General features: G+C 38.2%; 1 protein-coding gene across 2 annotated transcripts; it reads left to right on the top strand.

Annotated features, from left to right (window-relative positions):
* Positions 1-26579: 26579 nt before the first annotated feature.
* On the top strand, positions 26580-55015 carry NIPAL2 (NIPA like domain containing 2). Of its 2 annotated transcripts, none has more exons than XM_053466779.1 (11): positions 26580-26831; positions 33771-33839; positions 34799-34970; positions 37662-37721; positions 42349-42470; positions 43983-44079; positions 44384-44519; positions 46650-46738; positions 48332-48395; positions 51857-51951; positions 54403-55015. In XM_053466779.1, exons 1-11 carry the CDS (start codon positions 26727-26729, stop codon positions 54468-54470), a joined length of 1077 nt encoding a protein of 358 aa, XP_053322754.1. In that variant the 5' UTR covers positions 26580-26726; the 3' UTR covers positions 54471-55015. The 2 variants fall into 2 exon arrangements, with proteins under 2 accessions (XP_053322754.1, XP_053322753.1); XM_053466778.1 differs by having other exon boundaries at positions 54400-55015.
* Positions 55016-72089: the final 17074 nt, after the last annotated feature.

Below are 72089 nucleotides of genomic sequence, written 5' to 3'. Positions count from 1 at the left end.
TCTCATTTTAAACATGTCATGCCCTCGCCTAGCTACCTCTCTCTATGCAACATCACCTTTACATCTGGTCTTAAGAACGTAGCCCCAGACATTACTCACTCATCCCAACCTGGCACACGACACCTGACATCTTCAATGTTTCAACCATGTTTTTTTGTACTGTTTCAATGTTTTTGTGTCCTGTCACCAATATCTATTCCACTAGCCTTATTGCCTCTGACTTTAATATACCTACTTTAATGAAAAAGGTGAGACAATTACATGTGAAATATTTGCTTTCATCCTCCTTTTGACTCTACTCACTTACATTAAACTATACTTTCTCCTAGATTAAACCAGGTCTTTCCAGTCACTCAAAGTGAGATTTTTGCCACAATAACTCTGGAAAAAGCCCTCATTGGACCATATCAAACTGTGAAACTACTAACCCATCCATCTACTTCCTCTAACCTGCAAGCTTCTTGAACAACTGTTATACATCCCACTAACCAAGCTTCTCTACTCCAGTATTCTACTTCACCCCCTTCAATCTGGATTCCGCTCTCGACATTCTGCTGAGACTGCTCTTGCTAAAGTGACCAGTGATTTAATTGCTGCTACAGCCAAGGTCCACTGAACATTACTTATCCTTCTGGACCTTTTTTTTGCTGCTTTTGACTTCCTTTTCAAACCCCTCACAATCTTGGTCTTTGTGACACTGTTCTTTGCGAGGGAGACAGTAAAGGTGAATTCTATCTTCCAGAAAAAGCTAATAACCACAGAGAGAATTGTTTGTGACATCAGGTGATTCCATGTCCTATTCCACAAATAATTAACATATATAGAATTGACTTGTGACTTTGTCAGGAAACCTTTGTGGTTTAAGAAACAACATCTATGATATAAAATTTTAAAAAATGTAAATTCAAAATATGCCCAAGTGGCTCATGCATCTACGTTGTTAACAGAAATGGATTGCAGTCTCTGAGAATCTAAATATGCTAACATTTTATATAAATATAGCTAACTTAATTTCCTACTAATTTCAAAAAATGCGTTTAAAATGTTTATCCTGTTTTTTTGGGAGGGGGTTCTGTACTGTATTTGTGCTAGGTTAAACAAAAGCTATTTTCATCTTTTTTCTGTTTTATGTGTTTACATGTCCTTAAACCAAACTGCCTCTTTCAGCACATACTACGTTTTTATTACAAAATACCTTATTACGTTATGGTTACACAACTTCATGTTTTATCTACATGGATTTACTTTCACATGTTTTGTAGTAAGTGCATTACATTTAATAGTTAGAAAGTACAATAAAAAAAAAATATAAACAGAGTAAATGGTTATTGCTTAATCAAGAGTATGTACGCAGTACTGTGTAAGCAAACGCATCAGAGGAGTGACAGAAAATCCAAATACCCGGGAGCCATTCACGTGCACTGAGATGAATATTTGGTACGAGAATGCTCTCGTATTCACTTATTGTCAACACAACTTTCAAGACTCTAACACGGTTAGAAGCATTTAATACAAGAGCAAAAATTGCTCTTTGGTCCCATTCCATGTATTAAAATCCGAACACAGAATGTTCAGATATCATAATAATTTTGGGAGATTCTATTCGCACTCCTTGTGCCACATCCTTGTATAGGATGTTAGGGTACAATTGCTTTTAACAATTTTAACCATTTAACCATTTAAAAATTTTAAAAATGTAACCAAAATAAAGTCCTTACTTCTGGCCCCCACCTTGTTATTTATTGTTATGGAGAAGATCTATTTATTGTTATGGAGAAGATCTATTTCCTTATCCCATATGAATGTCAGTAACAAATATAGTCATAGAGTGGGGCCAAGTAAAGTGTCCTTCCCCACCAAAGACAGGCGACATGGTGGATGTGATTTCAGGAAATGCTCCTGAATGAAGCACATTTATCCCCCCATTATCACAATGGAAGCAATAAAGCTACAGATACAGGGAAGGTACAGATAGGTTATAATGGGAGGTTCTATATGGTACAGAAAGCAAAGTTTTTTAGTAGGACATGCTTTTTAATGATCCTTAGCCAACGTGGAGTCGTCACTAAAACTACTGTGAGCTCTTTCTCTGACCTGTCAGATAGCTAAGCACACTTCATTTCACATATGAAAGAAAACGGGTAGACATTATGTTGCAACCAGTCATGCCACCCTGATAGTTACCCCCCTATATCCACACATCCTTACAATGCCTCATCACAACTCCCAATCCTTTATGATTTTTGCATCTAATGTATAGTTTAGGAGCAATGTTTTACAGTTCTGTCACCTTTTAATTATTGACATCAGGTGTTTTAATCAGACCCATTGCTACTGCTGTATAAAATCAGGCACCTGGCCATACAATCTGCATTTACAAACATTGGTGGAAAAAACAGGTTGGAGAATTTCATCCCTGCCAGATATTCTACTGTCAACTGTAAGCGGTATTACTGGAAAGCGGAAGCGTTTAGGAACAGCAGAAACTCCGCCATGAAGTGGAAGACCACGTGAAATCACAGAGCGGATCACCGAGTGCTGAGGCGAAGGACGCTGAAACAGTGGAAGCGTGTTCTGGGGAGTGTTCTGGGGAGTGAGGGATCACGCTTCTCTGGCAGTCTGGGTTTGGCAGATGCCAGAAGAACGTTACCTGCCTGCCTGCATTGGGCCAGCTGCAAAGGAGGGATAATGATAGGGGGCTGTTTTTCAGGGGTTGGGACTCTTACTTCCAGTGAAGATTAATCTTAATGCTTCAGCACACCAAGACATTTTTGACAATACTATGCTTTTAACTTTGTGGGAACAGTTTCTATTCCAGCATGGCAGTGCACAAAGCAAGGTCCATAAAGACATGGTTGGATGAGTTTGGTGCTGAAGAACTTGACCGGCCGCACAGAGCCCTAAACTCAATCCCATCAAACAGAACTGGAACAGAGATTGTGAGCCAAGCCTTCTCTTCAAACATCAGTTCCTGACCTCACAAACGCTCTACTGGATGACTGGGGAAAAACTCCTACAGAAGCTCTCCAAAATTTTGTGGAAAGCCTTCCAAGAAGGGTGGAAGCTGTTATAGCTGCAAAGAGGGGACCAACTACATATTACTGTCTATGTATTTAGAATGTGATGCCATCAAAGTCCATGTTGGTATAATGGTCAGGTGCCATACTTTTGTATATATATATAACCATATTGTTATACTTGAGGAAGAGTATTAAACTTGATTTGTATTCTTTTTTTGGAATTTATACATGCATATGTATATATAATAAAACATATCTATAGGAATTATATAAAATGCCAGAATTACCTGGCAAAAAACGTGAGACACTAAAAACATATGTGAACAGGATAACATACTAGGGCATGTCGAAGCCAAACGTTGTAGATTACACTGGCATTTTCCTTGAAGGTTATATTAATAAACTAAGCCGGCTTGTGGAAGCTGTCACAGTTATATTTGCCATCTGCAGACGACAAAGCATTGCAATGGTAAAACACTATGTCATATGGCAATGTGGTTTATGATATTAACCCATTCCAACCCAGAGGAGAACACAATTACAAATGCTTCCATTTTTGCCAGTGTAAAGGACACAAGTGGAATCTAAAGAAAAGAAGACATTTATCATTTCAGTCATGTGCCAGAATAAAAAAGAAATCTCACATGTCATCTTTCTCTTTACGAGGATATTAAAGCACACATCCTTGAAGACTTTTCTTGAAGGGCGAAAAACTGAACACAAATATCGACATAACTGCCACGTGATATCCCTCCTAGACTAGGACATGAGCTAGGGTGTCCTCTGTAGTGTACCCAACACTGGAATGCAGAATTTCTGGAGGCATGCTACTTTGTAAAATCATATTACTGAAAATACATTAGAATGCAATCCAGCAAAACACATCACACTAATCATGCTATGTTGTCCACAATTAATGAATGTAATATATAATAATAAAAAAGCTAGAACTTTTATCCAGGGCAAGGGGGGGGGGCTGGCAAGGAGGGCTCTTTTGATTTGATTGGCAGAAGCTTTTTCTGTTTTTTTTTTTTAATTGCAGTTCCATGTATAGCCACTAAAGGTTACAAGGGCTTTTGGCAGCATTTAGACCAGGACTCGATACTTTGTGTGTTCCTAGTATACAGATTATTTTGATTAATCTGTATTAAGTAGGACCAGGTTGTGGATTTGTTTTGGTTTCTACAAAGGATTTGGCGAAATATCCCACATAGGTGTGTACCCCTGGCTACTATTCAGTTGAAGGCATAAACTAAAAATGTGCACCCTTTGTAAGTAGGATTTGGAGAGGAGAAAATGAAATCATGCATTCCTTAGAGTTATCCGACTGAGTGTGAATACAGCTTGAAAAACCAAATGATAGTCTGTAAATTACAGGTATGTCATGGGAACAGGTAAACGTGTTTGCTGAAGTCTTTTAATCTGTTGTTAATGGGTATGGCTTTTAGGTCCACCTATATATTCTTCCCGCTCCCTGCCTACTCCATTGTAAATCTGCTTACCTGGCATTTTCTCTAGACTCTAGAGATTCAACTGCGAAGGCTCATAAATACCTAGGTATGCCAACTTCTCAGCTGCTGTGGATTGTAGCTCCAATGAGCTTAGGCCAGTTACTCATCTCTTGCACAAGCTGGCCACCTACTCTTATATTTAGAACATTAAAGGTCTGACTTTGTTGTGTGTACATGTTGGTCATTTGAGCAACACCCCAGAATCTGAATGTGTATGTTTTTAAGGTTGTGCTCCCCTTCTTGTACATTTTGGTGCAGATCTACAGGTTCTGACCAAACCTTAGGGTTGAGCAGCCCCACCTGGCACACAGGTACCTCATTAATGGTGTCCTGAGAAGGCTGTTGCATGATGGTCTTAGTGGGTTAAATGGGCAGTCGCACTGATTCAGCTCCTTAGTAAGCAATATACCCATGTAAAATTATATAGGACTCGCCACGCTTGGGGTACTAGTGGTGGGTTAAGCAATATATGGCCGTATAGTGTGACGGAATCCCTAATATTTATGCCTCGGGTGCTTTAAAATAGTATTTGCTGGGTGTGTAAATGTTGGTTATTTCAGCAACACCCCTTTCTGTATATTTATAATTAATATTACATTCCCCTGATGTCATGTTTAAACAAAGGGCAGAAGATTTGCCAGGGCCTTAATAATATTACTTTACCCCTTCAATTTTTAACCTTCAGAAAGAAAGAAGGCCTGTTTGTAGACATGCTAAAATGATCAAATACTGACTTTCCATAACCAGTATTTTAAGTTTCTCCAATATCATCTTTTCAGTTTAATCTTCAAAGAGATTCAAAGGAAAGACCTCATTTCATCTGTTGTATGATCATCTGCTTAGATCTTGTAGAGATGAATACTGAGGCTATAAAGTACTCATCTTCTGCACACTGAATGATATGAATTACTTTTCTACAAGCTTTTACTGTTAAATTGCTTCAATCCCAGTAGTTATGTCATGTAACATGTTTAGCTGTAGGCACATGCCTTTACATTATAATCTGTCTGTGTCTGGGTATGTAAGGGTCTCTGTGTGTGGGTATTTTAATGTGTGTGTCTGGGTATGTTTAGCGTGTGTCTGGTATGTTAGTGTCTGTGTATGTTAGTGTGTGTTTCTGGGTATGATAGTCTGCATCTGGGTATGTTGTAGTCTGAGTGAGTTTGTGTTACTGTGTGTTTGTTAGTGTGTGTGGGTGTGTTATTGTGGTTACATTTGTGTCAGTGTCTGTGTATATTAGTGTGTGCATGTTTAGGTATTTTCGTCTGGTTATGTTAGTGTAGTGTCTGGTTATGTTAGTGTAGTGTCTGGTTATGTTAGTGTGTGTGTGTGTCCGGGTATGTTAATGAGTGTGCCTGGGTATTTTAGTGTGTGTGTGTAGATATAAGTAAAAGTATGTGTTTGTGTGTGTTGTGTGAGTGGTTTGGGTTAGTGTGAGTTTCTGTGTCCGTGTGTCTGGTTGTGTTAGTCTAGGTGTGTGTTAGTCTAGGTGTGCATTTGTGGGTGTGTTATTGTGAGTATCTGGATGTATTAGAGTGAGTGTCTAGGTGTGTGTTAACGGGACTGTCTGGGTGTATGTGGGTTAGTGTGTTTATGTGTGTTAGTGCGCGTGTGTTAGCTCCCTGAGCCGTGCAGGGGAGATCTTCCCAACTGGTCCATAATTCCTGTGATACAGGCTTGTGTGAAATAAACTCACCTTACCATTTGAGTGCTGAGCCTCTGGTTCTTTATTTTGGATTTATTGAGGGACTTGGTGGTACCCTGGCTCGTGCACCATCTGAGTGCTGCATTCCAACCTTTCTTTCTGTGTGTCATACAGATCCAGACTTAGTCCTACAGTAATTTCCAGTTAACATATAATGTAAATGTACTAATTATTACCTAATGCTATAGACAGAACCCTCTCTTTGACAATGCTGTGTATTGTCTCAATATTGTTATCATGGAGGGTTCATGTATATCTTAAATCTATTGTTTACATAGACATAATTTAGCAAACAATAAATAAGAGCACTAAAATGTATTTTAATTCCACTTAGTGGCCTTAATCAGCTAGGTCAGGTTTGTCCAACCTAGTGCCAATGCCCTGCTAATCAGCAGAGCTGTATGGTTTCTCTAATTAACATGGAATTAAGCAATTAGGCAGAATGTTAAGCATCACCCTGAAGGCCTGCAGTATAACAGCTCTTGAGGTGGGCTTCCCTGTAGGAGGTATAATTTAAACATTATGAAGTAGTTATAATTTGAAAATTAAAAAGAAATTGAACTGGAACATTATGTAGCAGATTGTTATGTAGTTGATTCAGGTAAACATGCTATTTTTGTTTAAATTAAATAAAACGCAAGGTGTTCCAGGTTCTGATCTTAAAAAGGACCTCAACTAGTGACCTCATAGTGAAAACTTTTAGTGAAAATTTTATGTATATATTTTATATATTTTAACTTGAAAATTATCACAATCAAAGTCTACTTGGGCTAAATCAGGGCATGGTGAATAATTTTCACCATTTTCCTTTGAAGTTAATCTATATGTTTTGAAGAGAAATTAATCAGGAATTTCATTCACCCGTTTGACACCCAAAAAGTTTCATCTACTAGTCCAGCGATGACCTGAGAAACCGAAAATGCTGCAGTGGAAGAATTTTCCAGGTTTTGTCTGGTAATTTATCTTGTTACATGGTTAGTCTTCTGACAGATGAACACACAATGTTATGTGCACTACTGATATATGCCAGTTGGCTTAAGAATAAATATATCAGAAGTAATGTTTGGGAAAATCACAATGGAAAACAGACAGATCTATGTGTGTGTTTTGAATTTTGTTTTCTTTTTTACTTTTAAATATTAGAAATTGATTCCATCTGTGGTTTAGGAGAAAACGCCCCGCCAACCAAGACAAAGTGGAAAAAAAAAAGTGTGTAATTTGTTGTGCATTTTTGTGGGGTTAAATCATCAATAATTCTTCAAAGGTGCTGAATTACCCATTGTTGCAGCCTGGGACTTGCCTTCTACATGAGCAATTACTTTGGGTTCCATAGTTCATGTTCCAAGTAATTAAGCCTGACTTAACCTTAAGACTTGTTATTGAGTCTAAAGGTCATTTAAGGCAAAAGTGGATTTTTCTAACTGCTCATTACAAGTGTCCTACACCCTTGTTTCCCAGTAGTAACTGTAATGATTGCTATCATATTAAATAAAAAAGTGATGTATCATTCTTGGATTGAAAGTATTTAACATCTCTTATTTTTTTTGCGATTCCTTGCTGGGACTAGTCTTGAATTTAATAGAAAAATAATAAAACTGTCCTCCAGAGCATCATGTATCCCACAATTTAATATGATCCTACACCAAACATTGTTTTGCCAACAAACACATGTTGTATAAAACTAGCAGTAAGCAGTCCATTTCCTTGAAAACCTGCTTTATTCTATTTATTGAAAACCTGCTTTATTCTATTTATTCTATTTATTGAAAACCTGCTTTATTCTATTTATTCTATTTATGGTTGACCCAACTCTTCCTCTATTAACATCTACCACTTCTGACCATCTAGATTATGAACTCTTGTTCTAACATTTATCCTTCTTTGAAATAAACATATCTCTTGTATATTGTTAAACCCCTTTATGTATTTAAATGTTTTATTACATCTCCCCTTCTCTATTCTCTTCTCCAACTTGTATTTAGAGATCCCTTAGTATTTCCTGGTATTTTTATCCTGCAAACCATTCACCATGTTAGTAGTCCTCTACTGAACTCTCTCCAGAATGTCAGGAGATGGTGCCTCCAGAACTGCACACATTACAGGTGAGGACTTTTAACTTTTTACAGGTGAGAACTGTAAAGTATTGCTTTGTCATGGAACACTCATTTTTTAAAGTTCCTTTACTCTTGTGGTGCACTCTGCAGACCAGATAAGTCCCTCTCTTTCTATGGCAGGGGCATCCAACATGTGGTCTGAGGGCCAAATGCGGCCTACTGAACATCAAGGCCTGGCCTGCCTGAGGACCATGTGGACGTATATATGCGTGCCGAGGGCGTGCCGAAGCGCAACTGCCTCAGACCAGCCCCAATCCTCCCCTGCTGCCTGATCACTCCTTGAGAGCGATTCTGCAGAGTTAACTCCTCCAATAATGTGATCACATTATATTAGGGGTAAATGTATCATCAGTCTCGGCAAGTTTGTTGTGATCAAATCACAGTCCATGCACAAGCATTGAAAGAGTGATGAAAAATGTCTTCAGCAGCAATGACCTGGAAGTCAAAGGTGCTTCCAGGTCTACTGCTGTCAGACTCTGCGGCAGTTAAAATGGCTGCAGAGCGATTCAGGAGTGGGCTGATAATGATCAGATCACCCCTGACCAAAGGAATAATCTGATTATTTTGACAGCGACTTAATGTAACCCATAAGTAAGGGGCCATCCAAGCTAAAGAAGTGTTCCACTGCAGAAAAAAATGTTCTATGGCATAACTGCTTGTCCATCTAACCATCATGCCAATTGCATTTATGTGTCACAAGATCAATTTTGCTCCTTATGCCTGTAACTAATCACACAGAAAGACTTAATCATGTGGAAAGTATAAACACTTTTGGAACATATCCAGCATGATTGGTGGAAATACAATGCGTTTTTATAATTATGATAATTAGATTTAACAGATATATATATATATATATATTCGACTACTGAAATTTTCAAACCTTGTATCCTCTAGTGGATTCTACTCAGCTACATTCAGTGGTATCCTTTACTTTGGCTGGTTTTTAACGTTGATGGATGGAATAAGAATTGGTTAATATTTTCTTGTAGTTTGCGATGTCATTTTTATCATCATTAAACCTATTTTTAGACCATTTATACAATATCCCACATGTTGCTAGGGGACTGATACTTGTGTTCCTGATATAATCTGCTCCGAGTAAAGACCGTTACAAAACAATGCATTGCAGACTGCAAACAGCCAGATAAGGAGAGTAACCTGAAATGATTTTTTGAAAGAATCATATTTAGTAACTATGGACAGTTACTATCTAAAGTCATGGAAACAACTCACATTCCATTTGATCACTTTCTTTTAAAATGATTGTCATAAACGGGATGCAAACAAGAATGTCAAATATATATTTAGAAACCTGAACAAAACTGTCAGAAAAACATTTGAAGGTTTCCTTTTACCTATTTTAATAAAATGTTTAAAATGCACCCATGGCGGACACCACAAATTGTGGTAGTGGACACCTTACCTATATTTATATTTACTTGTATTCATAATTGTTGTACCTCAGTCAAAATGTTTTTAGATAACTATACTTATTATATAACTGCAGTTATTGTGTCTCCCCTTTATTAAACAGTAAAACAGTGAATCTTTTGGTGCTGAAAAGTAAAAAATATACATACACACTTTTAGGACCGGACTGATGATAATGGGGCGTCTGGAGAGGCAGATCAGGTGAGTGTGTGGTGGTACCGACCAGCGGCCCACCGGGATTTGCCCCGTGTTCCAGAACATCAAGACTAAAATGGGGGAAACAGCATCAAGGAGCTTACGTGTAGCTAATAGGAACCAGAGGTGCAGGATAAAAACGAGAAAATGAGAAACACAAACTAAGGCACAGACATACGGGGAACTGGATGCAGACTACTGCGGCAGCAGGCAAGACACAGGAGAATGTAACTGTGGAGTCTCGGATGAGTAAACATGGCCAATAGCTCAGACGCATGCCTACATAACACAGATGTGTTGAAAATAGGTTGAGCAATAGTGAATGTACCCAGGGGCGTACCTAGAGTATTTGGCAACCGGGGCGGATCCTGTATGTGGCACCCCCCCACACACTTTAAAACTACCTGGCCAAAACTGAATATGACCCCCCCACACACCATAAAAAAATCTAACACTTTTATTTAAAGTAAGTAACACACCAAAATAGGACAAAACAATTAAATAACAATATATATTTATATAATTGTTAACAGCAATCACATTCCTATCATGCCCAGGCATCCCCAGATTCCAGGAGGCACTCGCAGACTTGGCATGATAGGAGTATGATTGCCCTATTTACCCCTTCTCGCTCCCTTCTGCCCTATCTACTCCTTCTCACTCCCTTCTCCCTATCTACCCCTCCTAACTATCTACCCTCTCCCTCTTTGAAGTTCACTTACCTTTCAGGAGTCCTGCGGTGGGGGTGCAAGGCCTCTGCCTCCCAGCTCTGCCACTGTATGGAACAGTATAGAGTGATGGGAGTTATGATGTACTTTAGAGCAGGGCTTGACAAATTTGTTGTGAATCTAGGCGCCAGTTAAAAAAGTAAGGAGCCAGGATTTTTTTTAAACTAACAGTTGGTCAGGAGTGATCTGATCATCATCAGCCCACTTACTAAACTCACAGCGTTTGACCTGGAAGCACCCTGGACTTTCAGGTCAGTGCCGGGTTTTCTTTTTTATTAATTTTTTAAATTAATTAATTTTTATTTTATTTTATTTTTTTAACTCTTTCAATGCTGATGTTCCATTGGAGCACAGCATTGACTGATATTTAGTCCCCACAGGCTTGGGACAAATGTTAACCCCTGCAATGCCACGAATGTGTCATACACAATTGCGGCATTGAAGGGGTTAACGCTGCACTGTCGCTCTCATGGAGCGATCAGGCAGCAGGGGGGTGTTGGGGCTGGTCTCCACACTCATGGGGAGACCAAAGAACGCTCTCCCCTGTCCCTGAAGCTGCCTCTGGCAGCTGGGAAGCAATTGCTGGTCTATAGACCAGCCATTGCAGGGGGAGTCTTTGATGACTGCTGTAGGCTTCCATGCCTACAGGAATCATCAAAGGGCTTGTGGGGGCTTGTTTTTGCTGTTGCTGGTCTGCCTGGGCTTCCAGGCAGACCACCAGCAGCAGAGCCCCGTACAAAACGGGAATTAACCCCTAAATGCCACGATCGCGGCATTGAAGGGGTTAACGCTGCACTTTCGCTCTCATGGAGCGATCAGGCAGCTGGGGGGTGTTGGGTCAGGTTCCCACACTTGTGTGGGGACCCAATCAACATACAACCCCCTTCCCTGAAGTTGCCTGTGGCAGCTGAAAACACAATTGCTGGTTTTCCACCAACTGCGTTTTCAGCCTACAGGCTCACTCCGTGGGAGTGATCTCAGGCTCGGGGGCGGGCAGACAGCAGCAGCGCCCCCGTGTGGTGACTCAGCCTCTTACATCCACATTTTTTTCTGGATGTAAGAGGCTGACAAAACCTAGGCGCCAGGACAAAATTCTCTGTCGCCATGGCGACCTGGCGCCTGGGATTTGTCGAGCCCTGCTTTAGAGCATAATTATATAATGAAAAATACATTGGAAATGGTACAACATAACACCCATCAGTCTCACACACTTACCAATCCACACATTCACCAATCCACACACATACCAATCCACACACATACCAATCCCCACACATACCAATCCACACACATACCAATCCACACACATATACCAATCCCCACACATACCAATCCACACACATACCAATCCACACACATATACCAATCCACACACACATACCAATCCACACACACATACCAATCCACACACACATACCAATCCACACACATATACCAATCCACACATATACCAATCCACACACACATACCAATCCACACACACATACCAATCCACACACATACCAATCCACACACACATACCAATCCACATACCAATCCACACATATACCAATCCACACATATACCAATCCACACACACATACCAATCCACACACATACACCAATCCACACATATACCAATCCACACACATACCAATCCACACACATACCAATCCACACACATACCAATCCACACACACATACCAATCCACACACATATACCAATCCACACACACCAATCCACACACATATACCAATCCACACACATATACCAATCCACACACACATACCAATCCACATACCAATCCACACACACATACCAATCCACACACACATACCAATCCACTCTCACTGAATGCTTTCCTACCTTTCCTCTTTTCTCCTTCCAGCTCCTTTTCCTGCTCTTCGCTCCTCTTCTTCAGTTCTTCTGTCTTCTTCCGGGTCAGAGGGCACGGACAGCGATGGGCGCGGCTTCAGTGTTGTGCGCCGGCATCTGACAACAAACCCCGGCACACAACAGCTGTTGCCGCGCGGATCGCAAGGGAGCGGTATCGGAGGTCTTTAACAGACCTCCGGCTCCCTTGAGTGATTTTAAGCCGGGTTCAAGGGAGATCCTTGAACCGGCTTAAAATCACTCAAGGGAGCCAGTGGTCTGTTAAAGACCTCCGATACCGCTCCCTTGCAAGCCTGCTCCTCCAGCGGCGGACATTACTGCCCGTCTCTGGAGGGGTGCTGGGTGATGCCTTAAACAAGTTGAACTTTAGGTACATGTCCAGTCACCTTGGAAGGAATATATACATTATTCCTCTGACATGGTGACCTGGAGTAAATATCAAGTGTTCTAATGCCCAAACCTGGGCTTTATAATATTCCAGGATTGTGGGCCCTCAGAGAAGGCTTCGGAATGTTATTTATGCTTTTAACATATAATATATAGCATTTATTTTCTTTCCCTTGCTAGATTGCTAGAATTGTCAGTTTATAGTTTCTCAAAATATGTTCTCATTGTAGATCCAAACATCCATGACAGGAATAATGATAAAAATAATTTATTTTGACATTTTTATTTCATTTTTTATGATTACCTGGATTCAGATTTTAGATTCAAATAGTTCACAAGAGTAGAGGATTAGAAATGCAAAGAGATCTGCACAGAATAAATACTTTTATCTTATTTTAAGAAACCCCTCAAAGGGATTGTTAGTGAAAAGCTCCTGCTTTCAGCTCCTTCTATTTATAACACACGCTTTGGAAATCTACCACCATCATAAAGTATTCATGGATTGGCCTCATGGTGATATGAATTGATTTCTACATTTTAAAACATTGACTTAACCCCAGTAGTAATCCATATTCCTTAACTGCAATAACTTCCTTCATTACAGTTTATGATTTATAGCCCTGGATTATAACACATTAATGCGTGACAAGAGCCTGGTAGTAAAAAAACTGAACAGCCATTTAATCATTTATTCAAGAGTCTCCATCTACTGCAAAGTAACACTTAATTCGTAGTGTATGGTATACTGACATCTGGTGGCACTCATTAGCCCGATGCACCTTCAAAACAAATGTATGGTTAACAAATACCTATATAGGGAAGGGGCCGTATAACCCTCAAAAAGTTCCTATATGGCCGTTTGAGGAGATCCACCAGATGCTTGGATTTGGACTTGTCTGTCCCAGAAGAACATGCAAAGGACAACAAAGTAGAAAGTATATTTCTGTACCAGACGTAAGAGTTACTAAGCATCTTTGACGGTCCGAGTAAATAAGATGCCAGCTGTGGAATTCCTGGCTGGTGAGTGCACGCTCTGATTGCAATCATTTTTCATAGAGGTGACATTTTAAGGTGCCTCATGAAAACCGAAAGTAATGCAAAATGAATAGTAATCTACCACAGTTTATTTAACTCTGTGTAGTGAAACACATGCAAATGTAATTATAACCTGCAGACTCAGTTTTACTTCCAAGAAATGGAAGGATGGACCCTTGGTCAGAGATGACTAGAACAGAAGGTTTTCTCCCCACAACAGTCATCGTACCTTGGAATTCTCTGGGTTTGACCCGGAGTCTCTGGGTCACTCTCTTCTTATTTTCGGAAGGGGTGTGGCGTGACCTTGCACACGCATGCTCAGAACATTTTCCTTTCCTTAGACACCTTCGTCTGACAACACCACGCCAGAGATCACATGATGAGGCTCCTCTGGTTTCACTATTTTAAGGCCCAGAGGCTTCTGTAAGGTACCCTTTTGTGGTGCTTTCTTCTTTTGCTACTCTAAGTATATTTTATTGTTCTGGTATTCTGACCTGGCTTAGCTTGACCACTCTACTGTACCGGTATCCTGGCATGGCTTTGACCATGTTACTGTTCAGGCATTGTAACCTGGCTTTGTATGATCATGCAGCTGCTCTGGTATCTGGGTTTACCTCAACTCTGGTCTAGGGTTCCTGGCCTAGACCAGTAAGCCTGACATAACATTACGCCTTGCCCTTGTGTGTGGCTAGCCCTGTCCCTCAGAAGAGAGCATCTGCCCTGGGAAGTTCTCAGGTATGACAGTTATGTTCTGTTTCGGGTTGAGCCTGTGGGCATTGTGGACCAGGGCTTACCCAAGAAGAAGAAAAAAAAACTAGGTTAATGAGATGGTGTGGTTAAAAGAAATAGCCAAAGTCATAAACTAGAAAATTAAAGAATACCAACAAGACGGAAGGCACTTAGTATTAATAAAATGCGAAAATGCTTCAAGGAAGCCATTGGAGGTAGGCCAATGCATGGGATTGTACCTGACACCATTTTATGGTGAAAGATGACCAGCAGCTCAAGATAAAGCATGGCTTTGTGATGAGTAATAATAAAAGATAACAGGAGCAACTGCCAAAGAGTAACAAGTCGATGTGAGAATGCGTCAAAGAAGCCGTTGGAGGAGCGCCAAGGCAAGGGACAGTACCTGACACAATTTCAGTTCTAGGTAAGGAATACAGAAAAATGTGTCAAAAAGTGTGTTGCTGCATTCTGTACATATTTCAATAAACAAGAATCCAGTAGGAGAGTTCACTGTTTATTCCAAGCTAAATAAGATTTAATACAGTATAAAATATTTAAAAATCTGTTCTTTATCAGATTGTTATGCTCAACTTTCAAATTAGATCAGGATTGGATTTTTACTTCCTTTAATATGATCCTGATTTGGATGTTCATTACGTGCAGCTGATGGGCTTTTGGTTACATTTCTTCCGTTATTGTTTACTGACTTTTGAATTTTATGCTAAATTGTTTGTTTGATCTCTTGACCTGTGTTTACTTCAATACAAATTTAATTGCAAGCCAGCAGCCTAAACAATAAACATTCTGCAAAACTTACATTTCAGGAATTCAAATGAAAAAATATGCACTGAAAGGTAATGTTGGAATTCAAAGGTTTTGCAAGTTAACACAAACTAGTGTGTTATTGAAAAAATACTTAAAAGCAGTCAGGACTAGGGTAGGGCTGGCACCTTCTGGCCCAGGGGTAGAAGTAAAGCAAAGTGGCCCCATTGCCACCTACATACACACTGGCACACATATAAACACACACTTACACACTTTCACTAACACACATACACATGCTTACATATACTTAAACTAACAAACACTTACTCATATTAACACATACTCACACATACACACTCATGCTAACATTTCCTCTGTCACACACTTACACATTTTTGCTAACAAACAAAAACACTTACACGTTCATGCTTACACATACACATTAATGCTCACATACCTTTACATACACATTCATGTTAACACACACACTTATACATAAAATTTACATTCCAACATACATACACTATATGGCCAAATGTATGGGGACACCTGACCATTACACCGACAGGGGATTTTATGATATTGCATTCCAAATACATAGACATTAAAATGTAGTTGCCCCCCCCCTTTGTAGCTATAACAGCTTCCACTCTCCTGGGAAAGCTTTCCACAAGATTTTGGAGTGTGTCTGTGGGAATTTGTGCCAATTCATCAAGTAGAGCATTTGTGAGGTTATGTTGGACAAGAAGACCTGGCTCACAATCTCTGTTCCAGTTCATCCCAAAGCCCATCTTGGGCTTGGCCATGGAAACTCATTCCTGCTCAGAATTTTTCAGCTATAGAATCAACAGAATGTTGGCAACTTTTATGCACCATGTACCTCAGCACTCAGTTACCTTGCTGTGTGACGTTACATGGTTTTCCACGTCATGGCTGTTGTTTCTAGACACTTTCAGTTTCCAATAATGCCACTTACAGATGACAGTGGAATATCTAGCAGGGATGAAATTTTATGAACTGACTTTGGCAGTGGCATCCTATCACAGTGCCACGCTTGAATTCACTGAGCTCTTCAGAACAACCCATTTATTTTCACAAATGTTTGTAAATGCAGACTGCATGGCTAAGTGCTTGATTTTATTATATATCTGTGGCAATGGGCCTCATTGAAACATCTGAATTCAATAAGTAAGAGCTGTGTCCCAATTCACTTGTCCATATAGTGTACTCCCTCCGTGCTGAGAGCTTGAAAGACCTTATTTGTGGGCATATAAACAAACTGGGAAAATCCCAGGATTGCAGTCCCAGTGATTCCCTCTTCCTTCTTAATCCACGAGTTGTTAGAGGCACACCATGGGTGATGTCACCAGGTGAGAAGAAGAGACTGAAGGAGGGCAGAACTGAGAGAATTGGCTAGAATGTTATGCTAACCTCTACCCACACTGAGATCTAAAAGACTTGCCCAGAGTTAATTCGTTCCTAAACCCAGAGTCTTCATGACACGTAAGGTAATCAAAGCTATCCTTAATAGCTCCCTAGTGGCAGATTCTAGGAAACGAGGACCCTGAAATAATTTCCCTTTACCACTTGTAGTTTAAACACAGAGTTGAACATAGGTACAATAATGTATGTTTGGTATATCCAGCTGTGTGCTAATTCTACGTTAATTTGATAAAGTAAGGTAAAAAAAAAACCATACATTTGTCAACATGTCTGGCTAAACAGGGTCCATGTTAATGGTTATCTGTCTATAATTAAACACTCACTGTATATATTTTATCAATTTCTATGATACCAGGTTAACATTTGTGCCTTCTTCCTGGGACTGGCTACAGATTAGCCCATTGTTTTATGTTAATATTTGATCTTATCTTTAATCTTAAAAATAATAATTAAGATAAAAAAGTAAAGGGTTAATTCTTTCTTCACAATAACCAGTTTGTAATCTAACCTATCTGTGTACAATTATCGTAATCACTACCAAATAGGAAAATATATGTCTCTGCTTAAGGAAGTGGTTAACCAAGGTATTCTCTGAGAAAGTCCAGTAGCATTAGAAGAAGTAGAAAAAAAAGCTAGTGATTGTAGGACCTAAAATTAAACTGTAGCCGTTATTTATTGCACTTTCCCCCAAAAATAATGAATACCATGATGGAATGTTTATCTATGTTCACAGGACAATCGGAAAAAGAGTTTAATATACCTATAAAGTGAAAACTCAATAGTAAACAACATAAGTTTGAAGTGCTGTGTCATACAAGGATTCGACCATTAAGAAACTAACACAGGTATTAACTTTGACATATACACACTATAGTGTATAGTGATATAGTATAACGAGCTGTTATAGCCAACCCATTTTCTCCATAAGTGGCAGTGTGATATGATGTCATAAAGGTTTGCAGCCAGTGAGATTAGTCCAGGGAGCAACTGAGTGCTTCCCTGGGTCACGGCTATGACATCATCAAAAGTAAATATGTCACTACACATGGCAGCAATGAACAGCTGTGTCTGTGTGTCTTTGGATGTGATGTCTGTGAGGTTTCATGTGTAATGTAATTTCAGACCATATCACAGTTATGACCCATTGATCTCATTTCTTTAGTAGGTCTGCTACTAGAGGGCTTAATGCTCTACACTTTCGCAAACCACCTCCATCTTGGCTTCTGACGTTATCTGATTGGGCTGGTAACTTATGAAACAGAACTTAGCTGTTTTCATATTGAGGTAGATTGCAAACTCATATGCCTTTGAATCAAAGAAAGGCACTTAAAGATCATATATATCATAATTAACATAGCACGGTTTGAAAAGACGTAAACTATTCAGGAACCAAAGCAGACATATTATATACCCTAATAACAATATGCAATATCATGCATTATATTATTTCATGCAACAGTATATCATGGACACCTTTACTATGATAAAAACTAATTACTTCTGGATTATTTCTGGATCAAATCCATATTTAATTTACTACTTCTCTAAAAAAATGCATTTAAAAGTGTTTTCATTAAATGGCCATATACTTAACTACTATAATTATCAACCTCAAATGACTTGAAATGTATTACAAGGCTGGAGGCTCATATTATGAGTACTCCCTTTATTACCCCTCAGCAGCAAGTTCAAATTACATGAAGGCCAATAACAAGGCATAACACCGTGAAAATATGTCATGGAACAAAGAGGTTAAACCAATTAGAGCTTAGGATAGAACCGTAGTCCTCTTTGTTTATTGCTCCCTCAGGAAATAAGTATCCCATCTGTATAAACTAATATTGTTTTATTGTTTTCTTAATTATTTGTGCCTTTAAATTTCAATTATGTTTTGTTTACTTTATTTCCTTTATTGTTTATTCCAGTATTGTTTCTTTCTAATTATTTGATTTAGCTGTACTTCTCATATGATATATTCCTATTTATTTGTATTTCAATGATATTGTTTATCCTGCTGGAATTCTCAATTGAATAGCCGTCATGGGTGCTTTGATAGACCAGACTGTGTAAAAAGCCATTATATCAGCAACATCTATTATGTCTGATACTTAGTCTTTATCATTTGCACACTCACTGGTTTTAAAAGGTTTTTTTCAGAGGAAACATAATGACAGTCACACAAGGTAAGATGTTTTCAGTAGATGAACAAGTTAATACGGACAAGTTGCCACCTAAATGCATAAGAGTGAGCTAACATTCAGGAGAGGCTTGTCCAATTCATAGAGAAAGGAGGTGCAAGAAATTGGATTCTTTATTTATTTTATTTTTTTTATTTTTTTATTTGCATTTTAAAATAAACATAAAAAAATTTGATTGTATCTCTTGCAAGCGAATTTTACAAACAACACAAAGAAAAAAAACACACAAATAGACAGATTTTAAATTCCGCTGGATCACGAACCTTATTTTCAATGTACCTTTTTTTATGGTCCCCGCATCACCAGGGTTAATTATTCCTAATAATTTGAAATTCACAAATAGAGAAAGGAGGTGCAAGAAATTGGATTCTTATTGTTGTATCTCAACAATAAGACATTATATACCAAGTAAGGTTTATAAGACTCAAATGTCAAATGTGTCCAATCCTTGGCATGCCCTTAAATGTGGGGAGGGCCAAGATCAAATAAATTACGACCTACCAAAAAGATTTTTGTTATTTTTGCTGGGATTGTGGAATATTGAGGAATGCTGTCCTTGGCTCCCGGTAACCAGTTGGCTGATAGAAATATCTTGTTGATTTGGTTTTTGTTGGTGCTTTAAATAGGGCATTTCACCTGTCCATGCAGATTCAGTAATAATTGTAGATGGGATCTCTTGTATTGATCAAGGGAAAGCTTATCAAATGATTAATACTTACAGTTTAGTAATCTCAGCAGGTCATTCTGCCAGTTGGGAAGCAGTTTATTTTTTAGTTGCATTTCACATGGAAAGGCTCTTGTGTTGTAAATATGATACCTGAGATGACAGTGTTATGTTAAGCTTTTTGCAATCTTGCTCTTCTAATGAGTACATATCTTTAGAAACAGCTTTTAGCCAAGTTGACAACATTTCTTTTTTAATTTCATTTCTTTCAAATGATTTTCTGATCTGTACAAGGCTGTGGATATTTCCAGTACACCTTTTACATCATCTAGAGTTTTGTTCAACATTACAAGGGCGACACATTTCTCAAAATAATTAATTGTACCTTAATTTGCTGGATAATCCCTAACTCCTTGTGGTTTTATGTTTACAACTTTGAATACCACTGCAGAAACCATATTCACCAATGAACTCCTGTACTTGTGGCGCATGTAAATAGTCATCAGTGATGTTAATAAATATGTGCAGGACATTAGGACATCATTTTCAAAGCTGATTGGTTTACAGAATCAATGTTTAAAATATTTTATTTTAAAGCAATTTAAGATGTGTCTAATCAGGTTATTGCTGCTCATTTTTCTTGGTTTTGTAATACTATGTTCAGAACAAAGCGTGAAGGAAAGTTATGATTTTATTAAAGACATGTAAGTGAACATTGTCCCTCCTTTTATTGTTCTATTTCTTTGTTAATTGTTATTGCAATTACATTCCTTCATATTTATCGGGCTACAACCATCATTTCTCTTTCCTTTATCCAGAAACTTACATTTCGTTAGAGAAGAATCTCTTGAGTAGCCTTTCTAATTTCTTCATATCCTCGTTTGATCCTCATTTGTTACATTGTTCTGCATTTCCTGTAGTGCACGGAGTCTTCTCAATAGGAGCAATCAAAGAAAGAGTAAATGTAAACGTTAAAATAATGTACTTGGATATAACAAATCCCAAAGCAGGATATAGCATTGGGGGCACTGTTCTGTCAGTGACAACAGAAGAGAGGGACTTGGGAGGACTTTAAGGCAAGCAGGCAATGGAAAAAAAACAAGCTGGATTGTAGCATTCGTAGCAGGAAGAGGGAGGTAGTTCTGCCTCTTTACAGATCTCTGGTCAGGCCTCACCTAGAGTATTGCGTTCTGTTCTGGAGACCCCATCTCCAGAAGGATATTGACAGGTTGGAGAGAGTTCAGAGGAGGGCTACTAAAATGGTTTGTAGGGTTAAAATTATCAGGAAAAAATAAGGGATTTCAAGATGTATAGCTTGGTGGAAAGAAGAGAAATGATAGAAACATTTCAATACTTAAAGGAATTTAACAAAGTACAGGAGGGCAGTTTATTTCACAGGAGAAACGTTAGAACAAAAGGGCATAGTCTGGTGGGTCATAGGCTTAGGTTTAATGTAAATAGGTTTTTTGTATTTTATCAGAGGGTGGTAAATAAATGGAACAGCCTCAAATCAGAAGTGGCAGAGGCTAATATTTAAACATGAATGGGATGGGCATAATGTTATCCTGAATCTAAGACAAGACCAAGGACTCTACATAAGGAAAACTGGGCCGACTAGATGGGCCGAATGGCTTTTATTACTTTTATTATTTTATCTTATTATTTTATTTACATACCACAATAATGCAGATTAATGTTGCCACCATAAGAGCGTCACATTCTGCAAACAGCTACATAGACTCAACAACATTTAAAAAATCTAAAGTTCTGACAAAGTACCTGCCACGTGTCCAAGACTTTAATAAAAAAATAAAATGAGATCTATAGGAATAACATTTTTGTGTACAGAGATTCTCTTGTTTTACTTAGACCTGAAGCAAATAAAAATAAAAAAAAAATGTTTTATTACTAACTTAGGGCAATAGTCCAGACCTTATTCATGAAGTTCCCTTGAAATAAGTTTATTTCATAACTGGCACAAGCTTCGGAATTGATTAAGAACAGAGACACATGAAGCTAACAACACTGACAACTACTTTAACATCCATTTGATTTTTAATTTATAATGACAATGACACGTGCAATTAAAGAATATAATCATAATTCTAGTTCCACTGTGTTGATTGCCATAATTAACAATGGGATCTGGAATGCCTTTGTAGAATACATAATTTTTAAAAATAATTATTAAATATATTTTTTAAATTGTACACAGGCATATTTACAATTTACAATATCTTGTAATCTACTTGTAATCTATGTATCCCTTGTAAGAGACTTAAAAAATATTATATTTTTATAAAATTTAAATGGTACTTAATGAAATACCCAGAAGCATGCATTTTTTAAAAAAATATGAATTGTTTATTCACTAATCTGTGAGTCTGTTAGTGAAATAACCCAAAAAAAACATTGCATCTCACCGCATTTACTATGAATTAATAATGAGCCTCACTGCGTAAACGCCCAAGTTGGCCCTTTAAAATCCACAACTTATGCTCAGAATTATTTATTATACATTACGCTGGGATTACCTCTGACCCACTCACAGATAAAGCTTGGGGGGGTTGATCCTTAATAAAGAATAATACAGTTAATGAGCAGATACGGTTTTATCTCAAATCAACTCAGTGTGGTGACTAAACCACCTCAGGGCTGCAACCGTTGAGTATACACAGCAGAGTTTTCAAGGAATTAACACACGGCCCGGGGAGATGTATTTTCTTAAAAAGAGGACCTTGGGGGATGAAGGAGAAGGCTTTCTTTTGAAATGGAGAGCAGCTTTGGAGCCCACCATTATGGACCATGACAAAGTGGGGCATGGGCCCAAAGATGATACTGTGCCAAAAATGTTTGGTCACCTAGTCTGCTGGCCAACTGTACAACTACCACCTACTGATGCCCCCAAACTCCCCTTTGGGCACTTACTCTTCAATATTCTTAATACAGTATATAACGCCGTCTGATACAGAAATAAACACATAAATATCTTCCCTTCAAAGCAACAGTTTACCCTGGAAACCTATTGAAATTTTTATTTTATTGTTTGTTTCCAGGTACATCACTGAAAATACATGGCTTTTTTGTTCATAACATGTGTATGATATTATTAGGTCCATGGCCTACAATGTGATATTATTATATAAACAGTATGAGCAGATAAGGGTCATTTGTCTTCCTATGTGGAATGTCATGGCGAGTTACAATTTAAACATCAGTTGTGATTTATTTCCAAATTCTCCTGACAGAGCATCTCTCGTGATAATCAGTTATATAATCAGCTATATGCTAATATTTTACAATGCATAATTTGTTTAAATGCAATCAGCGCAAAGACACAACTTTGATTATAATTGCATTGATTGTAATAGAACACCATAAAGCTTTTAGATGAGATGAGCATCTATAGTAATAGGTGCAATGCTGTTGCATTTACTTACTTTGTAGTTCATTGTCTTTCCAAGTCTTACTTATCTACAATTGCTAATCATGATATAGGAGGAAACCTTTTAGTATCATAATCCCAGAATTCTGGTACTGATGATCCCTCATGATTTCTTAAATAATGACAAAAATAACAGAAAAAATAGGAAAAGGAAAACAATCATGTCCTTATAGGCAGATATTAGTAAAATAACGCAGATGGGTGTTATCTGTCCAAAAATGTACCTACGGATTAGTGTTATGTATGTTTCGGAGACACAACACGTTTCATCACTGCTGAAACAAAAGGCCACTTCTCACTCCATATAATCTTGGACCTCTCTGCAGTCTTTTGCCCAGTTGACCAACCCCAATGACCAAAAGCTATGATTGAGAAAAATGCATTTTTTGTTTCCTTTTATTTGCCAACCTGCCCCTAGTTATGCACATCTGCCCCTCAGATATGCCTCATGCCCCCTTAAATGCCACTCTGCCCCCATAATTGCCTTATACCCCCCTATATGCCACTCTGCCTCCCAGATATGCCTTTTAACCCCCTATATGCCACTCTGCCCCGCAGATATGCCACTTTACCTTCCTGATATTCCTTTTAACCCCCTATTTGCCACTCTGCCTCCCTGATATTCCTTTTAACCCCCTATATGCCACTCTGGCTCCCTGATATTCCTTTTAACCTCCTATATGCCACTCTGCCTCCAGAAAGCCCAGATACCCCCCATATGCCACTCTTACCCTCCCTAGACTTGTCCCCCGTACTTGAGATACCTTGGTGTTTATCGGGGGCAGCCGGTGGAGGTGATGCACGCAGACAACATCCGCTGATGCTGCCAGCACTTCCACTGGGGCTTCTATGAATGAGCTCCGGAAGGTCATGTGATGCCGGCGCTCCGTCATAGAAGCCCCAGAGGAAGTGGCGGCAGCAGCGGAGGTTGTCCGTGTGCATCGCACAGACCTCCACTGGCTGCCAGAGAGGAGGATCCGGGTCCCCTGCAGCGCTGTGGGGGATCTGGATCTAAGTCTTATAGTCAGACCTCTATTTAAGGTCTGATTAGAAGACAACCTTGAATATAAGATGAGGGGTCTTTTTCAGTGCATTTGCTCTGAAAAAACCTTGTCTTATAATCGAGCAAATACGGTATTAATCCACTCCCTTGTGATATACTGTCTGGCGTTCTTTTTGAGAAGCGTACAACCTTCCCTCATAACACTCAGCCAACATCTTAATCAATTCATCCTCATCCAAGCAGTCTGCTGCTACTGCTTTAATTCCCTCCTCTTTTCCCTTTGTACCAGTTTGCTATTCTGTGTGTAATTTTAAATTATTTTACTGACACTGTTGGTGCTTTACAAAATAAAGTAATGTACTGTAATGTAACATTAAATCATGGATTAGGCCCTTATACCAACATAATTGTGGATTTCATATCCAGCAGGAATATAGTTTGGACAAAAAGAAGATATTTCAAAACTAAAGTGGATTCACACACTTGGGGGCACTCGGTTAAGTTACTTCTTCACATTTGAATTCCCGGGGTCCTATACTCAAAGAAGGACCCATGATGCAAGCACTGTCACTAACATCTAATAATCTTAGTCATCTGCAAGATGTTTGTTTCTCAACATATCCTGGGAAACATTTTTTTTACTTTACATAACAAATCCATATGGAAACCCAGATTGGGTTTATTCATAAATGTACATGGTTACATAATCAGTACAATACAATATAAAAAGTCCATAAATTACATAGTTACATAATCAACCCTCCCAGGAAACCCAAATCGCACTGAAAAAGATGAAGGCATGTGCATGTGTGTGTTAATGTGAGTGTGTATGTGTAAGTTTGTGTTACTGTGTATTAACGTGAGCACTTGTGTAAGTGTGTGTGTTATGTGAGGAAGCGTTCAGCTGTACCTGCCCTGGGCTAGAAGTTTCCAGCCTTTGTATACACACTCATGCTATTGTCATTCACCATGCACTAACATACACACACTCATACTATATGACATGATACTTACACTAACACACACTCTGACTCCATAGAGTAACATACAAACTTTCACATACACGTTAACATCATACACGAATACACATGCACATATTAACACTTTCCCCCCTATTTTCCCCTAATCCTTTGGTGCACCTGGCACAGTTCTCCCTCCCCCCTCCGTCTTCACTGCAGCTTGCACCCTGTCTGCGGAAATATTTAATTTTAATACTTAATATAAAGTTTTCAAATATTTAAACAATTCCATGTGTCTATGGTTATTTATTTTTACATTGGTAAATGGAGGTTTTAAAGTGGGAATGTCAGAATGTCTTCTCTTTACTCTTGGGGATGCACACAGTATGAGCAAAGAGATCCTGCAAATTTTTATTTAGTCCTTAGCACCTCTCAAAGTACAGGTTTTTATAGGATCTTGGGGCTTGTAGATCTTTAATGTCTGAAGAGCCTCAAGTAGCATAGTAACATTCACTAACACGGGACAATTCTGAGATAAAATTAAGAGTGGATTATTATGTACTGGTTTATATAATGCCATTATGTTCTACAGCCCTGTACAGTAAGTAAACAGGACATACAACAACTGGAAGACCAGTTTGCAAACAAGTGTTCATATTTTTCCTAAATAGTTTTTGCTTCCAGGCATATTGTGAACTGTTTGTGTACAATACCACAAGTGTACACAGAGCTGCTTGCCTAATAACACTAATTGAAAAGATCATTGTTAACAAATATAACAGATACATAAGTTCTAATTATATATATATATATATATATATATATATATATATATATATATAGATAGATATAGATATATATAGATATAGATATACATATAATCTACAGTGGCACTATAGATTATTTCTGAGATCTTCAGGAAAATATAATATCTTTTATTTTCAGTATATAAGAAGTGCTGGGTTTTTGTACTCTTAATTATAGCTACATACAGATCAGATAAATTAAAAAAATGGCCCCTTTCTCTACTGCTACTCCTGATTGTTTGCTCCCTGTTTTATCATTCTATCACAAAAGAATGCATTATTTTCTACTTCCAGTATTATTCACATTCGTGCCATTGTAGTAATTTAGATAAAGAGCATCCTGTGAAGGTGACTCCAGCCTGTAAGCCTCCTGTGCTTTTAAATTGAATTACCCAGACGTGTTGTTTCTATCACCTTACAGACAGGAGACTGAGTATGAGGCCAGGGCTCACATGTGTTCTCCCTGAGACTTGCTTTGAATAGAGAGGGAGTGTCAGGGCCGGAGCCTAGCAGCACCATACACACACACACACACTAACACACACCCTCCTGGTGTAGGAAGTGATTGCTTAGAGGGAGTTTCTGCCTGCCACACAAACACTGCAAACCAGCTGGCTGATCCCTTACTGGGCTTGGGGGCTGGGAAACTCATGCCAAGTTCCCATGAAGGCTCATCAGAACCATCCATCCATCCCATTGTGATTAAGGGAGAATGGCCAACGAGGGCCCAATGGCTTCTCTGCCTGAAAATGAAACTTTTGGACATAATAGTGAAAACAACACAGGTCTCTTCAGTCTGTATAATAACACACACCAGGTAAGTGCTACACTAATTAACCCTTGGGATACCAAGTGAGCTCTATTGTGAACATGCCTTTTCCTATATATTTGTATCTCCGTTTAGAATGCAGTAGCTTGTTTATTCTATTACATATGGTATTCTGGCTCATCGAGTACCCAGAAGACAGATGTGCTGGCAAACCCCCTCCTAGCAGGAAGGATCTGCATATTTTCTGAATTGAACTATATTTGGCCATAGGGATTTATTAAACCTCACATATAACAATCTCTTACATGTTTATAATTAAACATTTCTTTTGATTGCTTTGTGTTTTGCACATACAAAGTTCACCAGCATGCCTTTTCTCAAGTATTAAGTCATTTATTATTATATATTATATTATTACTGCATCGTCACCAGTTGGTGGTCTTAAAAATTCTAGCATATGGGCCACTTGCCTAAATGTATTGTGGGTAATTCCATTTATTGGTGTAATTTAATAATCTGAAAAAAAAAACTTCCCAGAAGTACTGCTGACAGCACAGTTTAAAGTGTATTACATATTTAATAATTGTGTCATTTAAATTATTACTTATGTGGTCATGAAAGACATGGAATGCTTGGCTTGCCAGTCACCCTCATTCAGAGGTGTGTCTAACATATATGTATGTATATATCTATATATAGATATTAAAGACTGTCATTTCTTAAATGGAAAACTAAACATCTGTGCTTGTTGTCTTCTGTCCTTTTCTTTTTACAGGTTGGGCAGTCAAAACTGTTGCAAGAGTGTTGTAATAAAATGTTTAGGAGATTTTATGAGAAATAGATAGCATGGTGTTTGAAGTATTGTTGCTCTATTGCCTGTTTAACACCTTGGGCTTCAAAGAATTCAAATCTGGATCCCAATTTAAAGTTGCCTTTCATTGTGATTTGAAACCCATCACAGCTGGAAGGCTCCTTGTGTAACTTTGCTATCCTATGCAATCTAATGCATATGATCGCTGTCAAATTGAATGCTTATTTTTTTTAATGCAAATATATAAAGAAATGTAAGAAGCCCTGCTATACCTTAGCACCCTGATTGTATTTGCTGGAAATATGTTCAGATGACTAAAACAAAATTGTTTTACATTGCCTATAGCCAGCTTGTCTTTATATATCCCAGTTCTGCGTGATCGGTAAACCTGAATTTCAACTTTTTTTTTTTTTTTTTAACTTCACATCAATGGTTGAAGAATTTTGATCTACATTTTTCCTAATTCACAGTATTTATGATGGTTATATAAGTGACGTGTACAAATTTTGTTAAAAGGTTTAGAGTCATGTGTCCTCTACTTTTTCGTGTGGCTTGCCATGCAAAATACAATCTGCATGTTAGGGGTTAACTAGTACAAAGGACCTTTGTAAGTCTATACATTGCATGTGCCTGGGGCTAAATACATTACCATGTTATCCTGGGACATAAGAGGACGTATTGTTATGCAGAGATCTGCCTGCATCTCATTGACCGGAATCTTCTTACTTCCAAGTTAGAGACTGTCTTCACTTCCTGACCTCCTGTAGTAGGTGGGAAGAAGATGTTCCCCTTCTGTTCCATACTGATATGTGTCAATAGTTGGCTATTGTTTTCTGAATGAGAATTGCTACTATCAGTTATCAGGACTGCATATTTTTCTTCTTGCAGAGGCCAGAGACCTTAGAGACGGCATAAACGTCACAACTTGTGTTTACAGGATGAAGCGGCGTGTCCGCCCCACAGTATTAACTAACATACCAGAAGAACGTGATCGTTTATCAGTGTTGTTTCTGTTTGGTGAATCATATCGATTACTGAACTATTTCCATAGATTATGGACCTGAAATAAGTGAAACAGAGAATTACTAAGCATTAGCATGAATTAGAGTGCTGGGCCTTGCTCAAATATGGGTGTATGTGAGTGCTTTGGATTAATCCCTAGGGGGAAACCGTGTTTTAAACTGTATTTACAAAATAGTCTTCGTTCTGATAATAATACCTATATTTCTCATGGTAAAACTATGCTTCCTCCTGTTGCCAGACTGCGATCCAAAACAGACCCGGGCCTTTAATATATATCAGGCCGCTTTGGAACCCCTTAATGACCTTAGGCCCACTAGGGTGTAATAAGACCCAAAGGTTTTTGCATCGGTAGAGAGATTTCCCAGCATATACTTGAGAGATCACAGCGAGAAGATCCTCAAAAACAATGTCATGAATTTATGGTGATTTACACATAGAAGAGAGACTCTTATAAGGCGATAGATACTTTCAGTGTGATTTACTTGGCTTTGATTAATTAGGCTTGCAGTGAGACGTTGCACTGCCAGAGGTAAAAAAAAAAATCCCTGTGTTTCCCTGTTTGACATCTTATTTTATAACATTTGCTAGTTGACTTAGCGAGAGGAGTTTTAGACACACTGCGTCTTTAAACAATTTGGATTTGAATGATCCCTCTGTACCCTGCTTCTTATTAGATTATTCCCTATCTGTCCTTCGCAATTTTATGGCTAGGTTCTATACATGCTGCCGTTGAAATGCGTTCTATACGCTAGGAGATGTGCAGATGAAATTGTTTTTAAACATTAGTTGCTTGTTCTAGTAAGCAGGCTGTGTAAACAGACACAATGCGTCGTCTTACAATACATTGTCCTACATCGAGAGATGATGTAGGGCGTACTGTGTATACACTAAACAGCTGAGGGGGCTGTTTATATACTATACTGCTTTCATTGATAATGTAATTAACTATATATTTGCATGCAACAAGACTCGTTACAATATGGAGAGGTTATATTTATAATATGTTATACAGCATTAATCTGTAGATCTATGACGTATATGAACGCAACATGTAGTAATATCTTATGGGGATAACATTTCAATGTTTAGGGCTAGCTTTTGTGAGTATCTGCATATCCCAGTATACTGTACTAAATATACAATACTTTTTGTCTTGTATCCACACCAAAATAACAACATGATTGTCCTAAATTGTAACATGCATGGATAATGTAACTGTCCTAGAAGTAAACGCTACATTGGATGCCTGTGACTTTGTGTATTACGAAGGATTGCAGGCTGGAGGTCTCGTCGCATGGAAACAGATTCAATAACCGTTGTAGATGCTACTTTTTTCTTTATCTGGTTTATTGTATAGGATGTCAGTGGGTGCTAATAGTTATACTACTGTTCAAAAGTTTGGGGCCACTTAGCTGTTTCATGGAAAACATAATTGTAAAAGGATTTTCTAACAATCAGTTAGCCTTTTAAACTCAAACTTGGATTATAGAACACAATGTGCCATTTGAACACAGGAATGATGGGCGTGATAAAGGGCCTCTGAATGCCTATGAAGATATTCCTTGAGGCAAGGACCACGTGTCATTCACAAACAGGAATTTCCACTCTTATATTTATTTTTTTAATTTTTTTTACACACCATTGCATCTGAAAAGGTTAAAGGGACTAAAAAAAGTTATATGCATACATTCCTCAGAGATTTTGGTTCGTATGAACATGATGACTTTGCACAGTTGCTGACGATTTCTCAGCTGCACATCCATGATGTGAATCTCCTGTTCCACCATACCACAGGTGCTCTATTGGATTGAGATCAGGTGACTATGGAGGCCATTGGAGTACAGTGAACTCACTGTCATGTTCAAGAAACCAGTTTGAGATGATGTGAGCTTTGTGACATGGTGCATTATCCTGCTGGAAGTAGCCATCAGAAGATGGGTACACTGTGGTCATAAAGGGATGGACATGGTCAGCATCCATACTCGGGTAGACTGCTTTAAAACGATGCTCAACTGGTACTAAGGGACACAAAGTGTGCCGAGAAAATATCCTCCACACCATTACGCCACCAGCCTGAACCGTTGATACAAGGCAGGATGGATCCATGCTTTCAAGTTATTTATGCCAAAGTCTGACCCTGCCATCTGAATGTCGTAGCTGGAATCGAGACTCATCAGACCAGGCAACGTTCTTCTAGTCTTCCATTGTCCAATTGTGGTGAGCCTGTGTCATTTGTAGCCTCGGTTTCCTGTCCTTAGCTGACAGAAGTGGTACCCGGTGTGGTCTTCTGCTGCTGTAGCCCATCCGCTTCAAGCTTTCATGTGTTGTGCGTTTAGAGATGGTATTCTGCATACCTTGGTTGCAACGAGGGTCAATTTAAGTCTGCCCATTCTCCTCTGACATCAAAAAAGGCATTTTCGTCCACACAACTGACGCTCACTAGGTATTTTCTCTTTTTTTCCGCACCATTCTCTGTAAACCCTAGAGACGGTTATGTGTGAAAATCCCAGTAGATCAGCAGTTTCTGGAATACTCAGACCAGCCCGTCTGGCACCAACAACCATTCCATGTTGTAAAGTCGCTTAAATCACCTTTCTCCCCATTCTAATGCTCGGTTTGAACTTCAGCAAGTTGTCTTGACCACGTCTACATGCCTAAATGCATTGAGTTGCTGCCATGTGATTGGCTAATTAGCCATTTGTGTTAAGCAATTGAACAGGTGTACCTAATAAAGTGGCCAGTGAGTGTATGTATGTATGTATATGTGTGTGTGTGTGTGTGTGTGTGTGTGTGTGTATATATATATATATATATATATATATATATATATATATATATATATATATATATATATATATATATATATATATATATATATATACAATGTGTGTGTGCAAAGAGCAGCTAAAAAACTGGAAAAGTGTCCAAAGAAATGTGCCAACTGAGTGTATGTGGAATGTATAAAGTAGTTTTAAGTGGGGGTTTAATTAAGAGCAAAAAATTTTTTTTAAACTTTAAATTAAAAATGTGGACACATTTCTCTTAAGACACAGCTAGTACATAGATGTAGACATTAATTGTTACAACTGCTCTATTTTTATAGCAAATATACTTTACACGTAGCCCTCCATGTGTTAATATGTCATAGCTCTTCCATTGTCTTTGGCAGCATACTTCAGACTTTATAGTGGCTGCTCCTTCAGCTCCATCATACTTTATTTTTAATCCTTTTTGGTACAAGAAGCTGTGACATATTCTGGCCTAGGCCGATTTAGGATGGCAGCTCCAGGGGGACGATCAGGCCCCCCACTATTCCACTGCTTAAGGGCCTTTTACGGGGGAGATCTCCTACATAGAAATAGCTGGGGGTGAGGATTTGCAAGGGAAATCCCACCAAAGTATAAGGGGACCATGTAACTATCCTATGTTAAAGTACCATATGATGGCTAGGATGTCCCTTTATTAATACTGAAGAAATAAGTCACTATACAGGAATATTAATTGAGATTTTTCTAATATGTGAACACAATTTCATATGGCTATTGTATACAACAACAAAAAATAGTTTTTAAGAAAAGTGATAGCTCTGCCTTAGTGGGTTTTTTTTGTGGGTGGCAATGGCAAAAGGGAGAACAAATATTCTAGAACATTTACAAAGAGTCCCCAATTTATTATAAGTGCTGCTTAATCTTGTAACATTTAATATAATTCAGGTTATGTACTTTAACTGATATTTTTACATTGCCTCATATTTGAGTAATCATTGGATCAGCATGTACTTGGTGAGCACTTATCAGATGGCAGATATATATTTGTTTTTTTAGTATTACACATTATTACACATTTGTACATTGCAGTGTGAGTTTTACCCCATCATTTAATGTTTCATTGTGTTTTATAAACACTGTTTTAATATGACTTACAGTTTTTAATATATTTTAATTAGATTCCATAACACTGTTATTTCCCTGTTCAAACATAAAAGAAAATACTGCGACTGTGAAACCGTGTTTACACTGTTTATTATTTTACAGAAATGACATAGGAGTCTAAAGTCCGAATGCCATAAACCAATATATTAAAAATTGTTTTATTTGTGGATAAGTGTTATTTTTTTGCCTGACATCATGGGTCCATTGAATTAGTTTCTCTAGGCTTTGAGTTATGTTAGATCTAGAAAAACAGTTGTGTAAAAGAGAGAGTACACCCTCTTTGAATTCTATGGTTTTACATATCGGGACATAATAATCATGTGTTCATATACATAATATATTACACCGTGTCATGATTCATGCAATAAAAATAAAGCCAAAATGGAGAAGCCATGTGTGAGAAACTAAGTATATACTTACTGTCATCAGTAAGAGGTTGTAATTTTTAGACCTGCTAATGAACAGATGATTGTTGTTATGTCCTGATATGTAAGACCATAGAATTCAAAGAGGGTGTACATTCTTTTTCACACAACTGTCCCGATCATTAGAATGGGGAAGAAAGGGGGATTTAATCATTTGATACAAGCTAAATGTATGCAGATCAGCAAGTAGGGCACATTCAAATTCTGGTCACCTAAGAGAAGACACATGGGGCTACCATTTAAATAAAGACAGCTGGTCCTTAGTCTCTGTGGGATACATTTTAAGTCCATATGTCCATAATTTCGAAGTCCAAGCCAATACGTAAGTGCTAAATGGCCGGCTGGCATTGACTGTACATATTATTGGCGTGAATGGAGAGGTTGAAAATTGATCTCCTATTGAGATATTGAGTGGCAAAACTGGAACTGTCTCATGCATAGCGGGTCAGTTGGGAGGCATGTATAACTGAGACAATTTATGGCATAAGCTCTCAAGCAAATCCTCAGAAAACACTCATCATGTATTGAGTATAATTATTGATTCAGCCACAGAGCAATGTATCGAATGTGGTCAAGCAGCAATTTTTCCTTTGTGTCATATTAGGTGCATTATTGAACTGAGAGATACGAGTGGAGTGACTTAATGTCAGAGGAAGTACAGTAAAATTAATGATTTGTCCTAATTTTGCTTTACAATTTTTTTTATTCTTTTGTTGTAATAATTTACATGTACTGCTAAATGTAAATTGATTGTGTTATCCTTGTTATTGTAATATTGTTCTTCTTGTAATTTCAGAACCAAATACTTGGAATTATCTTGTCAATAGTTGGAAGTTTCTTAATCAGCATCTCCCTTAACCTACAGGTAACAATATGTTGACATTAGTTTTTCTTTATTGTCTATTTCCTAAGATATGTTGTATGGACGCATAATTGTTGTTCCCTAACCAATTCTCAATGTAAGGGTTAACTCAGAACTACATGGCTCCTTCTTTCAGACCCGTTAACAGAAATTGACATCTCTGGATAGTTAAATAAATAAATGCATATATATATATAAATTTAACACATTGAATAAATTGCCTAAAAATTATAGGCGCATTCTTTTGTAATACTGAATTGGGACCTAAATCTCAATATTTTCAGGTATTTTTCCCTCTGCATATACATGTCTCTTATGCAGAAGAAGTAACACATACAGGTACTGTTGATTAAAAACCTACAGAACACACATTTGTGTATTTATTATTATTATTATTATTATTATTATTGCATCTTCCTAATCAATGGTTCACATTGCAGTATGTTTAATGCTGTCTAGAGTTTTTCCCTTTTAATCTCTAGTTTATATTGACCTTCATATTTATCAGATATTTGGTGTTTATTTTCTTCCTCAATAAATTCTGTTTGCATTGAGTTGTGGCCCCTGCAACCTCTGTAGTTACGCCACTGTGCAGCAAGTTATGCGGTCATACGTATACCTGTGAGAGATACATACAACATAATAATATACTATCTGTCCCATTAACTAGTAAGTACATATGTTGACATGTTGTTTTTTCTTATTCTAATGCTATATTTGTTTGACCTTATGCTCACACAATTGCAATTCTTTTAAAAAGGGAAATGATAAATGACTTTCCACCAGCAGACGTCTGTAATGAATATGTCTTCTAGAGGGGTTTGCTGGACCCACACAAAGCGAAATGAAAAGTTATCTTGATGTGCAACGTACAGAGTTGACAGATCTCTAATTTAGAAAATGTCATCTGTTAACGTGCTGAAAATACATTGAATTTCCCGTCACAAATGTTTGCATTTCAGAAATATACCCATCTTCGACTCGCCATCCAGCAAAATCCAATCCCTTACTACAAAAGCAAGTTATGGTGGTGTGGAATGGTACTGATGGGAATTGGTGAACTAGGAAACTTTGCTGCTTACGGCTTTGCTCCTGCAACTCTGATTGCTCCTCTGGGGTGTGTGGCTGTTATAGGTAAGGGTTATAAGTCATTAGTTTTGTGTCTAACACCTTGAAATAATGTTGTCCCATTCAAAACCTAATGGAGCGTCAGTTAGTCATGTATTTACCCTGGGTGCTGCCTGAGGCCTAACTTGAGGCTGCCCTTTCCGCAAGTGCCATGTTTATTGCTCAGTGTCTAAAGGCACACAGTATCCTCTACCGCATGGTATGGAGTCTGCGCCCACTCGACAGAGTCCTCCATAGTATAAATGGATTTATTGGAGAAAACACAGATCCCCTTGCAGTCGGCCCATTGACTGGCAGCACACCAAGGGGAATGACCGTGTTTCTTGTGTTCTGTGACCTCAGCTTTATAATGTCTGATAGGATTTAAGGGCATTGAGATAGAATGTTTACGTGTTTCAGAAAATAGGATGCTTATTTTGAGATGCTGGTCTTTAACCATCTTAGAATCAGCACATTTCTGCTGGGAATAACTACAATTCGATCACTGTGTAAAAAGTTGTTTTGGTACAAAGTTTCATCAGTGGTCACATTACCATAGCAGATAATGATCCAGTCAGCCGGATCACCTGATCATTTTATTGGCTGCTCTGGTGACCATAGGCCACTTATCAATCATGGCGGTGGAACTATCCTTTAGGTTTTGTTCTGGGGTTGGATGTAATATTTGTGGCAAAAAAAGCTCCAATAGTAATTTAACAGTTACTCCTAATAGATATTATTTATCGATTATTCCTACCCATGATCCTCTGCTATTTACAGCTAAGAAAGGAAACGCACAACTGTTGCACGTAAATCAAACTGGGAAAGATTGACAGCGATGCAAAACCAAAATCAAGTAACAGAAAGCCACTTTGCACATTATTATATACCCTGCTGACCCCATAAATATACCACATGCAGAAATAAAAGGGAAAGCATTGTGGGGGTTCCCCTTTAATTACTTGGTGCAATAGGGTTTTACCACCACCCTAAAAATGTGATGTTTAATAAAAAGAGAAAGGTAGGTTTCCCTTCAAAACAACATTCTGAAAATGATTCAGATGGTCTATTTTAAGCTTTACACTTCTATGCGATAAATCGGTAAGTTGCTTCTGTCACTTTTGATTGTTCGCCCGCTTTGTGGTAGGCTTCAGATAACCTCACAATGCTTTCATACTTATCAACACATACATTTTGTCGTTGAACAATTGCTATGGAAACCAATCACTTGACCAGCTCATGTCTGATAAATTGTGGCGATATGATTCATTTCTATGGCTTTTTTTTTCTAAAATGTTTTTTTTTGTGTTATAAAAATCTCTCAGTATCAGTTTGCTAAAGGATGTATGAATTACTTTTTTTGTCAGATATTTGTGAAAAAATCTCTGGCAAATAGTTTGCATAAAGTATGCATGTTATATTAATCCAAACAGTATCTGCCACAGCATGCAATACTTACATTTTATACATATTTGAAATATATAACTTTAATAACAGGTTGTTTATCCAAATCATTTGCAAGACAACCCTATTTCTGCCCATTATTTTTTCCTTTCTCTAATGTTCAGACCTATTCCCCCTACTCAATTCACATGATTTTTCATGATAGTAAATATAACACATAACTTTTTAATGATTAAGTCCCCTAAAACAATTAAATAATGTACCAAAATGGTTGGATTATTATTATATTATTTTGGTACATTAATTGTTTTAGTGGAATTTATTATTAAAAGTCATGTTTTATATTTACTATTGTTGCTAGGATTCCAATTGATTTTTGTGGCTTGCTTTGACAAGGGTATGGGTTACCCCCAGTCCTTGGACATAATTGTCAGTTAAATTGCTTTATAAAATATACCCCGTGGATCTGGCACTATTATTCTTTCGGACAGCCTTTATTCTATTTAATCTTCCTTTTTAAAATGGTGGATGCTGTGCATTCGCTGTAGAATGAGGAAGTACCTGCATGGACCTGTTTTACCAGAACACTTACTCACCTTATTGAACCAACCATCAGAGCGAATTCTTCAAACCCTGAGTCACACCAGCTTAACTATTCATTATCAATGGCCAACCTATGATGTTCTCTTGGAAAAATTGCCCAGCATGAATCATAGGTATAATTTTGAAAACATCGTTGCCAACTATAGAATATAGAAGGTCCACTCATACTTCTTGCATTTAAAGCTCACCTGGTTGGCCCTTCGTAATGCACAGGGAAGCCAGAGAGTCTTGGCCTGAAGGGGACATACACGCAGGGCCAGCATGACTGGGCTGGCTGTAATTTGCCCTATGTATCTTTTTAGGTGGTAGCCCAATAGTGACATTCTGATAAGGATTATGTTAATGTTATCTGTTACCCCTCCTACGGGGTATTTATTTCTGCACAGGGGAGATTTTCTTTCAGTTTTAGAAAGTTATACAGAAGTGAAGTACCCGCCGGTGTCGCAGGTGTTTTAATAAAATCTTTGACCGTTTTAAAATCCAGCGGGTCTCCTTGTCTTTATTGGGTAATTGATCGTTGGTTAAAACTCGACAAGTCTCACATGCGACTCATCGTTTATTGAAAGCAGATCTTTTTTATTTGACACAAAGTATTGAGAGTTGTGAACTTAATTTGGAGGCATTACCATCACATCCTAGTCTCCTGTACCATGTCTTATTCTGTAATGTGTGTTATTTACATTAGTTACAAGTATTCATTTTCTTCTCCAGGCAGCGCCGCAATTTCTGTTGTGTTCCTGAAAGAAAGTCTAAGAGCATCTGATGTCATTGGTAAGGTTTCTTAAAAGTATTTATTAAAAACAAATCTTTGAGAAGTGAAATCTACTACAGGGTCAATTAATAATCTAGCAAAAAAAAAATGGATGCGTTTGAAATTGTTTTTTTTTTTTTTTGCTGCAGTCCTGCTCGTTCAATCTGGTTTTTTTTTCAGATTGGAAAATGAACTATTTTATTGGTGCATTTATTTTTAGCTGAATGCATATGGAAGAATATAACTCTATTTCTGGTGGGGCCTGTGCCATGTTAGTTAAGATGTTGTAATGAATAACTTATTGATGATATTTTAATGTATTGTTTTCTTAGGCGAATTATCATATTTAAGTTATAACTGTAGTCTGCTAGGAAGTTCAGGCATCTGTACCTACTCTGTAAAAACTCAAATTGGCATGGGGGATGTTAGTTATGGCTAGGGTACAGTTACCTACAAACTCTGAATAGCCTATACTGATTGCAAATTATTAATTAAAGGTTTTAGGAAGGACAAAGTATTATGTACATATGTTTCCTGTGATGTTAACACACTCAAAGTTCTAATGTTCTGAACTGCTGGAAGAAGAATTAATTTACCCTAGTTTACATTTATGGTTATAATTCCATCTAATTAAAATAATTATTCTGTTGTTGAAGTATACTAGAATGCTAGTTCATGTCTCAGCATTACTTCCATATGGTTGAGGCAGGCCTTTTAAGGTTAATGCGAGAAGAAGGAGGGCGGTTCATGACTTTATCTAATTTAATTAGATAAAGCAAGTTATACCCTATATATATACACCCACAGATCTCAATGTATGCTAAATAAAGTATCTAAGTGTCTCTAACAGTAACACGGATTTACAAAAAGGACACGTTGTTTCTACCATAACTTTTAGAATAAACTGCTTTACTAAAGCCAATTCCCACTTTACTGTAGTAAATACATTAGAACCATGAAATATCCTTAACGGCAGATGCCGGATACAGTAAACCCTGTCGCATTCTCTCTCCTGGCTGAAAATCTGTTTATTATGGGATAACAATTTTCATTTATTCTGCCGATTTTTCCTGTTGGATGCACTATTACGATTATAAAAACACATGAACACTAATGTTTAAATGTTTGTTTTTTGCCCGTACGCAAATTTGTAGTTTTATCCTAACAACCGATCAAATGTTGCACAAGGTAAATGTACATTTTGGACTTAAATACCTTGTTTTTTTTGCCATTAGCCTTTGTTCCCGTTTATCTATGTGCTTCTAAGCTGCAAATTCAGCTTTTTCTTCTTTCTTTTTGTTTTCCAGAGACATTTACATGTTTAAATAAATTATCCTCTGATTTTGCTTGATCTTTCTGTAACTTATTCCAGAATTGATATAGCATTTTGTTGGAAGCTTGTTTGTATCTATTACTTTTCTTTTTTAATCTTTAAAAAACCCCAAATTTAATTTTTTTCCCAATATATTTTCTTTACTATGTATTACCATTCTGTATATTTAATATCTTTCTAAAAAGTGACGTCATTGATAATGCGGCAGCTTCTAGTTCCACACTCTATTCAGATGAAACATAAAAAAACCAAAATAATCACAGCTTTTAGATCGGTTAACAGAGGAATTTATTAGTATTCCAACGTAACTACGAATTACCTAGATCATAAAACAAACGCTAAGTCTTTTTTTTGGACTAAATACTCTGTTTTAAAGTAATACATGTTCCTGGTCTTCAAGCATTTATTATATAGAGTTGTCAGGCTTTTTTCAATGTCTTAACATCTAGAATAATATATGAAGAAAAGAGAAAAAAGCGATTGTGCAGTATCTTGCCCAAATATGTGGGGCTAACAATAAATTCCATAGAGGTTCCTATTTTCAAAATTTGAAAGACTGTCTCCAGTAGTAATTGAAACTGTGCATCCAGATAAGTGGTGCTGGAAGGACTAAGTGAAATAGTTTTATCGCACAGGTATATATATGGAAGTCATTGTTTCATGTTGAAATAACTTGTCAGTTCATATAGTTCAAGGTTTTCCTTTGGGTTGGATGTAAGCTTAGTGAAGTCGCATTCCAGATGGATCGGCTAATAAATATTTTTTGGCTACATGTGAACAAGCACGTCAAGCTGATCACCAAATCATGAAAAAGCAAATCAAATAGAGATTTTGATTCATTTTTTACAATTTGTAGACCTAGCGTTAATGAGAAATGGACGGTCATCTCGGGTTTATTCACTAAAAGGAGAATTTGCAGGAGAGCTGAGGTTTCAGCTCTCTTGCTTCACTATACAATATGAAGGGCCAACACTGGATGTTTTCTCCAGCAAGAAGGGCTGAGCAGTGGCGTAACTATTGGAGTTGCAGGGGCCACAACTGTAAAAACTGTAAAAATAAACTTATTTATTTTTTTACATTGTGGCAATATTTTTCCCTAGAAGGCTACCAAAATATTTGAAGGAACAGTTGTTTATCATAACAATCTTATTTTATATTTAAACCTCCCTAATCCTTTCCTGTTGAAAAGCTTTGTGTTTTAGTCCCTTCATTTTTCTAATGTGCCCTAGCTTGTTTGTTAGGGTACATTACCATTGGCGCCGCTCTGGGGGGACGGTGGGTTAATCTGTAAAGGGTCATAATGGCTGGCTGCCTAATGTCAAAAGGTGCATGGTTGCAAATCATCAGACAGAAGTACTGTTTGGCCTGTCTAGTCTCGCCATTGTTTGTTTCTGTTATAGTCTGCTGTTTCCGCTGCCCAGAATTCTGATAAACAGCTATATTGAGAAAAACATAGTTTTCCCTTTTTTATGATGTGAAAAATGTTTGGGTTGTGGGTATGGGAAGCTTTGCTGATCCCTGTTTTTTGGCTATATAGAACAGGTATACAGAAATATGCTACTTTAGTTCTCAAATGCTACATATTTTTCAAAACCTCTAGGTTCATCGTCTCAGGAAATAGGTGCGATACTTTCCTTTTTCTCAGCGCAGCAGAGATTCAGTCTCTGTGAAATTGCCGATGAAATGTAATAAGTATGTCTAGAGTGCTTGGTGGAAAGCTTCAAGTGTGATAGCTTGTAGAAATATAGAATTGGATGGCAGAAATGAACAATTCGGCACATCTAGCCTGTCCGTTTTTCTAATGTAATTGCGTTTAATTTTGTGGAAAACGTGCACAAGCAGGATTTACCGTATTTATAACAAACGGGATCAATGCTAGAGGGTTTACAGTCTCTAAGGAAGACGTTCAGAGTACGTTGCTGCAAACTAAAAGTCAAATTGGAGCTCAAGCCAATCGTTCTAGATGTAAGAATGGGTCAAATGTAAAAAAAAAAAGGAAATCGGCCTTGATCTTGCACCATGACTTCAACATCCTGACATAATTCTCCTGTGCATCGACACAACGTGGGGTGCTTGTACATAGGAAAAATAATAGTGCAATATTGTATAGATAAAGTGTCAAGAAATCATGTAGATCAATACCACTCACAAACTTTTTAATTAAAGTTTTTCACTTATTCACGTGGGATGGTTTTCTTTAATTTTTCTCCTGTGGTCCAGAACTGAAAATGAAATCATAATCCCATTCACTTCAAAGAGGCTCTCCTGTATATCAGAAATGGCCCACTGGGTCCGGAAAACACTAAGCGCAACGGAAAATGGTTACAATGACCTAACATGTCCTTCGACAAAAGCACCAACTGTGATAGTGGCCGAAATAACAGTAAATATCCTGACCTGGGGCAAACTGAGGAGCTGGAGATCTGAGGGCATTCTAGATGCCTTCAGTTATGGACTTTCTAGTTACAGAGGTACTCTTGAGAACAAATGAAGAGGAGTTCCTCATGACACCACACCTGTTTGGTGATGTATAAGGGAAAACTTGGTCTAAGTATCTTCTGATGAAAGCGTATGCAGCAGCTTCAGATAATTACACGGAGAAGAATACGTTTCCACCAAACTTTGCAATTCAATCCTGTTTTCTCTGTGCTTTTGTATATAGTTCATCTCATACCTTTCCATCTCTTCTTTGCAGAGATGGAAAGGTTGTGAAGAAGCAAGAAAACCAACTTGTAGTTGGTTCTTTCTGGGTGTTTTTATGTGCCAGGCAAATGTCTTTATGTAGAATGGGAAATGCACAACACTCTCTTCATAACATGTAGTCATTAAACCTTACTATACCAGCAGACGAGGTCACCCCTTTTACATTCACCAGGTTTACCAGCTTCAGTCTTCATAGCTCTGTGTTTCCAAACCTACCATTTTTGAACCGCAGTAAATCCTAACCTATTACTGCCGCTGTAGGAAGATCTTACTTTCTGACACATCACTGGGACTACGTAAACTTTCAATTATAAAGATTTGTTTTAAGGAAAGTATGAACTATTGGCCTCCGAGCTATTCCACTACTTTGTCCGAGATAATTTAATGCTGGAAAACTTGCGAAGATTTATGAACACCCATTTCCAAATATTTCTCTTTTATTGTTATGTGCTGTTGCGGCATTGAACTTGGTTACGTGTTTTATTGCAGTGTGCTAACAAGGCAACGCTTATAACTTTCACCGCAGCCTACGGAGATGTTTTCTGATTGAAGTAGAGTGAAAAATACAGCCGTTTTAACGTTGATACATGGTCGTTTTTTTTCTTTTTCAGGTGGAACCCTGGCAATTGCCGGAACATACCTGTTAGTCACTTTTTCACCAAATGTATCTCAGGAGGTAACTGCCGTCAAAGTACAGAAGTACCTTGTAAGCTGGCAGTTCCTAATTTATCTGGTGAGTTTTTCTTTGTTTTGTAAGAGCTTCCAAAGAGTTTTAAATGGCTTTGAGTTGTAAATTAGCATGGGTATTACATAAAATGTATATTTCCATCACTTTACGACTTACAAATGAAACATATTACTGAGAACCCTGTCAACCCACCCTTGTCCTGCCTAAGCATTATATAACTATACGTTTTATATGTACGATCTATACATTTCATGTGGGAATAAAGATTTATGGATTCAGAACGCATTTCACGTTGTCTTATCAGGACCCCCCTGATTTATAATCATGCATGTGTTTATTGGTATATTTAGTCATTCTGCATGCCCTGCTCCAAAACCATTCTGCGTTCCCAAAGCTATATTTTTCTGAAATCCTACTGGAGAATGAAAATATGTCGTATTTTTAAGGATGTTGGCTTCATATTCACTGGTTTGACAGCTGACTGACATCAATTAGTACAAATGGAACCTCTCAGCTTCGCACGAGTTATCTCAACCATCATTATTGCTGTCGTAGCCATTTATGATTTAACTTGTGAGGATTGCCCCAGTAACTGTATTATGCTGTCAGAAGCCCATCTAAAAGTCATTGTATAAACGAAGGAGACGTTAAAGTAGGGGATTTATGCATACAATCTAAAATGGCAGGAAAAGTGGCCAAACCTTCCAATTAATGATGTCATTGGAGGATTTTAGTAGAAGCAGCTACTTCATTTGATTTATAAATTCAGTTTTATTGCTACAACTAATGTCTTCTTTAATATAGTGATGTGGAATGCGTTCCAGGCCCATCTGTCCAATGTCCTGAAACAAAATCCCTGTCATTTTTTTAATGTAACCCCCCCCCCATAAAATATTGCCTTTCTGTTTTTTTGTTAATGTCTAGAAAGATTTGTTTGGATGTGTGTGTATATATTTTATCATATTATATATATATACTACTGTTAAAAAGTTTTGGGTCACCGTTTCCAGCTGCTATAGTCAGTTGCAACATTAACAATATATTGAGAAAACATGAAATATTCTGCTAAAGCTCTTAGTATTCTGTCCACTAACTGTATGTCTAAGGGATTCATTAGTAAATGTATGAGCAGATCAATGGAGAGAGGAAATAATTAATATAAAAATTAGGTATGCCATTAAAACAGCCTGCCGCTGGAATTTTTAAAACTAGTGGCTAGTTAAAAATTAGTGTTAGTGTGTATTTACTAAAGTAAAACCAAATAATTAATGCACTGCACTAAATTTTATTAAAAAACAGTCATTTTCTTTAGTTCCCTTATGTTGTTGTGTCTGAAATGAATAGAGAAATCTGTAGGTTTGGTTTCTCACTGACGTTTAAAATCATAAATCAAATAAGTGTTGGGAGATCCATTAAAACAGTAAATCTAATTCTTAATACTGCATGTATCGCATTACAATACCGAATTATTTTTCTAGTTATAGTCTGGTAATGAATGCGATAGGTTTGCATTTGATGTAAGAACTATGTACTGAAATATCATTCTTTGGTTTCCAGATCTTAGAAATAGTCATCTTCTGTACCTTGCTGTATTTCTACAAGAGAAAGGGGGTGGATCACATTGTGGTTTTGTTACTCCTGGTAGCATTGCTTGGTAAGTACATTTCCATCAACTACTTCCGCCATATGCCCAGGCAGAGAGCTAGTAATGGTTTTCCGTTGGATTTCTGTCTTCTTGCTGGCCAGACAATACTGGGATCATTGGGAAAAGGACAACAGAAAGTTAGTCACCTCCTGTTACATTGACTTCAGCTTCCTTATCTCAGATGAATCTGGTGTTCTTTCCTAAGAATTTTGTCTGTCCTAAGAACGTTTTACTAAGCAGCGAACCCTGTACTGCGTCAATGAATCTGGGAACTTCACAAAAATTCACCAAATTTTTTTGTTATTATTTTCAGCGTCTATGGCAGTAATTTCGGTAAAAGCCGTGTCTGGTATGATAACCGAAACCTTCAAGGGTAAAATGCAACTGACGTACCCTATATTCTACGTCATGTTTGTTGTAATGGTTGCCTCGTGTGCCTTTCAGGTCAAGTAAGTACTGTGAGATTTTTACACTTTTTTGTACACTTTTGTTGTACTTCTTTGTGCTTTTTATTTATACATCTATATTTTTCTTTTATCCGCATGTGAACATTGAACAAATATTCAAATTCGATTTAGCCTTGCTGGTAGTTAAACTTGACCTAAAATGTTGCTAAGGTAAAACTTTCACAATTTTTAAGCATTTGCCTTCACACACATGGCTGTATTTTGCAGCCCTGGACTCTGGAATAAAATACTTTTTGTCAGACTTGTGAGTGTAATAATGCAGGGGTGAGCATAGGGTTACTGGTGCCAGGATTTCTTTGGTGCCCCATTCCCTGGCACACCTGCATACACACAGACTAAAACATGCTAACATCCAAACTCACCCTAACATCCGCAAACTCTAGCATCATCTACTTACACCATACACTAATACACAGCCACTAACACTTTAACACACACTCACACCATACTCCAACATGCACAGTCACACCTGCTAATGCAGGGTCACATATCGATGTGTTAGGTGGCCCAGCTGGGCACCTCCGTTGAACGGGTGCTGGAATGTGCTGTGCCTACTTTAGTAGGCCCTAAACAGAAGAAATTACACATTAGAATTAGGGTCACTGAAATAACATGGCTAAATGAATGACCAATAATTAATTTAAAAACAAGTCAATACATTAAGATATGCGGGAAAGGATATCTCTTATACCAGATCACATAACACATCTGTATTGTCCCCGTCAGCCCCAGCCATGTCCATACCTGGGAATTCCGTGTTTCGCCGGTGTCACGTTCTACCCAGGCTGCAGGGCTGCATATCTATCTTGCTTCAGTTTTTCTGTTTTGCTTTAATCCATTCCTGGATTTCCGTATGCTCAGTTCTGATCTTTCATTCCTGGCTTCTAGTTCTGCTCTTTGCTTCTGCTCTGTTTCCTTTATAAGGTGCGCCCCACCTGTGTGTTTTGTTTGTCGCAGTCTGCAGTCTAAGGTATGTCTCAGTGCTATGCGTTTTGATTACGTTTGGTTTGTTTTGTATCTTTGTCAGCAAGGATTAGCGTTAGGACCCACCGTCATTGGAGTACTTTGGCGTAGTGGTGGGCTAAGCATACTATGGCCATAAGATGTGATGGAATCTCCAATAGTTATCAAGCAGTCCTAGGCTAGTTTCTGTCTTGTATCCCCGGCAGCGGGGTGTCCTGTCTTGTTCCCTGTTGTGCCCTGTATTATGTGTGTCTTGTCTGGTTCTGTTTCTTGCGTGGTCTCTCTGTTCCTTGCTATGTCCCCCTTGTGCTCCCTGTCCCCCTTGCTTGTTATGTTTCTGTTATATCCTTTGCTTAGCTTCCATACTCCTGCACGTGATTCTAGTGATATGTTTCATGCCTGCTCCAGGGTGCCTGCAGGATATCACTTTGTTTCCTTTTGGATTACATCTGCTGCTATGTCAGGGCGCTGGTATGTGGCTGCACAACAGTGGTCGCCCTGCAACCAGGCCCTGTCCTACTCCGCTACTGCACCGTAACTCCTGCACACAATCTTTGGGCACGCTGGGTCCTTTCAGTCATCCGTATGGACCCGGTTCCGTGACAGCCGGCACAGGAAAACTGTGGGTTGCGACGTTCTGACATGCCCCACTTCCCGTCAATTTCCCCCTTAAACAGCGTCATCTCCCATTGACATCAGCGGGGACACCTGCTACATCAGCGGGACTTCTGCCCCCGCATCTCACAAGGGGGGCTCCAGGTAGCTGGAGCTATAAAGTTCCCAGGTATGGCCATGTCCCCATCAACCCCTGTTTTGTCTCCACTAGTACCTATAACCCCCCCGTAACAGTCTGTATCATCTTTATATATTCCTTTTCACTTAAGAACAAAATATAAAATCTCTGTACACACAAGACAAGTGAATTTTTATTAGGTTCATTATAATTTACCATGTTTTTTTTTCTCGAGCAATACTTGGCTTTCAGAGTGGAAGGCATTTGTTTAATGAGGCTTTCTGTGTTTCTCAGCTTATGTGCATTAGAAAGCGTTCTGGCTCTTGCTGAATAGTACACTGCATAAATATTTATGATGATGGTAACTGCAGAATGCCAGCGGAATAATTTTGTACATATTTATGTTTTTCTTCTAGGTTTCTAAATCAAGCAATGCAACTTTACAATGCCACCGAAGTGGTGCCAATTAACTTTGTGTTCTTTACTACAAGTGCCATATTTGCAGGTACTAAAAATGTTGTTTGGAACTAATGTTGTTTATGTTTGCATAATGTTACTAAGTAGAAGTGTTATTTTCCCATATTTTTTGCTTTAGTTAATTTTTTTGGCACCATCTGTGTTAAGTTAGATCAGCAGAGCTACAATGGAGCAAATAGTTCTCATTTGGTTGCTGGCACATATAAGCTTAATAACTCTTCTGTAATTTGGTATGATGTCAATAAAGTATGTTTCCTAGTTACTCCATGTTATACCGTCTCAAAAAAATGCATTTAATGCCACCCCAGCTTGTGTTTTTTTTTTAACATAACAAAAAAATATTTTCAGAGCAAGTCCCTCTTTACCTAATGCAAACTTAGTCTGTCAATTCTACTTTTGGAAAACCCTTTGGATGTATGCACTCTGACTAATGTTAGTGCCGGAACATACCTGTTAGTCTCTACAGGACGTAGAGTTAAGAGTTTATATGGGAAGATGTGGTTTAACCATTGTTTTACATCTCACATCATTTTTTAAGTGATGTATTTACATATTAATACTTAGCATAGTGTTCTACCACAGGAGTGACAATAATGTAAAAAAAATAAATGGTACAAATCATGATCGGTTTTGGATGAACTTCTTCTGGACCTTTGAAACTGATCCACTGTCCAAGGTTAACAAGTATTGTCTAGGAAAATGTATCACCATATACACTACACTTTATGACCAAAAGTATGTGGACACCTGACCATCACACCTATATGTGGTTGTTGGACATCCCATTCTAAAACAATAGGCATTAATATGAAGTTGCCACCCCTTCCTTTTCTGGGAAGGCTTTCCACAAGATTTTGAAGTGTTTCTGTGGGAATTTGTGCCCATTCAGCCAAAAGAGCATTTGTTCCTCCAAACCAAACTCATCCAACCATGTCTTTATGGAGCTTGCTTTGTGGACTGCGGCACATTCATGCTGGAACAGGAAAGGGCCTTCCACAAACTGTTCCCACAAAGTTGGAAGCATGCAGTTGTCTAAAATGTCTTTGTATTCTGTAGCATTAGCATTACCCTTAACTGGATATAAAGAGGCCAAAGCCTAATTTTCTTTCTCCAACCATGTTTACAGTAGGCGCCATGCATTCCTGTAGATTGCTTCTCAGATTCGGCCATTTGACTTCCAGATAGTGAAGCGTGATTCATCACTCCAGAGAACACGTTTCCGCTGTGCTTGGTCTACCACTTTGGGGCTGAGCTGTTGTTACTCCTAGACTCCTCCACTTCATAATAATAGCACTTACAGTGAAGCGGGGCAGATCTAGCAGGATAGAAATTTCATGAACAGACTTGTGGCAAAGGTGGCATCCAGTGTAGCTGTCATGTTTGTCATTGAGCTCTTCAATATGACCCATTCTACTGCCAATGTTTGTCTCTGGGGATCGCTGCTTACGTGCTTCATTTATATGCCTGTTAGCAGTTAGTGTGGCTGAAACACCTTAACTCGAGAATTAGGAGGGTTGTCCACATACGTTTGGTCATATATTGTATATAAATGCACATTCGTTTTGTTTCTGATAACTTATTAATATGTAAACGTGAAACATTGTTTTTGTATGTTTTACAGGGGTAATATTTTACCAGGAATTCCAAGATACAACAGTGTTTAATGTATTCATGTTTATTTTTGGGTAAGTACCTTTTATATGTCAGCTCACTGACATTGTGTAATAGTTAATGAGCAAATACTATTAAACTGGGCATTCATTTTACCCCTCCTTTTGTCTAAAGTGCCTTAAGGCTAGATGGCAAGTTTAATGGCATGATCCTTAACTCCTGTTGTATGTGTAAAAGTTTGTTATATATATTTGTTTACTCCTACATTTTTAAATTGTACAGCACTGCATGGAGCCAAGCCAACTAACTTTGTTTTTTTATTGTTACCCTTTCTTAGACAAATGCTTAGCTAGTAGTATACCTTTAAAGCTACAGAGCAACTAGGAGTCATCTCATTGTGTAAAAGCAAAATAATAAAGCAAACTGTGGTTTAGTGAGGAAACGGTTGATGTTTGAATGATAAGCAGAACCAATAACCATAAGGCAAATTAAAAAAATAACCTTTCCACCTAAAAGGCAAATCCAGCTTTATTTTCAATTTACATGAATATTATGAGTCCATTTTCCATTTTTGGAGTTCTGTCTCCTTATCTTCCACACCCTGGCTGCCTCTGCTGAACATTCGTAGTGCTCAGTGAAGTCAACGGGGTCTAAGCGCCTTTGAAATCAATGATGGATAAAGGCAACCAATGCATCTAGCTTCAATGTTGTCAATGAGAGTGCTGCTGATCATGCTTCTTCATAACGTTTTCGTAAAGGCAACTGGCCTGGGGGGGGGGGGTTGCTGACAACAGGTACAGGTTTCTAATTGCCTTCTGGTCTGCTCGGGTTTAAAGATTCTGTGACCCTGTATGAAACTTCTTTCATGTGTTTTTGCTTAGTAGTTCACATTCCACCAGGGGTCTAGAGTAACTAGAACTTTGTAGCATGGGCTTGAGGACTGGATCCTTTCTGTACTCTTTTTTATGGGTTTTCTGTTTCTTCTCAGTGAATGTATGTTATAATATACTGAATGTGCCATCTGGCAAATGTGTTTTGGGCTGTTTTTATTACTGAGCCACTTGGCTGGAGCTCCTCCGTAGGCTGGATGTTGCCAGCCCTCTCCTGCAGCCGGGGAATTCTGCTCCTTTGGCAATGTGTCCGAACAGCACCCCATACATTTATAACCAATTTTAAAGATTTGTAGAATGATTTTTTTCTGATGCCCTGGCACTATGTGTCCTCCTGTGTGGCACTGACCCCCCTTTCCCAACACTTTTACCCCTGGTGACTCCGCTGCTGTGTAAGGTTGGTGCAACTGATCTACCGAGAAATAAACATGATTCAGTATAACATGGTTATTCCTCCACTACGGTACTTGAAGGACAGGCGGAAATTAAGCTGTCTGTACAGTATAATTTACTCATCCAAATAATTTCACCAACAAGTGCTTAAAATGATAGCTGTCTAGATCAAGAACCTATATTCTAAGAATTTTGGTCCTTCTATCCAATTATGCAAATGCCTAGTACAGAAAAAAAACTTACTATAATACACTATTGCAGATTTATATAGTGCAGTGTATCCTAACAATGATATTAAAATACTAGTCACAATTTTGTTTAGCAGATTACAGCGCTATGGAATATGAGGGCGCTATATAAAACTATATAATTAATATTATTTATTATGAGTGGTCCCCGTGCGATCAGTTAAGGTGTCTGTAGCTGGCGGTGTTTAAGCTGAACATAAGGACTGTTCCCCTCAAGTAAAATATGAAGCTTTTCAGCTCTCATAAATCTTTTTTTATTCCTGAATCCAGGCACGCTTGTAAACATTTTCTCCGATTCTGTAATCAATAAAATACATTTTAAACTATCAATTCTTACAACTTCATCTAATTTGAAGCTATAACAGAGCACTTTTATAGAGACATGATCCAGTAATTAGTCTCGGATTTTGCAGAAATGCTGTCTGGTTTATTTCGTATCCGCTTACATTAAAACCAAAAGTGGCTCTTATTATTATTTATGGTTCTTATGAACTCAAGTGCCTCGCAAGACAATGCATATTATAATTAACAAAGGTAATTGTGGGAATAAATCAGCTTACTGTGTAAAACATTGTACCCATTATTAAAAAGTCTTAGGGTACTCATGTTTCGAATATATGAAAAATAAATGTGTAAGTTGCATATCAAGCTAATATTTTGAACACCTAAGGGTTAATTCTACTATTTCGGTGATGTTTTGTTATTAGATTTGTTTTGGTTAAGTCGAATGAAGACTTTTAATGTGTTACCGGTTATGATTTTCTTTTCTGGCTATTAGCTATGCTCAGCGTGTAGAGTAATTTATCCCCCCTACGATTCATGCCGCTATGTTTCAGACACAATCCTTGGGTATTACCGCTTGTTGAAAAGGACAAATGGTCAGAATGTGTGTAGCCCCGCGTTACTGGATCACTTTATCAAGCATCAAAGCTGCTGTTGAGGGATAGTTTGTGAACTGATTGGCAAGAATATTTATTTCACAAATTTGTGTCAACTGGAAAAAAAAAACTAGAAATCTGAAAAAATAATTAACTTTAAGAAATAAATAAGTTTAAATAAATATTTTCTGAACAGATATTTTACAGCATAACTCCTATTACTATACATTGAGCCACACATAGTACAGCATACCCCCCATCACTATATACTGTGCCAGACATTGATGTGGTAGGTCTCTGCTCCTGAAGCAGCCTGCCTGTGCCACTTCTGCCCCTGAAGCAGCCTGCCTGTGCCACCTCTGCCCCTAAACACTTATACATTGATTCATTCACTCACTCATTCATTTTCCCGCACCCCCTTAACTCACCTACAGATTTCACTGGTCCAGGGGCCGGCCGAGCAGCACTGGGGCCGCGGAGATGTCTATGCGGCCCGACTGCCGCCTAATGGGTGCTCGCATCTTGCCGCTGTGGCACCCGCACACTGTGTGAGGAAACTCTTTTCCGCCCAAGGGAGGCAGGGGAAGCTGAGGGCCCGCGTTGGGCGTCTGCTGTCCCGGTGCTGCTAGGGCTGCCCATCTGGAAATCTCCTGGTTTCCTGGTAAAGCAGTCCAGCCCCGGGTGCACGCTCAATGCTGACTTGATGGCACCACCTTAATAAATGGCGGACTCCCAAAGGCACACTACTGGTCTTGATATCTGGGCCTTTCTTTTTTTTCTTTTTTTTCTTTTTTTTGTTATAAACTTTTGGATATTGGGCCTTGGGACTAACTTTACTACTGTACTGAGTCAGCCCTTCAGGATACTTAGGCCCTTATTTCGAGTGCTTACATCACGAGATGTATACAGTATAAATATGTTTAAAAATATTATTTTGTGCTTCTCTCCTCTTGTGGTATGACAGTATATGAGATTAGCTCCACGGGGTTTCACAAAATTGCTAATTCTATGAAAGTTTCAAAATAATTGTTTTACGCAAACCTGTTTGGGGGGGTCTTTTATGAACTGTTATATGTGGCTGCGCAGTGTAACTCATGCATATTCTAAAGTAAATTTATGTCTGCAGGTGCCTTTTGTCCTTCCTTGGTGTGTTTTTAATAGCAAGAAACCAAGAAAAACAACCCTTGCAAGAACCTTTTATCAATTTTGGTGACATTCCTGGTACGTAATATACGAGTGCTTGGCTAAATAAGAGGAGGCGTTAGCAGCACACGATACAAGTCACTGACACATTTGTAAAATAAATACGGCAGATCTGGATTTATTTATAGTGCTCTATTGATCTATGGCGACCTGGAGAGCTGTGATTATATGTTTATTTCCACTTCGACTTACACTTCTTCTTCCCAGATTGCACAATTTCCATGCCATCATATTTCTTTCCTGTAAAAGATCTCTGAAGGAATGGAATTGGAAGCATTCTCTTGGAATCCATTGCTACATTCTAAAGGAATCCCAATTAGACCTCAGTGGAAGAAAATCCCATAGGTAGAGGATTATCTCACCCGTGCACAGCTCTGAGTACATAGACAAATGTACCTTACTCTTAACAAACCGGCCGCATATACAACCTTCACCAAAAAGCATTTGTAACGAATCGGCAAGTGTAAGCCTTTGAATATTTGGTAAATGCCAAAACATTTCCTTTTACCCCTGGTGACTCCGCTGCTGTGTAAGGTTGGTGCAACTGATCTACCGAGAAATAAACATGATTCAGTATAACATGGTTATTCCTCCACTACGGTACTTGAAGGACAGGCGGAAATTAAGCTGTCTGTACAGTATAATTTACTCATCCAAATAATTTCACCAACAAGTGCTTAAAATGATAGCTGTCTAGATCAAGAACCTATATTCTAAGAATTTTGGTCCTTCTATCCAATTATGCAAATGCCTAGTACAGAAAAAAAACTTACTATAATACACTATTGCAGATTTATATAGTGCAGTGTATCCTAACAATGATATTAAAATACTAGTCACAATTTTGTTTAGCAGATTACAGCGCTATGGAATATGAGGGCGCTATATAAAACTATATAATTAATATTATTTATTATGAGTGGTCCCCGTGCGATCAGTTAAGGTGTCTGTAGCTGGCGGTGTTTAAGCTGAACATAAGGACTGTTCCCCTCAAGTAAAATATGAAGCTTTTCAGCTCTCATAAATCTTTTTTTATTCCTGAATCCAGGCACGCTTGTAAACATTTTCTCCGATTCTGTAATCAATAAAATACATTTTAAACTATCAATTCTTACAACTTCATCTAATTTGAAGCTATAACAGAGCACTTTTATAGAGACATGATCCAGTAATTAGTCGCGGATTTTGCAGAAATGCTGTCTGGTTTATTTCGTATCCGCTTACATTAAAACCAAAAGTGGCTCTTATTATTATTTATGGTTCTTATGAACTCAAGTGCCTCGCAAGACAATACATATTATAATTAACAAAGGTAATTGTGGGAATAAATCAGCTTACTGTGTAAAACATTGTACCCATTATTAAAAAGTCTTAGGGTACTCATGTTTCGAATATATGAAAAATAAATGTGTGATATCACTTTAGGTGCCATAGGTGAAAAAAAGGGTTTCAACCCCCTTTACCGTGTGTTCCTTGTAGTACTAGTGATGTTCTATTGCACAAAGTACCTTGATTAGAGTCTGAGAGCCTTTGTAAGCTAGGCTGAACTAAATAAATGAAAAACATTTCGTTAACAAAAGTCATTATTCAAAGAATAAGTAAGAGTAACTTTTGGTTGTGCACAAGTAAACCGGCTGTGGTCCCCACCTTCTGGACCCAAGTAATAATTCAGGTTCCATTGTGGGCAATTCAAATGCATGCGTCCGATTCACGGAGACAAGTGGATTCGGATTAACTAAAAAAACAGCTGCCAGGTTAATGTTTCCACAGAGTTATCATTTTAAGGCAAATGTTTTAAAGACCTGCCAGTGAAATATGAGTTAGGTAGCACAATCTGCTTTGGTGAGATTACAGATAAGAAAGAAGCACAGAAAAGGGAACGGAATAAAGTTAAAAAGCAATAAATCTGTTCTTAAAAATGGAACTTTGCCCCTGTGTCTGTGAGATCAGCCGGGGATATTGCTGCCAGCTGCAAAATATGTTCTCGGCCTGACTTTAATTGTAACCAGTCAAAGAAAAGTCTATGCCGTATGCTGATGGCGGCTTTGGTGAATTATCCACGTGCACTAATGGGTTTTCTGCCAGGAGCTCCGTGGGGTCTCGTTATGTGGCAAATGCACTAGAGTCTGCTTGTTTCTTAATCCATCTCCAGATAACTGTAATGATCTCCCCTACACATTAACCTATCTTCTGTAAGTGATTCATTTTATATATATCTATATATGTATATATAGATATATAGATATATATAAAAAACAAATTCCGTACAATGAAACCCAGACATACTGACCATCTTGTTCTAGTCATTATTTCCTTGATTGAAGTGTCTCACAGCATGAGAAATCCATCAGGATGAAAAAAGTAAAATTATAACAAGTCGTTGTAATAATGTCCCAAGATCTGTATGATAACAAAAAAAAATATATGTATTGAAGAGTTTTCTTTTATCCTTTTTTTGTTTCTCAGCAGGGAAAGAAACTGTGGATAAAATCCAGCCAAATTTAAACAGCATTTCATACGGGACTTTGCCTAATTAGTTACTCATACGGCTGCCAAAGCAGTGAGATGAAAGCGGAATGAAAAGCGGGTTGTCAAGAGGAAGCCATCACATAAAGCCCAAAATGTGTTACTGTACTGTGTCTAATCATTTGTTTTTGTGTTTTTTAATCTTGTTTTGGCATAAGGTCAATTTGGCAAAACATCATGGGAGCATAAGTGGTCCATGTTGCTAATCCCTGTTCAAGAACCTGAGTAAACCTCTGTTTAAAAATTCCAATGTTTACGTCAACAGAGTTCCTATACGTTGAACCCCACAGAAATCCATGGGGTCTCTGTTCAGAACCTGCAGGTCATGCAGCAAGACCCCCCTAGCTCAGGAATGAATGCTGTCTCCATTGTATTGAAGGTTCCGCTTTACCTGCCGCCAGAGAGATGTACACGGAGAATATACCTCTTGTTGGTTGTTGTATACAACGTCTGTAATAATGTGCAGTGTTCTGAGCAACCCCCTGTTTCTCATCAATACACTGAGAAATAGTTAAATATGCTTATTTACACTGAATAAATTATTTTTGTCACATCATTCTTATGGAGAATGTGATTGTTGACAATATGTATAGATAAATTGTATGAAAGATATATATATGTCAATTAAACACAACAGTTCTTTCCAATGTGAAGTCTATAGAACTTTTGAAAAGGAAAGGATGTTTCTTCTAAGAGTTCTGAAGATCATTTTACAAAGGCGCTGGTCTAGAAATACGTCTGGTTGTTTTTATGCAGACGCTGTCCTAGAAATAGTTTTTTTTTCTTGCTAAATAACCGTATTCTTTTGGGACTAAAGATGGGTCATGGAGTTCTGCTGTAGATTGATTTCCATTTAAGACACAGAAAAGAATAGCCACGTTGTGAATCCTACCGCTTCTAGGTATAGCAATACAAAGCTATAGCCACATTTCTAAAATAAGTGTTTCCCAGTCTGTGTCGACATACAGGGGATGCACCAAAACATTTTACTGTATCCCACAAACTTTCCTTTTTATGGCATACTGTTGAAAGTAACTTTCACAACAGTAGACTTGCGTGTTGACGTTTTTATGTGTGAATCATCATCTGAACATTTCGAGAATATGTAATTGGAGTGAAAGCAGTGCATGCTGTCTGTGTAATGCAAATCCGCTATGACATTATTTTCAATGGTAGCTATAGATCCACCATTGGACCTGCCGAGGACCTTATTTCCCCTGTTGCTTTAAAAAAACTTTTATGAACATTGCCAGTTTACATCAGAAAAATGTAACAGTCTAGTCCTCAATTATTTTTTAAAGCATATGGGAGTCTATTTTACATAAACTTCAAAACATTAGTCATTCAAGACTTCTGTCTCATTTAACTCCTCACCTGGCTGCGTCTACTGAAACCACGAAGCGTGCATAACCCTGAAATCAGTGAGAATAGCTGAAGGCAATCCCATGGATGTTAATTTGAACATCAGTAAAATGGAGTGCTACATGGAAGTGCTTTTTGCTTTCCATAAAGGCAGCCAGGCAGGAGTTAAATGAGTCTGAAGTCTTATTTTCCAACGCCAATAACTAAAAAATGTATCCTCTCATTTTTTTATTTTTTTTTTAAAAGGTCATCTTTTTGGGGTAATAACAGTTATTTTCCCATCTGTAATCCTTTACCATATTATGAAATTTAATGAAACACGATAACGCCTGTTTTAGTGGAAAACAATGCAGATGTTTGGGCTGGCAGGATGGCCTACCGTACCTATTGTAAACCAGCTTTTTGTAAATGTCTTCATAATATAAGTCATAGTTCATGCTAAATAAAGAGAACAGTTGTTGTGTTTAACAGGTGATTCTTATTAATGGTGAGAATAAGCTATTTTGACTAAAAATTAGAACTTGTGTATTTCACAAATCGGGAAGGGGTATCCATGCTGTGCCACAACAACCTACTTATGCCACGGTGAATTTTATTTGGTGTGCACACCTACTGATTTTTTAAAGTTGCTCAAGAAGATCACCAAATTGTCTGAATGTAGACTATAAGTACACTCTGTACATTGCGGTAACAGAATTGTAAGTGGGTGGAGGAAGAGTCATCTGTGCAGCTTCCGGAATAATCAAATTCCATTATTCTTTTAATAAAACCACCTGGCAATGTGACAATCTTAGATAAGTTATTGCAGATTTTACTACCATCTGCTGCTGAACTTCACTGAGATAAATTAGACACTTCCTTTCAAAGTTAACTCCATCTGTATATGGTACCAAAATCTGCCATAACTAATTACAGATGCTTGGAGGTTCCAGAAATTAAAGTTCATGATATGCCTTCAGGACACATTTTTCTCTCTATATACATTCAGCTCTCTCCACTCTCTTACCATTCATGGCTGGGCCTCCTTGGTGCACCTAGTCCTACCGCCTCTGTTCCAGCTTTACCCCTTCCCAACACTTATAGGGTGCTGGAGATGAAGAGAGGCCTCTAGGTCATTCATGTGAAGTTCTCATGCGTTCTAAGCAAAGTGTGACTCCTTTGGGCACATATCGGTAATAAAGGGAAGAAATAATCACGCAAATCCAAGTCTATTTCTAATGCTTATGTATTGTTTTAATATAATTTCAATATTTAGTTTTAGGCCAATGGTCATAGCTTTATATTATTTCATTAAAATCTGTACTATAACATAGGATTTGGAAAAGTGCCATAACCTTTTCATGGGAGAAGAACAAAAAGAATATGAGGTCTATTGTTGACTTTGTGATGACATCATAACTTCAGTGTTACCATCCTCAGCTAGAGAGTCAGTTTTGGTCTTTCTGAAATGTATTATATTTATTTAGCACAATATCTCTACCATGTACTGCAACTGGAATTATCTATTAATAATCTATCATCGATTTACCTGGGACAGTAGCAGAAAGTGTGTTAATCATCTTTTTTTTTCCTAATACAGTTGCGCATGAGTTTGCAATCAGTCATACCTCAGGAAGCAACTATTTTGTGGTTTGTTCATTTATTCATCAACACTCCTTTGTTTCTTTTGGGAAATCAAACAGTTATTGATTTAGAAAAAACCCATTAGATGAGTAACTTCTTCAACTGACAAAAGGTTATCAGACGTTAAATGTCTCCTTTTCCTTTAGAAGAAAACATGTTTGAGGTTTTCCCAGGTTAAATAGGGCAGGTTGTAGAACTCTTTGGAAGTCTGCGTAACATATTTCACTTGACACTGCAGTGACCAACATTCTTTGTAAAGCAGTGCAGACATATGGACCTTAATTGATGTAATTTATCACTTCTTTTGTATGCATGGCCTTGCCAGTTACAGTCTGCAGCTATTCTTGGGGGGTTGGAAGGGGTGGTGGTGCCATTGCGGTTGGGTCACAATGTTCAGACACTATGGAAGCAGAAACTCCTTACTCGCTGGAACTCAATTTATCAGTATGCAATTTCAGTTGAAATGCATCATAGCCCCCTAACAATTTAGGTGGCAAAACCAGGACATCTTTGGTGGTGGTTGGGCTGGAGGCTGAAAGAGAAGCACCATAGATGGTAGAGGGAGAGCTGGACGCAGGACCAATGGTGGGACTTGTGATGGAGATCTATGGTGAAACCACAAGAGATCTGTGGTAAAACCAAAGAAGATCTCCCCGGCTGGCCCATAATACTCCTTGCCCACAAAAGCATGTCAGTGCACACAAATAAAGACTGTCTTATGGAGAATGGGACAGCCGGGAGGTATTAAGAAGAAGCAAGCCGGTGACGTTAAAAAAAAATTAATGTCCTGTTTTTAATTCCAATTAAAACAATCTAATCTTTTTAGCCTAAGATAAAATGGAGTCATAGGTCAACGCTGATATCTTTTATTTGGCCAATATAAACAAACAAAAAAAAAACCACAAGCTTTCGGGACCTCAGACATCTCTTCTTCAAATGAAGCTTATGTAGCTTTGCTTCAGAATACTAAAAATCATATAGAATGAACAAATATGTGCATTTTGTTTTTCTAACAAATGTACAACCTGAAATTTAAATGCAGGTGTTGTTTCACTTGAAATACTTGCTGACATCATAGGTAATTTAGCCATTATTTGTATAAATAATAATTAACCTGTGTTCTTATTTCTCTGAACCAATGTCATTTGGATAGTCTCACAATGCCCTCAGAAGTTAAATGGCCTATTTTCAAGTCAATGTGTCTATTTTTCACAAATAAATGGTTTGTTACATCGCTGCTTTGTAATATATTGTCCCAAAAGTGCCACGGCATCTCAAAGTGCAGAGTAAAAGCAGCCTTTTGCTAAAGCCTGCTATCCCTGAAGACGCTAATGGTTTGGTTATTGTACAGATACCGATATAAAATGTGGCCCCATGCTTGCCTTAGCTTCAGGTCCTATAAATCACTGGCATTTACTGCCTCTAGTTGTGGCTGTGGAAATAAACCAGGAAGTAAAAAAGCTATTTCGTGCTCGTAAACAAAAATAAATAAAAATAAAAGATTTGGGTTTGAAAAATATATGGTTGAATAAATTTGAAAATTAAGCTAAAATTAAAAAGAAAATTAAATGTGTGAAATTAAATTACAGAATAATAAAAAATAAAACAATAAAAATGTACAAATAGATAAGGCGAGAAAGTGATCACATATTTGGGTATTAAAATATCTATGAATATGACCTGAACATATTAGAGACCATTAGCCTACAGATCTCTCCTTTACTGGGAAAGCTCATCTCATTAAAATTATTACTTTCCCAAAATTACTCAACCCCCTCCAACAGCTTGCCCTACCTTGGAACCCAGGGTTGTTACAAGGTTAAATAGCCCGTTTTTATTACTTTATTTAGAATAACAAAAAGCAGTCTAACCAAGTTCCAAATAAAGGAAACTGATATTGGCCTAAATGTGCCACATATCAAATTATACAATATGGCTGCCTTGCTGAGATAGGCCCTGGACTGGGTCAATGACACACATTCATGACTACCCAATTGGACCAACAACTTTGCAGGGGGACATCTTTGCCCAATGTTTTACATACATCATACATGGATCTCCTGGAGCAGGTAAAAGACGACCCTATTATCTATGCGATTATTACAATTGGCTAGGCTAGATAAAGGACTGCATTGGCTATAAACCCCTTACCTCACCTTTTAACACAACCTGAGATTCCAGCAAGGGACACCTCAAATGTTTTACGACTGGAAGACCTAGGGCCCCGGAAAATTGTACATCTTATTGACTATGACAAGCAGTCTATCAAACAAAGGTCTCAGAGCGTGGAGTTTCACCCCCACATAACCATGCCATTGTTTGCATCACATAATGATTTAGATACATTTATCCAGGCTACACACCACACACATGCTTAGCAGACTTTTCGTACCTCCATTTACCCGCTCCTCAGACCGTCGAGCCACAGGCAGAGCTTCACAGGAAACTATTGGTCAAACCCAGAGAGTTCCCAGGGATGCTCAATGGATGTTCCATAACCTGCAAAAATCTTAAAGAACGTATCATGCGTGGTAGCATTTTCTGTAGTTCACAAGTGCCTGCTGTTTACTGTGTTGGTTTTGTACACAACTCACTATGTGCTTTTCCAGTGTTGCATACTTCTGCCTTTTAGGGAACATTCTATAGAAAATATTTGTCTACCCAAATGAATTAACTATCACGTGATGCTTTGTTCCATGTAAGTAAGCATTACAGTTATAATCCCTTTACAAAACTGAAAATAGCATTTGTTCCTTAGTCCACAAACATAAAGAAAAATAGAGCAATGAGTAAATACTGTTTGATGATATCACAGCTGCTGCTGGAATTGCTACCGAGATGGGGGTTCACCGATTCCATTGGTATTTCTTATTCTCCTTCAATAAATCACAAGTTGCACCCATCTGATAAGTTTACTTTACAAACACCCCCTTCATAATATGATGACAAATATCGTTGCATGGTGATAAAACCAGCCTCGTGTTTATGTCATGAATGCTTTTTCTGTAATATGTGTTAAAATATATGCTTAAATATACACAATATGTGGTGAGGCTGTGTTATATATTTATTACAGTGTAAACGCTAGTGAGGAGGTCTATCCACAACTACTCTCTCCATTTATTTAAATAAGTTATTTTCAATGTACAATGTTATGGAATCTGATAGTCCTTGACCACATAATACAGCGAATAAGAAGCCTCTCTATGACCCCACCAGACACAAGCCATATATTTTGCTACATTAAGAATACCAATATGGGCAAAAACCTATTGTGTATGCCCCCAATGATCTGCTAAGGCTTCCAATGTGCCCCAAACCTTCTTCCCATAGGGGATATTTTTCGGGGTTACAGACATCTCCCCCTAGTCCAGATGCCCCAGGTAGCTGCCAGTGTTGCCCCTGTGTAAATAGAAAAAAATAAGAATATGAGTCCATGTTTAAAAATGTTATCTTTGCATTGTAATGTATTGGTATAGTAAGGGAGAATCGCCATGTTGAAGCTGTGTCCTGTACATAATAATGGATATTTTTTATCGAGCACATGATAACATCTCCACGGTCCTTCTGTGCAGAAATGTTAGATAGAATAATTTTACCAATTAATTTAATTGACCCAGGGATTTATCATGGTAGCTACTCAGCAATCCCATCATCATTTATAACTTTCTAAACAATCACGTTTGGGTTTTATTTGACTTAGTGATTGAGAATGATTTCTTCCACTCTCTGGATGATACATCAATTATTCATGACTTGTCTAATGATAGCTTGCGCCTAGAATTTATTCGCTATAAGTATGCACATAGTAATGGGGGAAACAACTGCCAGTTTTATGATGCAGCTTAAAGTATTTAATCAAATAAACAGACATGTTCCTTTATATAGAGTATCTCCATTGGATGAGCAGTATGGAAGGTAGACAACCATAGGGCAGAATCCTCTGGTGAATGAGCTTGCAGTCATTCATTGAGGAGGCAGCCATGGTACAGAATGCTACTTTTACATATTTACAATATAACCAAGTATTATGAGCCAGTGAAGTCTTTGGAGGCTTGGATCTCACTACTTCCCCCAGCAAACCACTTTTATTCAATAACTGAGCTTACATTGCATACAAGGTAAAACCGTGGCACAGAACACAGGCATCAGCAACTTAACCACTGGGATACCTGATGGCCTGGGACCTTTGGTCACTCACAGGATCCTCATACTAATGTTCTCATAGTATCTTGCAACTAGCTTGTGTTATTCTATTATTTAAGGAGATCTGGGTGGATGTCTGGTCTGTAAGAATGACCAAGCTCTGTGTATGGACACAATCAATACTTGTATACAGGTGTTGGGCATCAAATCTGTACAGGTCTATATTGAGAGGATGTAGACTCACAGTTTTTTTCGCCACAGTTGATGGACCTAGCCTAGACTTCAGCCTTATTGACAACATACTTCAGTGGCCTTTCAGTGGCCAGTGGCCTTCACCAAGCCAGTGACAATCATCCATAAGCCAGAAAAACACTGCCCCACAATGTCACTAAACAATCAGATCTTATAGATTGAGAGAGGAATGATGACAAACATTACCATCGCTCACTAAAGGCATATAGTCATTTTTAGTCACAATGTAGCAGATGGGGTGGAAAAAATTCCCCCAAGAGTTGTTTGGGATTTCTGTAATTTTCTATGCTAGTTGAAAAGGCTTCACAGTTGGAAAATTGATGTTATCATTATGATGTCTCTTTTTGTCTCGGTGTATTTTCCACTCATTAAAACGTGTAAATATCAAACACTGTTTGTCACTGTTTGTCTCCTACTTACCATATTTTGTTGCAGTAATTAGCAATGTAATGACAGAAAATAAGATTTTAGTTTGCATGCTAATTAACTGGGACATGTGATGGAATCCTAGTTTATTTGGACAAGGAGGTCCTCCCATTGTTTACTGGCAAGCGGTGATTTCATAAAACCCTACCTGTTTTGTTCCTCCAGCGTTCTTCAACTGTTTCGATGATTTTATACATTTTGTTATATGTTATTTTTTGTTGGTCTTCATACAACGCATTGTATATTTCATAAAATGACTTATGATAAAATCAGTAGAGATAATATTTTGTGGTGTGTTTATTAGTAGTAGGTAGGAGTAAGAGTAGGTAGGTGAGTCTCCTGGACAGTTACTGTTTTAACGCACTTCAACTAACATCTCTCTGATTGTGAAGAGTAAACCTCAGGGAGCTTTTCATGCAAGAGCTGAGCTAACCCTGCAGAATGTTTAGTTAAATCTGAGATAGTATAGAACTATCAATGGGAACTTTGTTCGCATAAATAAGCTGTCCGTGAGACCCTTTCACATCCCTTCATGCAGATTCTATGTAGAATCTCATCAAATGCGTTATCTAAATCACTATAAGACCTGCCCTCATGGAAACCTTGTCATTATATAAAGATACACTAAATAGTGTAACAGGGTTATCAACATGACATACTCATAGCAAATCATCAATGTAGAGTATGGGGCATGTGGGACCATGAGAGTGCAAAGCCGGGGCGCAATTACATGTGGAGAAAACATATCACTTACAGTAGTATAATACCGTGACAGCGAAATATATGAAATGTTCTCCTGAAGAAGCTGGGTTAACGCAGAGAAACGCGTTGAGGGATTGAGGACTGCCATTTCTGGATGGTGGAGTCTTATTTGTTCCAGTTCTATCGATGTCCTGCTGCTATCTCGTGCATTTTGAACATTTGGATGTGCAATAAATATTGTAAGTGTGTCTCTTCTTGATATCATTGTATATATATATATATATAGTGATATATATATATATATACATATATATAGTGATAATATCAAATAACAGATGGAATAAGTATCTTGTGATAATACCTTTTTTATTGGACTAACAGAATTTTAGAATGACAAGCTTTCGGGAGCTCAAGTCTAAAGCATATCTGAGCAAAACGACACATAGAATACAATGTAGTGTGGCAGGAGGGGGGGTGCTTACTACCCAGATCTGATAAGGGAGTGTAATGGTATGATGAGGCAGGACCCCAGATGGCGGAGGTAGCCAGGCCAAACAGGAACCAGAAAGTCAGAGAACCAACCGGGTCAGACAGGTAATCAGGATAAGCCAAATCAGAATCCAGAGACGAGGTCAACAAGCCGAATCAATACCAGGTGAGCAGGAATCAGGAGCCGAATCAGGAGACAGGAACGAGGTCAACAAGCCAAGTCAAACCGGAGCAGTAGTCACAAGCAATGCACAAGCAAATAGCAAAATACACCAACCAAGGGTGATCCAGAAGAGGAATTCCGGGTTTAAATAGGGAGAGGAGGAGGCGTGTCCTGCATTAAGAGGTCAGCCAAGGTTATAAAAGCATGTTACAAATGTAACATGCAATATTAACTTTTGACCACACGGTGGCGCTGTGGTACCCGTTTACCGCGTGGTCGGCCATGCGGTGAAGACGCCGACCGGGTAGCGGTGGTACTCGCTGCCCGGGAAGCCGCCTGAGGAAGCGTCGTGGGAGCAGCCATGGAGCGGGGCCGGAGAGGCAGGTAAGTCCTTACAGGGAGGGTGAGATGTTGTAAAGGGGACTTCAGTAATACAAAAGAAAGACAAACATTTGAAGTCAGAATGATTCAACTATTCAACAGCAAGAATAGAGGACTCAATGTCGATTTGGGTTTCCTGTCCCACTACACAGGTTTTACATAACCCCCCCCCCCGCTATATGTACTGTATTTGTAGTGCACCATGTTCATCTATATGTACCTGTATATATGACAACATGTGTACACATATACATTCCCATCCCATTCTTATATTCATCACTGCATTCCTATTCCCTGTATGTGAGCACTACTATCTTATGGTTTTTTTTTTTGTTAATTTATCTTCAGCAGTGCTAAAAACCCCCCTCCAAATTCCCTACTCAGCACATTTATGACCCTCTGGAGGGACACATACTTTTACAACATCTCACCCTCCCTTATCAGATCTGGGTAGTAAGCACCCCCCCCTCCTGCCACACTACATTGAATTCTATGTGTCGTTTTGCTCAGATATGCTTTAGACTTGAGAAAGGGAGAAGAGCTCCCGAAAGCTTGTCATTCTAAAATTCTGTTAGTCAAATAAAAAAGGTATTATCACAAGATACTTATTCCATCTGTTATTTGATATTGACACCACTGGACTAATACGGCTACAACCTCTACTCTATATAGTGATATATATATATAGAGTGATACCATGTCATTGGATTTTTACCGTTTATTTTTAGAATCATGGAATTAAAGGATTAATTTACTCTATTTAGGAGAGTATTAGTGTTCATTTATCCATCACCTGTGGTGTTTGTGTAATTGTTTGTGGAACCTGAGAGTTCTCAGGTATTGCATGAATATAAATATTTGTTATACATGGCCAGCCATTGCTCTCCGGCAGTGGCGACTCTAGAAACAATATATAGGGGGGGCACACAAGATACCACAGTCAAACTGGGGGGGCATTAATAATTTCCACCATTAAATCATACCACTGAAAAAACACACACACACACATATATATATATATATACCGTATTTGCTCGATTATAAGACGACCCTGATTATAAGACGACCCCCCAAAATCAAAATATTAATTTAGGAAAAAAACAAAAAGCCTGAATATAAGACTACCCTATAGGAAAAAAGTTTTACTAGTAAATATTAATTCATGTAAACTAATTATATATAATAAACTATAATTATTGTATAGATCAACACATTAACACACAAACCCAGCTTTGCATGTATAGATCAATTGAAATTCACTTGTGATCTCAGCACTGAAGGTATATATCAAATAAACAGAATCAGACATACAAATCCTGTATTTGCAGGTATACAATAATAATATATGAAACGTAGCATCGCAGGTATAGATCAAATAAATACATGGAAACAGCATTGCAGGTATTAATCAACTGAACAAGACATACAAACCCTGTATTTGCAGGTATACATAAATAATGTATGGAAACATAGCATAGCAGATATGGATCTACAGAATAACACAGAAACCCAGCTTTGCAGGTATAGATCAATTGGAAAACACGGCATTAATGGTATATTTAAAACCCCCTAAATTACAGGGATAGATCACAGGTTGCACACCCAGATAACACACATACGATTTGCCATCTTTGTCCCATATACACCCTGCCTGTGCCATCTTGGTCCCCAAGGCTCAAACATCCTGCTAGTGCCATCTTTGCCCTTCCACAATTATACATCTATGATACGCACAATCACATTAACTCATGCTCTCCCTCATTCAGACAAATCATCGACATATTAACGCATGCTCTTCCTCATTCAGACAATTCATCCACATATTAACTCATGCTCTCCCTCATTCAGACAATTCATCCACATATTAACTCATGCTCTCCCTCATTCAGACAATTAATCCACATATTAACTCATGCTCTCCCTCATTCAGACAATTCATCCATTTTAAGAAACTACACCCCTTGGAGCTTCAAATGAGGGGCTACATGTATTTCTACAAATAATGATGGAATATGTCGCTTTGGCTAGAAAATATGTTTTTTCTATCCATAGCGACATGTTCATTTGTGTCTTGCGCACTCCAGGTTTGTACTAGAAACACATGCAGCCCCTAATTTGATGCGCCAAGGGATGTCGTTTTTGCAAATGTGTACTTTTTGTGCCATAATTTAACTTCCTACGTGAGCAGTAATGCCACGTCAAGGCTTCAACCCTAATTACTGACCATTCACACGCCTTTCATATCTCCATTCACTCGCAGAAGCACACACCATACTTTAAATACATTCACTCACAGACGCACACACCATTCTTTCCCCTTACAATCCCAAAGAAATGATGGTAAAGGGAGAAAAAAAATCACTTTTACAGCAAAAATAAGTTTTGCAGTAAAAATGCAAGGCGCTCTAGGGATGATATGGTTACTCACGTACTGCACAGGCTAAATGGCTGATTTTAATAATATTTGCAGTTCATCAGGATTTCAAAAATTGCCTCCCTCTACCGTTGGCTAAATTTAACCCCATGATCAAAGGGATCATAGGATTAAAAATTAGTATCGGCCATTTTTAAAAAGGGAAAGTGACTTTTTATAGCTATATGATCGCTGTGGTAACATTGGCTACCACAGTGATCATTTAGCTAGAATACTTAAACTTTTTTTTTTTTTAAAGGTTAAACTACTTTGTTTAAATAAATTATTTTGGGGGTCTCTAGGCAATTTTGATCTTTTTTATCTGCCTTTAGAGACCCCCAAATCATTTTTTTTACATTTTTATTTTTTTAACTTAATATTTTTTATTATTTTTTTACAATCTATATACCGTTGGAAAGGTGAGTCGATTACCTTTCCAACGGTATATGTTGGGGGTATGTAGCTGCTTAGATGCCTGAGATACAGGCATCTAAGCAGCATGCCCCCCATACCTCTTTAACTGACAATTGTCAGTTGTTAATAAAGTTGCGCGGTGACGTCATCGCGTCATTGCGCGAGACGTCACCGGGCAGATCAGGTGGCTCCGGTGATGCCCTTCAGTTTGAGGGGCAGATCGCCGGGGTAGGTGGTGATGGAGGTCCACAGACCTCCATCAAGGTAAGGTAGTGCTAGTGACGGCATGGTGCCGTCGTTAGCACCTGACTGGGACTGCTAGCGACGGCACCATGCCGTCGTTAGCAGTCAAGGGGTTACAAATTCGGCGGGGGGGCAACAGGGGGGGCAAGGAATAACCTAGGGGGGGCAATTGCCCCCCCTTGCCCCCCTGTAGCGACGCCACTGCTCTCCGGGCAATCTCCTTTGCAATGAATAGTGAGGCTGGTAAATTGAAACCGCCACTCCTTGGATTAAATAATAAATGTATATCCATAGTGACATTTACCATGAAAATAACTTCGAGCACAGGCTACCAAGCATCTAGGTATTTGGACTAGCAACTTAAGATTGTTTATCAAGGGAGTAGCGCAAAAACAGCTGGGAAGCTATAAGCTCGCTAAACCTGTTTTACACATTTTTTATGGTTGCCCAGCACGGTCCAATATTATAAAACAATTTCTGTGTTTTCCTTTTAGAATAAAAGGCACGTGAGCCATACATAGCACGTGTTTGTATATCCTAGCATACAAGAGAATTACAAATAATGAATTGGCTCTTTACAAATATCACTGAAAAGCCTTTAAATCCCTTAAATGTCTTGCCAACTGGACTCTGGTTTAAACATCCTTTAAATGTCCCTAACACTTTTTTTTATCATCATCTGCTTCTTGGGGGGGGGGTTACAAGCTGCAACGAGTCTATTAGAATTATAAAATAGAACTAGAAATATCACAATCGTTACTGAAGCACCTTTTAATCCCGGGCTATGGAAGTGCGGAATCATTTCTGAGGTTTTTCTGGGACAGTACTTCTATAATGTATATGCGTTTCATCTCACACAATATGTCAGCGGGTCTAGACTCAGCTTTCAGAGCTCCTGAGAATTTCTCTGTTCGCTGTAATAATAACTATAATAACAGCGATCACATATATCGTACAGGCTCGGAAAACATAGTGGTTCTGGTGCAAAGTTTGTTGAATGGCCTAGTGATTAATAACATCCCATCGGTTGCTACGGTGATAACTCAACCTCTTATACTGTTGTACTTTTTATGTCTAACCGCCTTTTTTTTTTGTCAGAAGAACCATTTTTTCCATCTAATCTACTCATTTTTGCTCCTTTGTCTTGTCTTACAGTATGCTCAGGATCCCCCTATGCCTATCCCATTCGTACATTATATAATAGCTGTTCATTTATTTTATATTATATCACTATAATGTATATGTTTTTTCTCGCTATAGAGTTCAGTCACTGGAGACCCTGGAGACCAGTCCTCTGCGTTGAATTCAGGAACCCCCTAATAGAAATATTAACTTCTAATCAGGAGTAAAAGCTAAACCATAAATCATTTCAGCCTTCATGAGAACTTCCCTATAACAAAGCAACTGGTGAATAAAATCAGAACTCATACAGGATTAGACATATTGCCGCACAATAATAATAAGTATGTTTGAGGAATTGCCGGGATGAAACAAAACTCTTTGATTAAAGACGATAAATGCATAATTATAAAAGAAATCAAATGTTCATCTCCTCTCTAAGGTCATTGTTAAAATTCAATCCACCCTCTCATTTCCACAGCACTGGCACAGATGCAATTACAAATGAATTTTCAGTTCACATAATTCCTTTCATATTGAAGAACACGGTTTCATATTTCTCCGTATTAGAATGTTAATTAGCTAATTTATTATGATTTGAGTCTTGAAGAAATGTTTCCCGTAACGTCTGCATAATATGGATAGAGATGTCATTTCACACAGACTAGATACCTTCTACAATAATGCCACTTAATGCGGCCACAATTCCGCCCACAACTGTCAAGCAAAAGGTTCGCCGTGAATCATGAAGCCCATCTTCTATCATTTACACATTATAACAAAGTAATGTTCTGGATCTCATTATCTCATTCTCCAGGTATGTCGTTTTGCCTTCTCCTGCTCCCCGTACCCAGATCTACAGATTTACTTCTGATTCATTTGTTCTCATGTCCCAAATGTTAATGACTTCCCTTGTTACAGCAAAATATACTAATTCTAGATATTTAATTTCCAAACACTTTGCACTTAAAAGCTAAAATTCTGGATTTTCCTTTTTCAGAAACTACGGCTTATGTCTGGCGTATGCTCCAAGTCCAAATGGACCCAAAACCTGGGAGCAGAACCATATAGGCATAGTAGATCTGGTCAAAGCAGTGAGACCTGGGTCTTCAGAATAATAGTTTATAGTTGTCCAAATTATGGAACAAAAATGAAAAATATTGTACATTATGTGATTTGCAAATTCTGTCATACAATCTATGACTGATGAGCTTCTGTCATAGCACCCATCCAGGACCTTAACACCCTGCAGGGGTGCATAGATCCAGGCCCTGAAGCCCACCTAAGGTATGGGGGGGGCACAAAGACAATTTATATAAAAAGGTACACTATGATGAAAAGATGGGAATCATATGAAAGCCCACAACTACCAGCTTGCCAGGTCCTATTTAAAAATGGCGGTGCTCTTGTTACAAAGATGCGGAGTTTGTAGGCCGGAAAGGACAACAAGGTCACTTTGTAATAGACAAGACACTGCAGTTTTAGTTTTCCCTCCCAAAACATCTGCAGTTTTTTGGACGCACTATTCTGTCACTTGACATTATAAACGCTCCATGTTTAAGTAAACCTCCTGTTTCCTACGCAGCATCCAGCTCAAACATGTTTTTATTCAGGGACGAAAACCATCCAAACCACTAACAGGGAAAAACAAACTTTGCATTCTTTTCAGATACGTTTACTGGATCTTAATGAGCTTTCCAGATGCGTACAGTCAGTGATCCTAGAAGTATGCAAGTCATGGCTGGAGATGAGTTTGCTCTTCTGCCTGATTCTCCTTTGCATACGTCTACATCTGGCAATATACAGATTTATTTCAAATCAATGCTAAACTCACATTAATTATTCAAATATTAAAGTAAATTAGATGATCGGATATTACAATCATCGTCGTTACATGTCAGATAACACGGTGGAATGTTGAAATCTATATGGCAAACTGTATCAGAATAAAAATCGAACTTTACAGCGGTTTAAAGCAAAATACAGACAAAGACATGTGGGGTGGATTGTGGATCAAACGGGGTTTCAGAATTGGAACAACATCCCATAATAAAAAATGTAATGGGTGTATTTTCTCTGATCTTGTTATTTTATGTGGGGAGATGGAATTCTTCCTGCCCCCGGAAAAAAAAAACAAAGTTAAATCTAAACACATAATACCATAGAGAGATCTCCTCTGAGGTTCAACTAGGCAGTTATTATACGTTATTATGCACTTAAACTCTGTTTTCCGTATACCACAGTGACCTCCTTTTCAGGGTACACCCCATTTACACCCTTGGAATATTACCTTCTTCTCAGTGTATTCAGTATGATACATTCCTGCCCTTGTTATTTCCCAAGCAGTTCAAAGGAAAGTGTTTTTAGGGCACTGCTGAATAAAAAAAACCCCACCTAGTTACCCTAGTCTGTGCTGTCTACAAGGGACTCTGTTTCCTCTTCACACAAGAACATTAGTAGGACATTAATGATATCCCACAGTAGATATGAACGGGCACAATTCACTGAAAAAAAACATTGATATCCTTCAAATTTCATGCAAACAAGTCGATATTAAGGTTAATGCACTGACCAACATAGGGGATCTTATAAAAAAAAAACTAAACCAGACTATTGACTGATCGAAATTATGTTACTGTCAGAGAAACATGTGGTTCCATGATACATTTAGTTGATTGGAACCATAAAGTAGATACCAGCCTCTTAATATTACCGACTAAAGACTTAATAGAAAAGGTTGATAATGTAAGTGGTTAATTGTTGTAGAAATAGTTATAAAGAACAGAGGTACATGTCTAAATAAATAGAGGTTTTGTGTTTTCCTAAACTGATTATGTCAACTGTGAACGGCCAAGCTATAGAAGAGCTGTGCCCAGGTGTTCCCACTCAGATAAACCATATCATTAGCTATGTCTCTGCATAAAGCTCACATATAAGGTCTGATTCGAAATGTTTTGATTTTCATTTGTTAGACACGGGAACAGATGGAAATTACATCTTCCCACCCTATATGTCTTGTGTCTAAGGGTTTGACACATGTTTATTGACATTGCTGTGTTTCATAGATGAATCCAAAGTTGTATACTTATTCAAGACAAGAGGAATCCAAGTGTGTGAGCATGAAAGTTCCTTCCTTACAGTTTTGTGTATTACAAGTGCCATGATTTGCCTTCCAGTTAAAAGAAATATGGAAACCAAAGTTTTGAAATACATAAACCTCACATCCTACAGGGCAGTGATTCTTAGTACATCTGCATAGAAGAGAGTGGTTCCAAAATGGATGTGTATCTGCTGTAAATAAGATTAATAATGTACACAAGTGAGAAAAGATTGACAAACTACTGGCCGTGTAACTGTCAGGACATTACTGCCCAACACTGGTTCCTGCACGCTAGGGCTCTACCATACAATGGCCATTCACTGCTACCCAGACCAGCGCTCATGGTGTCTGGGTGCAGTGCGTCCCACACACCCGCCTCGGTGCAACCCTGAAAAATGGCTCATGGGAGGCGGTCTACTGGGAAATTTCCCAGTACCCAAGTAGGCCAGGCTCTGGCACCCGGGGCTGCTTCACCACTCGTCCCTCCTATAGATATGCAATTGTTACCATAGGGTGTTTCTTATGTGTTGATGTGCCTGTAGCATCGTCTGGGTCACATTCATCCTTCATATCCATGCAGGCATTCAGTTCTGCAGTCTTTCATGGCATTTCCATGCGTTGTTCTATGAGCAGCCAAAATGCATTGCAATTTTGCACCTTTCCACAACTGTATAGAGAGCTTTGTTGGTTACAGGGCCGGCCTTTGGGGTGTGCGACCTGTGCGATCGCACAGGGCGCCACACTCCAGGGGGCGGCGCCGCCGCCGGGTCCTCCCCCGCCGCCGAGGGGTCCTCCTC

The sequence above is a fragment of the Spea bombifrons genome, chromosome 5 (assembly GCF_027358695.1).
Source record: "Spea bombifrons isolate aSpeBom1 chromosome 5, aSpeBom1.2.pri, whole genome shotgun sequence".
Taxonomy (NCBI): Eukaryota; Metazoa; Chordata; class Amphibia; order Anura; family Pelobatidae; genus Spea; species Spea bombifrons.
The sequence above is the reverse complement of the archived record's forward strand: the minus strand, read 5'-3'. Positions and strand labels throughout refer to the sequence as shown.

What these genes read in the sequence shown, in the direction of transcription:
- NIPAL2 (XM_053466778.1), top strand. Translation starts at nt 26,727, where the DNA reads ATGGCCAACGAGGGCCCAATGGCTTCTCTGCCTGAAAATGAAACTTTT. An exon ending in ACTCCTGGTAGCATTGCTTG is followed by an intron (nt 44,080 to 44,383) that starts GTAAGTACATTT and finishes TATTATTTTCAG; the next exon opens with CGTCTATGGCAGTAATTTCG. An exon ending in GTATTCATGTTTATTTTTGG is followed by an intron (nt 48,396 to 51,856) that starts GTAAGTACCTTT and finishes TTATGTCTGCAG; the next exon opens with GTGCCTTTTGTCCTTCCTTG.